Raw genomic sequence first — 72,089 nt, 5'->3', positions numbered from 1 at the left:
TTTGGCATGACTGAAAACAATCCTATTACTACTACAATGGAACAAAACTTAAGGCTCACATTAATTGAAGGAAAAGAATTTGAGGATGCAACAAAGTATAGACATATTGTAGGAAGTCTCAACTACCTAACTACTACTAGACAAGACATTTTGTTTGTTGTTGGAATCCTCTCCAGGTTTATGAAAAGCCTTGTGAGGGACATTGGTCTGCTACAAAAAGAGTTCTAAAGTCTTGAAGGGAACTCAAGAATTTGGAATCAAATATACACAGGTGGGTGACTTCAGCTTGATTGGATACTCTGATTCAAACTTCGATGGAGACAAAGAAACTAGGGTATCTACTTTAGGTTATGCTATGAGTATTAGATCAGGAGGTGTCTCTTGGAGATCATACAAACAATCAGTTCCAGCAGAATTCCACAATAGAGGCAGAATATGTGGCAGCAGTTGAGGCAACAAAAGAAATTGTGTGGCTCAGGAAAATTCTTGAAGAATTGCAAGTAAAATAAGTACAATCAACTCCACTCATGATGGAAAATACCTCGACAATAAAGTTGGCCAAGAACCGAAAGTTCCATGATCAAACGAAGAACATCAATACTAAATATCATTTGATTCAACATCATGTTGAGACCAAAACAATCCATCTCCGCCATTGTTCCACTACTGAGCAAATTGCAAACATCTTCACCAAAGTGCTTGGAAGAGAAAAACTTGAAAGATTCATAACAATAGTTGGACTTACCAACATCCCTTCAAATTAAGAGGGGGAAGGTTGACCCCTAATCATAGGGATTGGGTGGATAACTATAATTAATATAAATAAATAATAGAAAAGATGGAGAGTCACCGGGAGATGAACTGAACAATCACTCCCTCTTCTATGTGTATGTGTATGTGTATGTGTATGTGTATGTGTATGTGTATGTGTATGTGTATGTGTATGTGTATGTGTATGTGTATATGTATGTGTATATGTATATGTATATATGTGTATTTGTATGTATATGTATATGTATATGTAAATTTATGTAAATTAAATTAGTTATTTTTTATAAAAATGTAAAATAATAATTATAATAAAATAATCAACATAAAACAAACAAAAACCAAATTTAGTATTAAAATTTAGAAAAGCACACACACACACACACATATATATATCCTAAAAATAATAAATCATAACAATAATAATATATTTATCATTCTTCTCTCTTATCTTAACATTTATATTTGGTCAAAATACATCAAAATAAAAATAAAAATAAAAATAAAATAAAATAGTAGATTTGCAATAGGCAGTTTCTTACCTCTTCATTTTAACCACTTATAACTTTTGAATGAATATATATATATATATATGTGTGTGTGTGTGTGTGTGTGTGTGTGGATAATCTATCAATTTAAATGCATCTTAATTCCTTATATAGCTCACAATAATAATAAAATAAATTCATATTAAAAAGAATTCAAACAATTATAAACTAAAATTTAAACAATTTTATTTTCACTGATGTGGTATTCCTATTAGAGTTTTGTTTTAGAAAAATTATTAGAGTTTTGTCTTAGAAAAATTTAAATTTATGTATTTTTACTTATTTTATGACTATTGCATGTAGATTAAAAGTGTTTAGAATGTTTGATAATTAGCTAGAAATTTAAATGACCATATCTGGCTTTCATTTTTTTAATGTTCGTAAATATTTTACTAAGATTATTGGTGGGGTAGGCTAACTATACAACAATCCCTATTATAGATTGAAGGATTCACATAATTAGATATAATTGTAAAATAAGAAGAAGATTTATAATCCTTCTCTAATAATTTTTTACTAGACAAAATAAGACCAATTAAAGATTTTAAAAGCTTTAGCATAATGAGTTTTACCCGTCTAATATACTTTCTTTTTGTATTTTTCTATATTTTCTTATCCTATATTAAGTCCCTTATTCTGGAACATTATTTATGACACTACATACATAAATATATTTGGCATGGGTTTGGTGATAATTTTATAGCTTGCATGGGATCAAGAAATAAAAGTAAAATTAAGTGTCCTAAAGAAAACAAATGAGAATTGATAGGAAATCAAATTAGTTCATAGAAACAAGAGTTGCTTGGCCAACAATGGGAAAGAAATTTGGCCTACACATTCATAGGAAATAGAAAAGCAAATCACATGAAATGTTTTATTGATATATGGATACTTAGTTCATACAAGGAAATATGGAAATATACAAGTTGAATAGTGATCCATTGATGATAAATCATTCATAGGAAATAGAAAAGCAAATCACATGAAATGTTTTATTGATATATGGATACTTAGTACATACAAGGAAATATGGAAATATACAAGTTGAATAGTGATTCATTGATGATAAATCATTCATCTCAAACACCACATAAAATTTTGAATGCTACATGATACTTCAGATCGACATGGAACTCAACAAAAAAATAAAGTAAATAATAAAGTTCAGAACTACATAAAAGTGGATGTTATCATACATGAAATTTGATGATGTTGTTCATCATTAAAAATATGAAATCAATTTTCTCATGCTTTATGGATTGTTTTCATTTTTCGTGTTATACTTATTTTTAGTGAAGTTAGTGGCACTAGGGTTTAGTTGTTCAATATTTCTATCAGGAAATGATCAAAATCTAGTTTTTGAAGGACAATTCTTACTAAACCTTAGTAAAAGAGGTTTAAATATAGTTGGGAGGCTTTATGAAAACGACAAAAAATCATTCAGCAATTTTTGGGCCCTTTTGAATTTTATGCTTTAAGTGCTTTTCAAAATTGATAACTTGTTTGTGATTCATATATTTAGGGATTTATATTCTTAAGATGACCAAAGTTTGTTAAGTTTAATCCTTTTACAACTAGATAAATAAAGTTGGAAATAATATACCCTTAAACATTAATATTCATTAGATTTTAGAAGTTTTCATTAGGTTTATCATACTAAGCCTCAATATATCTCACTTTGACTAAAAAAATGAAGACAAAAGGAAATCTAGAAAATTATCTTCTATAATACATAGCCTTCCATTCAACAATATACCTTATAAAATCAATATTTTGGGTATTTTTTATTATAGTTGAAATCTTTTCAAGCATATTTTTAAGCAATTCATCTATTCATAAATTTAGGTTATTGTTATTTATTGACTATCTATATATCCTTACTTCCTTGAGGTACAAGTTACTAGATTCCAATAATATATTTTTAACAACTTAATATTTGATGATTTTTCTTTTTTATCCTAATCCTAAATATGCACATACACTTAGCTTGTGATATTTTTATTTTCACTTACGCTATTTAGCATGTATTTTAATAAGTTGAAGATCTTACATCTATAATATGTGCAACACATGCACACATGCACATGCATATGCCTATGTGCATGTGTTTCACTTTCCGCACATGTCCCATGCTTACACACAGAAAGGGAGAATGCATGTGTGTTTGTTCTCAACAACCATGGAAATGTACGTTCACACATCCTAGTTGCATGTGTGTGTATTCACATGTCCATAGAGACATACACATATTATTACCTATTATATTTATTTTTGTACACTATGCCAAACCTCCTTGAGGGAACCCATGCATAACTTCTTTGACATTGAATGACAACATTCATTTTTATCATTATCATAGATGAAAAAAATGAAATAATTAAAGTATACTTGATTCTATCTATGTTCAACCCCATTGTAGTGCTAACCCAGCCGCAAACATGAATTGGTGTCAATAAATCAAACTCTTTGTGACCTAAGAAGATTCAATTGTACTCTTCTTATACACTAATTTGCAAGTTACTTGTGGGTTCTTTTTAGTAGTGAGTCTAAATCATTTGTAGATCTAAAAAGCTCTTGGGATCAAATTTAGATGCCAAGAATGGAAGAAAGTCCCCCACTTTGGATGATTTAGGTAGCCATGTTTTTATCAAGATTTTATGGAGCTAGTAAATTTATTACACTCTTACTTCATTGAGTAGTTTGTTGAGTTGATTTTTTCAACATTCTTACGTTTTAATAAAAAAGAGATAGTTATATTAATAATGCATTGTAAATTACAAAATGGGAGAGTCTAATCAATCTATTTTTTTATACAAACATCATGTGTGCCCTTAAATGACCACATAAATGATATAAATAAGAATTCCCAAACATAAATATTATTATTTGTTATATTTATTTTTGTACGCCTTGCCAAATCTCTCCTAGGGAGCCATGCATAACTTCGATGAGATTGAATGAGGTTGTTCTGTTTTGTAATTACCATAGCTGAAAAAAATGTAGTCATTAAAGAATACTTGAGTCAATCTCTATTGAGCCACATTTTTGTGCTAACTAAGTCTCAATATTGAATTGGTATCAAAATTTCGTTGATTTCATTTATGACTTAAATTTTGAATTCATCTAGTGGTATAGTGAGTTGAGTTTTTCAACATTAGTAATTTATAATAAAAAATGTAGTTATATTAAAGATCCATTGTAAATTTCAAAATGAGAGATTCTAATCAATCCTAATGGTTAATACACCTTGAGTGGGCCTAATGGTTAATATAACATGTCTCCTACTAAGAGGTCACAAGTTAAGGAGAAGAGGGGTCTCATACAACAATTTTGCGTCCCCCCTGGCAGTGACCTTAAAATTGTATAAGAAAAATAGTAATCCCTTGTTGTAGATACAAACGCCATATATAGCCTTGATATGATCAAATAAATTATATAAATAAGTCTTTTTTCATATATTCATACTTCATTCATGTAATGAAATTTATAAGTTGTATATTGATGCATTGATGATAGATTGTTCATTTCCAATATTCAATTTGAATTTGGAATGCTACATGATAATTTATATTAACATAGGACCAATAATAATAATAATAATAATAAATTTTGGAACAATATCAAAATGTTATCTTGTAAGGATAGAAAATGCCTAAAGGCTATATCATACATGACAAAATTTGTTGATGTTGTTCTTCATTTAAACCTTCAAATCACCTTTCCTAGATCCGTGGTGGATTGTTTTTGTTTTTTGTGCTCTAGGTGTTTTTAATGATGTTAGTTGCACTACATTGTAGTTTTAATGATTAAAAAAACTATTTTTTCATGATAATTCATAGAACCTTAGCTAAATAGCTTGAAATAGTTGGGAATATTTTGAAAATCAGTGAGAAAAATTTGTGCCTTTTGGGAATGTTCTCAATTCTTTTCAAAATTTATAACTTATCTAAGGTGAGCTACACATAGTTTTAGGGATTTATAGGCCTAGAATGATAATATTTTATTACATTTTATCCTTTCAAGATTTGAAAAATGAATTTAGAATTAATATAATATTAAATATAGATATTAATTAAGTTTTAAACTATTTCATGACATTTATCATACTATGCCCCAACATATTTCACATTCACTGAAAAATTATGTAGGGAAGGTAATTGAGTAAAATTTATTTTATACTACCTAACCTTCCACATAGTAATATTCTTTATAAAATCAATATTTTGGAATTTTTTTTTTTTATTATAGATGAAATCTTTTCAATAATATATGTCTAACAATGTGACATTTTTTGAATGTCCTTTTTTCTTTTGATCCTAAAGATCCGCATGTAGAGCTTGTGACATATTTAGTTTCATTTCAACAATCGTAACATTTATTTCATTAAGTTAAAGATATTACATCTATAGTCCATATAACAGATGCAAGTATACACATTCAAATGCATACCCATAGTTCTTCTTTGTATCAGTTTTAGTATTCACTTATGCATACATACCCATACCCCCTTAGTGTAGGAAGATACAAGAAATAGAAAAGCAAGTCCTATCGCCAACTGGAGTTTTGATTTTTGGAATTGATTTGCAAAGAGTCCCACTAGTGTATACAAATCTTAATATTCATTATATTTCTATTTGTACACATGGCGAAACATCCCCTAGGGATCCCATGCATAATTTCTATGACATTGAATTAGAGAATTATTTTTTATAATTATCGTGGTTAAAAATAATGTAGTCATTAAATTATAGTTCAGTCAACCTCTATTTAATCCCATTGTCATGTTACCTGAGTGGCAAGCTTGCATTGGTGTTGATAAATTAAACTCACTATCAACTAGTGAAATTGATTTTTACCTATCTTAGACGCTAAGTCACAAGTGTCTTTTAGGTTATTTTTGCGAGGGAGTGTAAATCATGAGTGGACGGAAAAAACTCTCTTGCAATCAAATTTAAATGGTAAGAATGAAATACAGTCATCCATTTTGAATTATTTATGTAGCTAGGTTTTTTGTGATTATTTTGTCAAGTTCACAGATCTCTTAAAATATTACTTTATTAACATGTTTGTTGTGTTTAGTTTTTCATCATTAGTTATTCTAAATCAAAAAATGATAGTTAAATTAATGATACATTGTAAGTTACAAAACTGGAGAATCTAATCAATCCCTCTTTATTGATAGAAATTTCATGTGTTGCCTTGAAATTTGAGTTTTTTAATGTTGTTAGACCCCCTAAAAAAACATCAATTCAATGTGAGTGAAGTACGAGTTATTAAAAAAACCCTCAAGTATTATTCTTGTATTTGAAGGAGAGAACATAGTTTTCAATTGATCTCATAAGAATAGTTTGTTTTCAAACACCCTCATTTCCCTTGACATGGAAGAGAAGAGAATCATATAGAACCTTTAAACCAGGAGTAATTTTCTCTAAGGACCTAGCAATAGAAGCTTATTCTCCTTCCTTAATTTCAATTTTGGGTTTCTCTTAGCTTTGATCATATTTCACCTCCCACCAACAAGGCATACTTCAAAGGCATCCATCATTAGGCCATCACTAGAAGGGGGAATCATAACATTTTATTCATGACTATAAAGCATAACCTCATTTCATCTATTCATCAAAAGGAAGAGAAATGGAAGGCAAAGGGGAAAATAATAGGGTACAAAAGAGAGATTCAAGGATAGATGCTTCCATAAGTGCCAAGGATAGTCCATTGATGAGTGGGGAGGGTGAGGTGAGGGAGGAAGAGGGAACAACATTATGGTTGATACAGGCGTTAAGAGAAATAATATGAGGGAGAAAAATAAGCGGGGGAGCGCGTATTTTTGACATATTGGGTTAAAGAATATTAAGTTTAACCTTTAATGGAGAGCAACATGCACATGATCTCAGGATATCCCCTTCAAGTGAGGAGTACTAGAAGAATTTTCAAGAGGAGATAATTTGTGGAGAGGAGAAGGAAAGATCTCAATCACTAGAGTAGGGCCTCAACTCTGGAATTTTTTCTAAATTTATCTAACTTTGTGACATTGATGACACTATAATAGAATATTCTATTGATCTTCCATTTTTAGTGGGACTAACCCATTTAAGGCAATATCCACATTAGCAGTAAGAATACCTTAGAGGTATACATCCCCTTAGATCTAATTGTTTTTGAGATCCTCCCTCTTCTTTCAGATAAACATAGGCATTGCAAGATAAAACAAATATTGCACACCCTAGATTTGGTTTTAACACAAACATGAGAATTGTAAGGTAGAAAAAATGTAGTTTCATAGAAAATAGAAACAAAATTATCAAAATGTAAAATAAATCTAACCCATGCTAGATTTCTTTGCACTAGACACAAAACCATTACAAGATAAAACAAATCAATGGTGCCCTAGATTTTTTCTTATCACAAACATAAGCGTTGTGGGGTAGAACAATGCTATACTTGTTTCTACCACAAACAAGAACATTGTAGGTTAAAACAAATCCATTGCCATCTATATTTGTTTCTAGCACAAACATATGAAAAAGTAAAATCATTATAGGGTATCACAATTCTAACGTTCGTAAGATTTGTTTTTATCACAAAGAAAAGCATTACAATGTTAAACAAGCATAGTGCATGAAAGTTTTTTATTTTATTTTTTTAATAGCAAAATAACAAATATTGTAGACTAAAACAAATCTAATAGACATTATATTTTTTTCTAGCACACACACATGCATTGTATGGTAAACAAAAACCTGGTGTAAGGAAAAGAATAAAAAAATGCTTGCACAGTAAAAAAAAATTTGGTGCATGATATATTTCTTTTTAGTACAAATACTAACATCGAAAAGTAGAAAAAATATAACACACACTAGATTTCCTTCTAGCATAATCATAGGAATTATGATGTAAAATAAATATACTCTACATTAGATTTGTTTCTAACACATATACAAACATTGTAAGGTAAAACAAATCTACTGTTAAAAGCATTGCATGATAAAATAAAATATAATTTGTGCTAGATTTGTTTTTCATAAACAAAAGCATTGTACACCAAAACAAATATTTTATGTCCTAGATTGGTTTCTAGTACAAATGAGAGCATTGCATTTAAAAAAAATCTAGCCCACACTAGATTTATTTCCAACATAAACTAGAGCATTGTAAGGTGAATTAAATTTAGTGTAAGGAGCATTGTAGGATTAATTTTTTTTACAAACACAAGCATTGCAAGGTAAAAGAAATCTATCTTGCTCAAATTATTTCTATAATAAACAAAAGAATTTCAAGGTAAAGTAAATCTAGAATGCCCTAGATTTGTTTTTAGAAAAAACAAAATCATTGTAGGGTAAAAAAAATATAGCATGAATTATATATGTTTCGAACACAAACACACGTATTGCATGCTAAAACAAATCTAACACACAATCAAATTATTTCTAGTGAAAACACAAGCATTACAGAGAAAAAAAGTATAGAACATGGAATATTTTTCTGCAACAATCACAAGCATTACAACTTAAGTGAAATGTTACGTGGACTATATTTATTTCTAGCACAAAAAAACACTGTAGGATGAAGAAAAATAACATGCACTAGATTTGTTTCTAACATAAACACAAGAATCTCAAAGTAAAAAAAATACAACCCGTGCTAGGTTTGATTCTAGAAGAAACAAAAGCATTAAAGGGAAAAACAAATCTAGAGCCTACTAGATTTTTTTTATTACAAACAAAAAAATTATCACGAAAGACAAATATAACATGTTCTACATTTTCTTCCAGCACAAAGAAAAACATTGGAAGCTAAAAAAAATCTAACGTGTTATAATATTCCTTTCTAGAAAAACTATCAGTATTACAAAGTAAAAGAAATCTAAGATATCTAGCATCCACTATATTTTTTTCGAGAACAAACAAATCCATTAAACAATAAAATAAATCTAGCATGGGCTAAATTTTCCTTGAGAATAAACACAAGCATTGCATGGTAAAAAAACTATAATGTGTGCTAGATTTCATTCTTGAACAAACAATAACATTGAAAGGTAAAACAAACCTGGGGCATGCTAGATTTGTTTCTAACATAGACAAACATTGTAAGATAAATCTAATCTAGCATAGGGAAAAACACAAAAAATGTTATAGGGTAAATAATAATCCTAATAAAAAACACTGAAGGGAAAACCAAATATAGTGGGCTCTTGATTCATTTTTAGCACAAACTAAAGCATTTCAAAGTTAAAAAAGCTCTAGTGTACACAAAATTTATTTTCAATACAAACTCCAACTTTATAAGGTACAAAAAATCTTGCACCCACTAGATTTGCTTCTATCACAAATATAAGAATTGTAGGGCATAACAGGCATAGCAAGCACTACATTTGTTTTTAATACAAATGCAAGGAGCGATGGTAAAACGTATCTAACATTTTCTAGATCTATTTTCACACAAACACAAACATGTAAGGAGAAATGGTAAAAAATAGCTAACGTTTGCTAGATCTATTTTCATGTAAGGAAAAACATATCTAGCACGCATTAGATTTCCTTCTATCACAAACAAAATCATTGAAAGGAAAAAAAAATTCTATAATATGCTATATTTCCTTCTCACACAGAAATAAGGATTGCAAGGTAAGAAAAGCTAGCCCATGTTAGATTTATTTCTAACACAAAAAAAAACATTTTAAAAAAATTCAAGGTAAAATAAATCTAACAACCATAATCATTACATGGTAAAAAAAATATAACAACCACTATATTTTTTTTAACACATACACAATCACTTTAAGGAAAAATAAATCTAACCCACTCCAGATTTCCTTCTAGCACAAACACAAGAATTGCAATGGTCCAGGTGGATGTTGGTGGCCACCCACCTATCCCATTTGGACCCCCACAATTGTCTCTTTCAGTCTTTTCAGTTTCCTAAATTGTAGCACAGTTTACTATTTTTAGCAGTTTTTCGGGTCCTGAACTTCCGGAGCCGTTTTGAGTCCCTAAATAATGTTTTTTTGGGAATCTAGGGCAACATGGGTCCAAGGACCGATGTTGCCTCCCAAAGTGGTAGTGCTCGGATAGATCTTTCTAATGAGCTATTGTACGCGTCAAACAGAGATCGTATGCCAAAGTTACGACCCCGGGAAATTGATGTACCAATTTACCCAAACGGGGCCCACAATTTGGCGTTTCATCTTCTAGGGTTAGGTTTCAGGATGTGAAAGGTTTTCCATTGTTTCTCAAAAATAAATAGGCCTTCAAGCCTCATTGTAACACAGTTCAGAACAGTTCAGAGGCATGCAGCCGCCACATCTCTTCTCAGAGATAAGCTACCATCGCCCTAGCTGGTTTCTTTCCATTTCTGTTTGTAAGCATATTTCAATATTTTACAGTAATGAAATGAAGTATTATTTTCACTGCATCTTTGTGTATATGGTTATCTCTGTAATTTGTTGCGCTCCTGTTTAAATCCGGATCAGTGGTATTAGAGCGAACTGCTTTTTCTCTGTTTTTCTTTGCATGTCCCCAACGAGGTCGGGATATAAGGAGTTAGGGCTTGAACTGGTCGAACCTTTGCAAGACCAACCTCAGAAATCCCGACGGCCTCCCATGGCGGATGAGAAGAAAGACGAGGGGGCAGGAGATCCTATCAAAATCTTGCTCGAAGAAGCACTCGAGCGGCAAAGGAACGCGATGATGGATAGCTTTGCGCAGATCCTTCAGCGGTTACCCAGAGGTGACGCATCGGCTTCCAACAACGACTCTGGAAACGCCACACCGTTTAAGGTACAAGTTAATTTTGAAATCCCCATTTTCGAGGGTCAAATAAACGCAGATGCCGTAGATAAATGGTTAAATCTACTAGATGGGTATTTTTCTATTCATGAATTTTCAAGTCGGGAAAAGATTGTTTTCGCTCTTCTCAAAGCAGCCCCCCATGTCAAGGACTGGTGGGAAACCTACTGCGAGCAGAAGGATGAAAGTACAGGCTCGCTATTTTCAGCCGCACCCACTTGGAATGACTTCCTGGATGCCATCAAGGAGCAGTACTACCCTGTCGGAACCTATGAGGACAAATACATCAAATGGACCACACTACGGCAGGGACGAGACCAAGATGTGTCGGAGTTCAAAAACATTTTTGATACCCTTCGCACACAGTTGGGTATCAAAGATTCTGAGTTGCATTTGGTACTCAAATACCGTGGCTGCCTGCACAAATACATCCAGGAAGAGATGGTGTTTTTGAACATCTCCTCACTTGGCACAGCATACCGATACGTTATGAAAATCGAGCAAAAGTTCAAACAGAAAAAGTGAGACTTTGGATCTGCAAATCCGAAGCCCAAAGGACAAATCCAAGGCGGGGTGACCCAAGACAACCCGTCGAGGCCGCAAGAAAAGAGCAATACCACAAAGCCGAAGAAGGACACAGGAAAGTGGTGTGAGTTCCACAAGAGTCCCACTCATAACACAAGTGAGTGTTGGACCAAGCAGTCACTAGTGGCCGAGTTGAAGGCTTCTGAATCAGATGCATGTTCCGACCCTGAGCCAGAACCAAACAAGGGGAATGGCAAAGGGAAGCAAATCACTGATGCGGATCCCAATGCCACTGTTGCCACTGCCAAGATCCAGAAGAATGACCCTGCAAATCCAGAAGAGGGGAAGCGTCTTTTCCACTCATAGATGTGGGTGAAGGGTTCGCCGCTGCAATTCATTGTCGACAGTGGCAGCCAAAAGAACCTCATTTTAGTAGAGGTCGTGAAGCGGTTGGGCCTACCGACTACACCGCACCCGGAGTTGTACAGTATCGGGTGGCTTCACGAAGGACGAGATTTGAAAGTTCGCCAGCAGTGCCGCCTTCCCTACAGCATCAAACCCTTCACAAATGAGGTATTGTGTGATCTTACACCTCTAGATGTTTGTGATGTATTATTAGGCCAGCCATACTTGTGGAGGCGACATGTTGTGTATGATTCTAGGCCTCGTGCTGTCATTATTTCTTTGAATAATTCATTATACAGGATACTGGAGGTAGCCCCACCTACCACCACATCTTTGATCACTACTAAGAAAGGCAGCAAGCTCATCTCCCAGACTAGGAAATTCATCTATCTGGTTCACTCCCAAAGTAAGGGGAAGATCGTTGCTACATCCATGACCCCTGCAAAGGGTTCCTCCACGCAGCAGCAGCAGCAAAGGGATATGGTCATGACAGAACACAGGAACAACTTCTCCTCACCCACAGGGGTACCACATAAGTTTTAGGTGGGCAGCAAATTTTGGTTACATCTGCAGAAAGAACGCCTTACAAGAGCCCATCAGAAGCTCTGACCACTTCGACATGGTTCTTACACTAGTACCAAGGCTACGGGAAACAATGCTTTGAAGCACAGCATTCCTCCATTCCTTTGCTTGCACCAAGTGTTCAATGTGGACCATCACCGACCATGCTTCCCACCATTTCTGGTCACATCAGAGATTGCAGAACAGCTCACCAGAGACCCAGCTCAGCAGAAGCTTCCTCATCTCATGGAGGAACTCAGCGCAATGGGGACCATTGCTTCCTAAGGGGGGAGGAATGATCCAGGTGGATGTTGGTGGCCACCCACCTATCCCATTTGGACCCCACAATTGTCTCTTTCAGTCTTTTCAGTTTCCTAAATTGTAGCACAGTTTACTATTTTTAGCAGTTTTTCGGGTCCTGAACTTCCGGAGCCGTTTTGAGGCCCTAAACGACGTTTTTTTGGGAATCTGGGGCAACATGGGTCCATGGATCGATGTTGCCTCCCAAAGTGGTAGTGCTCGGATAGATCTTTCTAACGAGCTACTGTATGTGTCAAACGGAGTTCGTATGCCAAAGTTACGACCCCGGGAAATTGATGTACCAATTTACCCAAACGGGGCTCACAATTTGGCGTTTCATCTTCTAGGGTTAGGTTTCGGGATGTGAAAGGTTTTCCATTGTTTCTCAACAATAAATAGGCCTTCGAGCCTCATTGTAACACAGTTCAGAACAGTTCAGAGGCATTTAGTCGCCACATCTCTTCTCAGAGATAAGCTACCATCGCCCTAGCTGGTTTCTTTCCATTTCTATTTGTAAGCATATTTCAATATTTTACAGTAATGAAATGAAGTATTATTTTCGCTGCATCTTTGTGTATATGGTTATCTCTGTAATTTGTTGCGTTCCTGTTTAAGCGTTCCTGTTTTTATCTCTGTAATTTGTTTTTAATACAAATGCAAGGAGCGATGGTAAAAAATATATAACATTTGCTAGATCTATTTTCACACAAACACAAACATGTAAGGAGCGATGGTAAAAAATAGCTAATGTTTGCTAGATCTATTTTCATGTAAGGAAAAACATATCTAGCACACATTAGATTTCCTTCTACCACAAACAAAATCATTGAAAGGAAAAAAAAATTCTAGAATATGCTATATTTCCTTCTCACACAGAAATAAGGATTGCAAGGTAAGAAAAGCTAGCCCGTGTTAGATTTATTTCTAACACAAAAAAAAACATTTAAAAAAAATTCAAGGTAAAATAAATCTAACAACCATAATCATTACATGGTAAAACAAATATAACAACCATTATAATTTTTTTAACACATACACAATCACTTTAAGGAAAAATAAATCTAACCCACTCCAGATTTCCTTCTAGCACAAACACAAGAATTGCAAGCTAAAATAAATCTATCATGTTCTATCTTCCTTTCTATCACAAAAAAAAAAGAATTGTAATGGAAACAAATTTAGAGAATCTTAGAGGTTTAAAACAAAAAAAATAATGCAAGGTAAAATCATTGTAGCACACTCTAAATTTATTTCTCGAACAATTAGAAGTATTGCAATGTAGAAAGAATCTAGTGCACACTCAATTTGTTTCTATCATGAACAAAAGTATTGCATGGTAAAACAAATAGAGCACATGCTAGAATTATTTTTAGCAAAAAAAGAAACATTAAAAAGTAAAAAAAATCTAATGTTCTCTACATTTCCCTCTAGCATAAACAAAAACATTTCAAGGTAAAACAAATATAGCACGTTAGATTTGTCTCTAACACAAACACAGGGATTGTAGGGTAAAACAAATATAATGAAAGGGACAATACAAAATAATTTCAGGGTTTTTTTATAGTATAGTCAAAATCATTACAAGATTTTCATGTAGCCGAAACAAAAGCATTGCACACTAGAATAATCTAACATGGAATAGATTTGTTTCTAGTACAAACAAAAGTACTGTACGTTAAAACAAAGATAGGGTGCACTAGATTTGTTTCTAGCACAAACAAAAGAATTGCAAGGTAAGATATATTTAGCACTCGCTATATTTGTTTCTAGAAAAAACAAGTGTTGTATGGTAAAAAGAGTCTAGTGTAAGGAAAAAGACAAAAGAATTTGTTGTAGTGGCTATAACCACCCTGCAAAATTTTGCCTTAAATTTGTTTTGGAGCTTCCGTACCAAACATCACAGCACCATGTCTTGCTTCGTCAAGTACACAAGCTCCAGTGATTTTCGTAGAGAAAGACAACCTGTCAATCAAACCTTGATGCATTCTCCTCATAGGTTGTTCATCTAGACTTGGTCGAGTATCGGGCTGAGCAGCTCCTTCAAGAATTTGCTCTGTAGGGTAACCAACCTTCCCTGCAGAAATTTCACAATCCTAACTAGCATCCTACGTGGCCCCATAATTACACAATTTTGTTGAGCAATATTCACCCAAAAAATTGTGCAATCCTTTGGAGCTGGGTTGCTCAACCCAAAATTTGCACAAATTTGGGCAGCAATTAGCTGCTTTGCCTATAATTTACGTAATTTTTCTGAGCAACCACGTGAGCTCCAAGCTAGAAATGCACATTTTCTCCAAGCAGTTGAGGAGCCCCTTGCATATGTAGTTGAGTTCACTGGTTCCCTCCGGGATAGAGCAAAATAGACTTGCATGCATGAACTACTTCTCCCGAGGTGGCATGCAAAGGCATTCCTTGTTTTAGGGACATATTTTTGGCTGTTGGAGGTTACATGCAAGGATCATTTCAGAAATATCCCACTAAGTGTCACTTTTCCTAAATTTGTGGCATGCGCGTGACAACCTTGATTTGATCAAAACTCATCAATCAAACACTATAGAGCTCATTCCTCACATCAACCTTGCAGCTCTCACATTCCACATCGTATCTAGGAGTTGTAGGCACATTCGACTTAGTTGTTTCGGGGTAAGCCTTCTTTCGATGTCTTATGTTGCATTTCTGGCACTTTTTGTGTTTCACTTCGTATGAATGTTGTATTCTTGATTTCAGTGAGCTCTTGCTGTTGTTTTGATACATAATATCTTGTAATAGCACCATTTTAGTTTTCATTGCTATCTCACTATTGTCGCATGCATGAAACTATTTTTTACGAATGGTCACTGCTTTGGCGACTCACTTCACCCACATGCATGTTGATATGTTTACTGAATCTTTCATTCAATGTTTGCATGCATGATCAATCACTTATTCTCTCACTTAGTTTCGCCATGCATTCACTAACACATTTTATTTTAGTTGCCTATTGGTGAGTCTAACAAACCTTGGCCCGGGCTCTGCCTTCACTGAGACAACATTATGCAATCTAGGAAAGGAAGGCCTTGTCTTCCTCTCCATAAATGCACATTTTTCCTAGGAACTTCCCTCGAGGACTGTTTTGAACATTTCTGAGGGACAGTGACTGCCGGCCCAAAAAATTGTGCAATACAATCACTGAGCCTGCAACCATTGCAAGATGAGATTATGCATTGTGCGATTTTGACAGTCAGCAGTGACACTGGACTCTGCATTGCAAAACTCCTACAGTTAGTCATCATTCCAGCAGCCCAAACTCTGCCTTGCATAGTCTTGGCTGTCGATCTCTCGACCTCTAGACAGAAATTGCACGACCTTCATGATTAGTCACCCACGTATGTTGTAAGTTAGTTCTCAAGTTAATTTTGGTTTTCAACTCAAAGATTGCTTGCCATGAGTGTTTCCATGTTTCCACGTATTGCAAGTGTTCATATGCCTATAAGCAGTATATGTATAATGGTTTCCGGGAGAGTAGAGACGAAGACACATTTTAGAGCACACTTGGGGATGTAGTCGAACAAGTGCCTATGAAATTGCCTACCCACGAAGACATCAAGTTGTTCATAGACAAGGACATCAAGATATGATGGCAGCATCATCATAGTGAGCATCATCTTGAACAATAGCTGAAGGCAACATACCAGATGCAATGAATGCAAGGGGAATGTTGTTGACAACACAAAGGCGGAATAATGTTGCAAGCTCAAGCAAATCCACTGGTGATAAAAGAAACTTTGGAGACTCAAGCCATGAGGTGATGACGTGACATGAACATCGCGTGAATCATTGTAATGTAATGTCTTGTCAAGTGTAAGTCAAGTGTCGATAGTTGGATGTAACAATCATAGAGTAGATGAAGAGTCATGAGGGTAGTTGAACTATCACAAAGGGGAATGTCAAGAGTTACCCCACCATTTTCTATAAATATTGCCTCTTAACTCATTATAAGGGCTTTTGGTTAACCAAGCTTCTGATAAGACTATTTTGGAGAGAGCTTGGACAATATTGTAATGAGCCTTGGCTTCTCTGCCGCGTAGAGCTAATACATCTCTTTGGAGGAGTAGGTGTTTGTGGCTATAACATTCCCCTATTGGAACTAATGTGTTGGACATGGATGTATTGTATCACTAGAACTTACACTTCCTAATATAACAAGAGCCAACAAGTTTCATGCATATGTTGTATTGTATTCTATACTATCTAGTTTACTCTAAATGATATATGTATTGGTTTTCTTATACATGCATGTATAGAATGTTCTATATAAGTATGTATGAATCTCTCGGAAATGTGCTATTCGTTTAACCATCAGTTTGGATTTCTTACTAACTTTCCTTCCATGTTGTGATGTATCTTTGCTCGTGTGTTCCCTTCCAAGCCGAGTGCTATGACAAGTTTCCAAGGGGCACACTCATCTCAACACCCATGTGTTAGAACCTCTCATGCACCTTCCTTGACTCACTACATCTATCACGCCCTTGCTACCAAGAAAGTTATCTTCCTTGCCTTTGTGTGAAATTGCAGTCAAGGCACTACCATACAACCCACTGCTTGGACTCCTACACCAAACGGTCTGAGGTCTAATTAGGAATTATTATCGAGGTGATCACCTTACGTGTTGGAAGATCTAGCATAGTTAATATAATTATAGTGTAAAACAAAATGGAGTCTACAGAGGCAGGGGAAATTGCTCATATGACCAAAAGTGGCCAGAATCCAAGAAAAATAATTTCAAAAAATATTGTAGATGGAGTTCTTGAATCATGTTTTTTATGCCGGAAATGGATTCACCACCATTAAAATATTCCAGGGCACCTAAAATTATGAAGTTTGACAACTTTTACTGGATTTACAAAAATTTATGCCAGATTTTTTCAAAATTTCCATAACTTTCAAGGAAAAAATGCATAATTGTTAGACTACGAAAAACAAAAGAATGAAAACAAGACCTGCAAAATAAAACACATTGAGCATGTTATAGATTTGTTTCTCGTAAAAACAAAATAATTGTAGTGTAACCCCAAATATAAAATGCTCTAGATTTGTTTCTACTACAAACAAAACCATCGTAGAGTAAAATAAATGTAGCACAAACAAAATGATTGAGGGGAATAACAAATCGAGCATGTACTATATATATTTCTATTACAAAAAGACACACTACAATGTGGAACATATCCAAGGCACCATATATTTGTTTCTCACAAAAAAAAAACATTGCAAGGTAAAATAAATCTAATATACCCTAGTTTCTTTCTTGAAAAACCACCAACATTACAAAGTAAAATAATTCTAACACATGCTATATTTTTTTCTAGCAAAAAGATAGACATTGCAAGGTAAAACAAAACATTCACAAGAATAGAAACAAATAAAAGAATAGAAAGGTAAAATAAATCTAATCTATGCTAGATTTACTTTCTAGACTAAACACATTCATTGCAAGGTTAGAAAGAGAAATCTAGTGTGCAATAGATTTTTTCTAACATGGAGAAGGATTGTAAGGTAAGGCAAATATATTTGAAGGAAAAACAAACACAAAAGGATTGAAATGTAAAACAAAGTAAAAAAATAGCATTATAGGGTAAACAAATCTAGCATGTAGTAGATTTGTTTATAGTACCAAAAAAAATATTACAGGGTAAACGAAATCTTGCTTGCACTGAATTTGATTTTGGTACCAAAACAAGAATTTCAAGGTAAAATGAATCTAGCATATACTAGATTTGTTTACAGTACAAAAAATGTATTACATGGTAAACGAAATCTTGCATGCATTGAATTTGATTTTGGCATCAAAACAAGAATTGCAATGTAAAATGAATACAACATCTACTACATTTCTTTCGAGTACAAACAAAAGAATTAGAGGGTAAAAGAAATCTAACACGTAATATATATTTTTATAGTACAAACATAGACATTCCAAAGTGAAAGAAATATATTACAAACTAAATTCCATTCTTGAATAAATACATGTGTTCGAAGTCAAAGAAAATATATTACATTTCCTTCTTGCACAAACATAACCACATTGCATACATTTATTTTTTTTGGCCTGCCATTTTTCTTTTATTTCTACTAGAAGGCAATCTAGCATGCACTAGATTTGTCTTGCATTACAATGTTGTTATGGGCAACATGGTTATGTTTATGCTAGAAGATAATATTGTAGGTGCTATATTTTGTTCACCCTAAAATGTTGTTACTTGGTTGTTTGCACTAGAAATAGTCTTGTGGGTGTTAGGTTTCTTATAACATTGTAGTGTTGTTATTGGAAACATGCTTGTGTTTGAGTCGGAAGAAATCTACGATTGCTAGACTTATTTTGTTGTAAAATGTTGTTGTTGGAGATATGTTTTTTTTTGTGATAGAATTTAAAACACATGTGATGGGGACTATGCCATGAAAAAAATATAATCTCTAATTTTGGAGTTTATGAATAACTGTATTATTGACGTATTCTATACTTTTCTTCTAATTCACAAGTATGCAACTATAAAGTCACAAGAACAATTTGTTTAGAAACATGGATTAGTTTTCTCCTGTATATCTATAAGCTTCCAAAATCAATTTCACTAATTTAAAGATGCATAATTTCACAATATTCTTCATCAACATAACTATCTAACAAAAATCAAGTCTACACTTTTCAAAGACCTAAATTTTAACATCCCTATTAATCCATCCTAAATAGTATGTCCTCATATATGTAAAGGTAGGGAGTGCTAACATTGGAACTAAAGTTTTGGAATGTAACTGCAAAACATTTAGAATAAAAATGAAATTATGTATTATATATAGCACTAAAACTTTTATTTGGAGAAAAACCTCTATAAAACTTTTAAATCTTGTGCAACATCAATTTTTGACATTCTTTCATTTTACAAAGGACCATCCTTTGGTTCTCCAACTTCTAAAAATTTCTTATGAAAATTATTTTTGATGATGATGATGATGATGGTTAATGTCCATTAAGACCAAACATTGGTATATCGAACCTAAAGAAACAAATTATTTATTTTGATTTAAGAATTTATTCCTATGCTCAAAAAGCTTGGAGAGAAGCTTCCCGAGCTCACTATAATTTTGACATTGTAAAAGGCTAGGAAGGTCAACATTGTAACAAGGATTGTGAAACTAAGATATAAGGTGGTTGTACATGGGGGAATCTAAGAGGAAGTGGTTTTCATCCTCAGTGTTCCTATTCTCACATATATGGCAGATCCTTTCCATCCATGGTTTTTTAGGAACTACCCAACAACCTGTTTCACTATGGAGCTCATGAGAATTCATTCTAATCTTTGCTATATTAATTTTCTTCTTTGAGCTAATTAAATAGAGAGATACTTTTGATCTTCTAAGGTGGGGTTGATGACCTTCTTATAATAACTTAATTTTCTTTTAGTTGCTAAATCTTTCTCACATCAAATTTTTTCTTTAAACTTAGAAGTAACAATATCTTTAATGTTATTAATGTTTTTCAATGCATCATTCTCGTTGATCTCTCAACAGTTTAACCAGGCCCTTGTGTCTTTATGCTACCCCAGATTGAGCCTTAGGTGGTTTTGGCTGGAATTTAAAGCTAGCTTAGGAAGTCTATGATTGTTTATGTTATTGAGTTTGTGCTTGTACAAAAGAAACCTAATCATATCTAGGCTCTAAATAGGGGAAAGACCTGCTTCTATAAGGAGAATAGGATAGGGTATATTACTTTTAATTTTCAGGTTATAAGTTATAAAACGATTTTGGATTTTCTCAATCTTTCTCCATGATTCTCTCAAGATGCTGCAACCCCAAACCTCACAACCATATAAGATCATAGGAGTGATTAAATTTTGAAAGAGGAACTTCTTTTATCCCACATTACGAGGTTTGCTGTTTTACATTTATTTTCAAGACCAAAATAAGCTTTCCACCCCCCATTAATCCTTTTCTCAATGCTATGGTTCCAGCTGAGCTTGTGATGAATATCAATTCCTAGGTACTTGTAAGAATACACTTCCTCCAAGTTATTATTGTCATACATAAAATTAGCGTTAGTGTCCTTCTTGGATTTGATAATCATAGCTTTTGTTTTTTCAGTGTTAACAATCATACCCATGGCAGAGCAGAAATCCTTAAAAAACCTGAGCTTCTTATCAAGATCAGATGGGAACCTTGCGAAAAGAAAAATATCGTCAGTGTAGAGAAGAAGGATGACGACTATCCTAGCTAAGATCGTGCCATTACATCCTGCTTCCTCTAAATAGCCTTCGAGCTTATCGATGTAAATGCCAGATAGGGTAGTGGAGGGCGGGAAACCTTATTTAACTCTGATGTTACACTTAATATATTTCAACCACCCCTCATTGCTCTTTAGCTTGGCAATTACATTCTCGTATAACCTTATAGCGGCATCTCTCAACTCAAGAGGAACCTTTAGCTCTTCCAATCTATTCCAAAGGTTGTATCTAGGAACTGTATCGAAAGCCTTTCTAAAGTCCATGAAGCAACAAAATAAATTGGATTTATCATTACAACATTCCTCTGCAATGATCCTAAGCATAACAAGGTGGTATGTTGTTGATTGATGCCTTCTAAAACATGCTTGGCCTTTAGCCCGCTTACCTTCACTTTTAACCCATACGCTTAACTTATTTTCCAAAATACTACCATATAACTTGGCTAAGAGAGGGTTGATCATAATTTTCTGATAATTAGAGGGGTTATTTGTATCCCCACTTTTAAAAATAGGGATAATGAGGTTCTCAGTCTAAGGTTTATGGAACCCTTGCTTGATTGCTTGATTAAAAAGCTTGTGGATGTGGGAGATGAGGATAGGACCTCCAATTTTTAATATTTCTACCTGGTAACCTTCAATGTCCTTAGATTTCCCACTAGTGAGGTGATTAACCCCAAACATAATGTCTTCTAAAGAGAAAACTTCTTTCATTGTGAGCAGGGTTTCCAATTATCCATGGCATTTGGAGATTCATAAAGCTTTTTAAAATAGGAATTCCAATTGTGAAGAGCAATTTTATTATTATCTTTACAAGTACATCAATATTTTAAGCTCCATTGTTCAAAGTTAAATACGATAGTTTGATATGGTTTAATATCTATATCTAATAGTTATGCCTATCTATATATATATATATATATATATCTAGATTGTAATTCATATGTAATATACATCTAATATGAAGCAGTGGATACCCCGGATGTGGGTGTCTCACCAGATTGTTAATGTGATGGGACAGGGGTGGGGCGAGGTGGGTCGACACCTGCCTACTGTGTACCGCAAAGATAAACGCCCGATGAAGGATGATCCTCGGCATTTTGCGATCGCAGGGTTCACTCGCTTCACTTCAAGCAGCTCTAATCTGTCCAGCCTGTCCTCATATATGTTTATCGCCTCCGCACGCTTTGGAATACACTGGACCTCAGCTCTCTTGAATGCTGTAGTAATGGCGAGTGCAATTTGAGGCAGGACTGAGGGCGATAAATATAGGCTCAGCCATGGGATTGTTTTGGAGCCTTTGCTGCTTTGTTGGCCTGGTCATGGTCTGTTGCTTTGTTGGTCTAGTTATGTTCTGGTAATCCTAAGAAGCTGCTTTCATCAATTCCTAGGTTTCTTTCTAAGGCCTCAGGCCCTCGTTCGAGTGATCTTTTGAATAGCCAGTGTTCTGTCGTAGTGGTTGATCGGTCTTCTTCTCATAGTGCTGCTGTTGTTTTTGTTATGCCCCATCTTCGCCATAGAATGAGGATCCATATGGGAACTCCTCGGCGTGTGCCCACCAGCCCGTCCTCCAGTTCTCCCTCCCTCTCCAGTGAATTCATAGTCGACCATTACCCTCGCACTCGTAGTGGGAGAGGGCATCTTCATTTAGCCAGCCATTACCCTGAGCCCCGTCCTCCTGACTCCACGTCTTCTCCCTCATTTGGCTCTATGATTTTCACCTTCAATTGCTCTTTGAATCATCCAAGGATTACTGCTCACATCTCGGTGTTCTTTCATGAGGAATCACAGGAGGTAGGAGAGTCTAGCTCTCATCAGGAGGGCCCTGCCTCTGTCTCTGTGCTGAATCTGTTTTCTTTGTAGGCTCCGAAGGTCCCAGCTCGCAATGCCTCAGACGTGGTGATGGCGTCGGCGGCTCCTCATCCTTCTGAAACTTATGCTACTCTTGCAAGGGATCTGCCTGATTTCGGATGGTGTAGAATTATGGAAGAAACTCCAGATGTGTAGATCATTCTCTGTTGCCTTTATTTCATGTCATGCGGCTCATAGTAGCAGGCAAATTTTTGTTCATGCTGATAACTGGGTCCACATCTGCAAGTTATGGTTCAAAACGCAATTTTTTGTGAATTTCTGTAAGCTCTATAAGAAGGTCAACACTTGTTCCCCTGCGTGGGATTTGATCACTAGCTCTCGGCTAAGATCTTTGTCGTGGGTAGTGTTTTTGATATACTCTGCCACTCCTTCAAGGAAGTTGTTTTTGACTCCGGTCTAGATGTAATTTTACCACTTTAATGTTAATATAGTAATTTTATTTAGAAAAAAAAATATGAAGCAGTGGATAGTGGCGAATAATCCTTCAGTAAATATAAAATGACTACCATAATATTCTAAATTATTTCATCGATATTGCTTTTTTGAAAGTTGTGTTTTGCCTAAAATATACAATCACACTGTTATGAAACTAGCTCAAGAAAAGATAAAAAGAAAGATCAACGCCTTAGAATTCAGCCTCTTTGAGGGGGAAACCTCCTTTACATTACGTAAATGAACAATTCTTGGATGTTACAAATGACAAAACCTCCTTTATATATATAGGAGTCTAAGGAGTCACAATATAATCCAGCCGACCTAACAATAATAATATAAAGCCACAAAAATAACAATAGAGGGATTCTAAGGGGCACAAAATTAACAATATGGGGGTAATAGGGGCACAACAATATAAATAAGGGGTATAACTACAATAGTAATGGGGTAATCACTAGTATTATAGGGACCCAACATGCCCCTCTCCTTCAAAAAAGTGTTGTCCTCAATGCTTGAGCAGTTCTGGATACTTCTGCATAAAATTCTCATCCTCCCATGTGGAATCTTCAGCGGATAAGTTCTTCCACTTGATAAGATACTCTGAAATTGATCGATTTCGTAGCTGTCGAGTTCTTGTTTCTGTGACTTCTTCCAATTCCAATATAATTTTTCCTCATCAAGTTCTGGAAATATTGTTTGAACTGGGAGCTTGTCGCCTATAACCTTCTTTAAACATGAAACATGGAAAACTGGGTGCAATCGAGAAGCTGCAGGAAGCTCCAATTTGTATGCCATAGTACCAATCTTTTCCAACACCTTGTATGGACCATAATACTTTGGTGATAATTTATTATCCTTCTTAGCTTGCTTTAGGGACATTTGCTTATATGGTTGTAGCCGTAGGAATACCCAATCACCTACATCAAAACTTCTTTCGCTGAGATGATCTGCCTGTTGTTTCATTCTATTTTGTGCCAACACGAGGTTATCCTTTAAGAGTTGGAGGACTTGTTGTTGATGTTCGATGTGATGTTCCACTGCCTGAACCTTAGAATTTTCTCTTAAATATGATGTGATTGATGGTGGTTGGTACCCATAAAGTGCCATAAATGGGGTCATTTTTGTTGCTGTATGGAAGGAAGTGTTATACCACCATTCAGCCAGAGGCAACCATTTGACCCATTGTGTTTGTTTATCAGATACAAAGCAACGAAGATATCCTTCCAAACATTTGTTTACTATCTCAGTTTGCCCATCAGATTGAGGATGATAAGATGAGCTATGAGCTAACTAAGTACCAAGACAAGAAAATAATTCTGTCCAAAAATTTCCAGTGAAAATGGGATCTCTGTCACTTACAATAATCTTTGGGTTTCCATGTAGCTTTTGAACTGTTTCCATAAATGCAGTAGAAACTGTACTGGCTTTAAATGGATGTGATAATGCACAAAAGTGTGCATACTTGGTAAGTCTGTCAACTACCACCATGATGACACTCTTTCCCTCAGACTTGGGTAAACCTGTGATAAAATCCATTGAAACCTCCTCCCAACGTTGGCTTGGAATGGATAAAGGTTGTAATAGACCCGGTGTCTTAATTGTTTCAACTTTATTTTGTTGGCAAACCAAACATTCTTCCACAAACTTTTGAATATCTGATTTAAGGCCATCCCAAAAAAATTCCTTCTTAACCCTGTGGTAAGTTTTTAAAAATCCTGAGTGCCCTCCTAAGGGAGAAGTGTGCAATTCCATAAGAATCTTTTGTTTTAGCTGGGAATTCTTACAGAGGTATAAGCGATCTTTGTACCATAACGAATCATTTTGCCAGCTAAATGTATCAGAAGTACTGGAATCTTGTTGTAGCTTTCGAATAAGTGCCCACACTTCTTCATCATTCTTCCATTCCTCCTTTGCTTCGTTTATCCAATCTGGTTGGATAATAGAAATGGCACACAACAATGCTTCCATATCCTCATCCTTTCTTGAGAGTGCATCTGCCACCACATTTTGCTTCCCTTTTTTGTAGATGATTTCAAAGTCATAACCCAACATCTTTGTGACCCACTTTTGTTGCTCTTCAGAGGATAATCTTTGTTCTAAAAAGTATTTAAGGCTATCATGATCCGTTTTTACCTTGAAGTGTCTTCCCATTAGGTAGGGTCGCCATTTCTTAAGTGCATGGAGTATTGCCAACATTTCCTTCTCATAAATAGCTTTGCTTAAAAACTTTCCCTTGATTGGACGACTTTCAAAAGCAATGGGTCTTTCATCTTGCATTAGAACAGCACCAATTCCATTTCCTGAAGCATCACATTCCACAATAAAGGTTTTTGTGAAGTCCGGTGTAGCTAAGACCGGTGCTTGGCACATTGCCTCTTTAAGATGTTCAAAGGCCTTTGTTTCTTCCGGAGTCCATGAAAATGAATCTTTCTTCAATAATGTTGTTAGAGGTGCTGCTATTCTCCCATAATTCTTAACAAACTTGCGATAATACCCTGTCAACCAAAGAAATCCTCGCAGATGCTTTATGGATGTGGGGATTTTCCATTCCTTAATGGCTTTAATTTTGCTAGGGTCTACCTTAACTCCTTCATGAGATACAATATGACCCAAATATTCCACCTCCTGGACTCCAAAGAAACATTTGGATCTTTTTGCATATAATTGTTTCTCCTCCAATAGTTGTAGCACCTTGTCAACATGTTCAACATGATCCTTCCAAGACTTGCTGTAGATTAGTATATCATCAAAAAATACTAACACAAATTTTCTAAGGAATGGTTTGAAAATTGAATTCATCAAACCTTGAAATGTTGAAGGTGCATTGGTAAGGCCAAAAGGCATGACCAAAAATTCATAATGACCCTCATGAGTTCTAAATGCCGTTTTCGGAATGTCTTCAATCTTCATTCTGATTTGATGATATCCCGAACGAAGATCCAACTTGGTGAAGTAAATTGATCCATGCAATTCATCCAGTAATTCATCAATGACAGGAATGGGGAACTTATCTTTAATAGTGAGCTTGTTGAGCTCCCTATAATCTGGACACATGCACCATGATCCATCCTTCTTGTGCACCAATACTACTGGAGCTGAGAAAGAACTTTGACTCGGTTGAATTATACCAGCCTCTAGCATTTCTGCAACCATACGTTCAATTTCACTTTTTTGGACATATGGATATCTGTACGGCCTGATGTTTGGAGGAACACTTCCTGGAATCAGATGAATAGCATGATCATGATCACACATAGGTGGGAGACCTTTGGGAGTCTCAAATACCTTGGAATGATTGTCCAGGACTTTTTGGAGATCTGGAGAAATAGATGATTCCAATGTGGAAACATCTAGCGAACATAATTGTGCAATTACACCTCTTTGCTCCTTTTTTAGAAGCTTTGTCATGCCATTAGAGCTGATTATCTTTCCTGGTTTCCCTGCAATACCCCTTAATTCAACTTCCTTTCCTTCCACAGAAAATTTCATGAAAAGTTCTTGAAAATTAAAAGCTATTGTACCCAAGGATTGTAGCCATTGGACTCCTAGTACAACATCAGCACCTCCCATTGGAATGGAAAGCATTGGGCTAGTCAATACATATTCTCCCATGGATAGCTTGATATTATGGCACTTTCCAGAACAATTTATTGTTCCTCCATTTGCAATCATCACTTGACACTCTGGTGCTGGATATAGGAAGCAATTCAATTCTTTTGCTACCCTACAATGAATAAAATTGTGGGTGCTTCCTGAATCAATCAACACTATTACCTTTTCTTCTTGATTTGTCCTTCTATCTTGATGGTTTGAGGAGTGGTAATTCCCGCCAATGCATTACAAGATATGGTCGGATTTATTTGTTCTTCATCTAGGCTTTGTTCCTGGAATATATCCTCTTCTTTTGACCTTTCTTGCTCCTTTTCTTCTTCCTCTTCACAATCTATGTAGAATAATTTCTTCTCAGCACACTTATGACCTTTTGTGTATTTGCTATCACAGTTGTAACAAAGCCCTTTTGCTCTTTTTTCTTCCAATTGTTGTGGTGTCAACCTTGTAGGTTGTGGAAGACTATGGGCAACAACATTTCCGTCTTTATAGTTGTGAATGGTATGCTTCCTAGTTGCCATAATTTTGCTTTCCATTTTTCTTGCTAACCTGAATGCCTTCTCTAATGAATCAGGTTCCCAAAGGTGCACATCATGTTGGATATTATCCTTTAAAGGCCGTATGAACACATCAATCCTATGCTCTTCTGGAATATCTTTTACCCTTATGTTCAATTTTTGGAACTCCTCAATGTGCTCCATTATTGAACCCTTTTGTTTGAGACTTATCAATTGGCTAAAAAATGTGTTGCTTTTTGTATCCTCATAATGTGCTATCAATTCTTCCGTAAAAATTGCCCAAGTGATAAATTGTTTACGAGAGCAAAGCCATTGATACCATACAAACTGATTTGGTTCCAAATATAAAGTTTCCATACGTACCTTTTGTGTGTTTTGCACATTATTGAGATCGAAGAACTGCTCCATCTGTAATATCCATGTGGCAGGATCCTTGCCATCAAACTTCCTCATATCGATTTTTGGAATATGGTGGGTCTTCGATCCAACATTAGAGTCTATGGAATCATGATTAACATTTCTTTTGTTCACATCATGAGTTTCCTTTACAACCTTTTCACCATTAGTAAGTATTTCTTGTAGAAAATTTGTCAAATCTGTCTTCAAATCTGCCATGTCTGTCTTCAAATCTGTCCTCAAATCTGTCTTCAGATCATCTATCTTAGCTTCCATACCCTTTATCTTAGATTCCAGGCCATTTATCTTAGATTCCACACCATTTATCTTAGCATCTATTAGCTTTTGTGAGCGTGACATTTGTTGCACTTGTTCTTGTAATTTTGATATATCATGTAGCATTTCTTCGTCTTCTTCATGAGTCATGCTAGAGATTTCAAGTTCCTTAATAGGTGTTTGCATTTTCTTTTCTCGGGGCATCAGTTACCGATAATAATGCTTTACTATGCCCTTTGAATTCCTTCAAACCAAGCTTATGCAAAAATTTAAAAAAAAACTACACACCTTTTTTTTCTTTGTAGAAGCCTGATATTGAATCTAATGTATCTCTGTAATTTCGAATCATCCAGTTCTGAAAATGTGACCTGTAGTAGCCTTCTATGTCCTCTTTCCAATGCCACTAGTCTGATCCAAATTGGATTCCCCAAGAAAGAGTTATGTACAATCTCCCGCAGTGACCTGATTATAGACTAGTTCAGTAGAGCGAACTTGTATGAAGTGCCACGTGTCACTGTTCCAACCTTTGACTCTGAAAAATATATAAAAGAAAACTAAATTTTGTCCTTTTTCTGTACCTTCTTATGAAATTTCAATCCGATGCTCAGAAAGAAAGTTATGACGATTTTCCCCATGTTACCTGTTTTGAATGTAATTCAAGAGTCTGCAAAAAGACAACTTCCTCAGATCATATCTCCGCAAATATCACGCTAAATGCTCTGAAATTCGGACCCAAGGTTCAGCACACTATCTTCTCAAATGGGGTTTTTTTTCTATATCTGAAACGTCACAGAAACAAAGTTATAGTGAAAATTCCACGATGACCTGTTTGGAGCAGCGAAACCGTAGAATCCAAAGCTCTGATACCAAATGTTATGAAACCAGCTCAAGAAAAGATAGAAAAGAAAGATCAACACCTTAGAATTCAGCCTCTTCGAGGGGGCAACCTCCTTTACATTACATAAATGAACAATTCTTGGATGTTACAAATGACAAAACCTCATTTCTATATATAGGAGTCTAAGGAGTCACAATATAATCCAGTCGACCTAACAATAATAATATGAAGCCACAAAAATAACAATAGAGGGATTCTAAGGGGCACAGAATTAACAATATGGGGGTAATAGGGGCACAACAATATAAATAAGGGGTATAACTACAATAGTAATGGGGTAATCACTAGTATTATGGGGACCCAACACACACTTTACATGGTTTAACCTTAATTTAAAAATACAATTAGGTTGTTACTAAATAGGTATGAGTGACAATGGAAAAAATTACTTGGAAAAAAGGGGATTAAATTTACATCTTGATTAATGGTCAATTTATGTGACTTGGAAGGGTTGAATTTACGAATATTGGAACTTACTATGCTGAATAAAGGGTTTACAATATGTTATAATTTTGTTAATTGATGCAACTCAACCACATTTGACTGTAGAGGATGTTGATGAAGGGGACACACATCAATGGAAGATCATGTATTTGAGGTTGAACATTAGTAAAAAAAATTCTTGAAGCATGTATTAAGTGTTATTAGGAGTATATTAATTTTTTTCAAGAAAATACAAATCTCATTTACCTTGTTTTATAGGTGAAAATGGTTCCTTTGCATTTTCTCTTGGAGACAATGTATATATTCTGTGACATGGAGTTAAATTTGGTGAGGGATCCATATAGAATACAAATATTGGGCACAAGGTGCATGGATATATGGTATATAAAACATGCATAACAGTTATGTTTGAGAAGGTATTAAAACATGATACTCCTCTACCACATCCAATAGGATTTGAGCATACACTAGGGGATGCCTTTGAATCTTATTAAGATTTTTCCAGAATCATATTTGGCACCTTACTATCATTATCATGCCATAAATATTCCCAACATAGGGTTACCTTGATATGTAAAAAGGATTTTTTTTACACATGAATGAAATGGAAAACACATGTGCATTCATAAAGGTGATAGTTAATGCCTGTGAGGATGACATGGCTGAGGGTCAAAAAATAGGTGGAATACAATTTGTTGTTTTGTAGAATAGATATGGAAACAATACCAAATATGTAGGATTGGGGATAATTGTGAACATTTATATTTTAGGTGTCTAATAAATATGTTGTTGGACAACAAAGGCGGGATTTTAAAGGTCAAGGAAAAGCTCAAGGAACCACCCAAGGAAATGTCAATATGGGGTGTTATAGACAAAACATGAACTCCAAATAGCATAGATGGGTATAATTATAATGAAAAATATATAAAATCAATTGAGATGCATTTAACAAGCTCATAAAAGGATTGAACTAGTTAGGCTACAAAAAAACTTGCAAAATGCCAATACGAAATAGATGAAGAAAATGGAATTCAACTTTTCATAACGGCTAAATGTTGCATACAATATAGTATTTAGTATGTGGATTGGATGGTCATTGTAGTAGCAAGAAGGGGTTTGAAAGACATAAATATAAATTATATTAGGGAATTTGTCTTGAACTCACTCTTCTTCTAAAGTAAATTAAATGAGATTTAAAGGAAATAATATTTGTAGAAGAGCATGGTACACGATACAAAATATTCCTCCAAGAACCGTCTATAACTACCAACATTATTTCCAACATTGACATATTAAATCTATTCATGGTAACACCAAGACATGCAAATAATATGCACACATTGTGGCACCAAGATAAATATTGTACAATATTGGAATGGATAATTCCAATTTTTCACCGAACGAAACATTTCAAGTTGAATAAGATGGAATTTTTATCCGTCAATATTGTTCTCTTCAACTTAAGAGAAAAATTATTTGTTTAAATAGACCAATAAGGCTCTTAAAAATATTAGTTACCAATCATTATCACAACCAACAATGATGAAGAGTTGGAATTCTCATTTTCGCGATGTGGCACTTTCAAAGAGCGCCAACTTTAGTAAATGCATTAAATGTATTGTGTCGGAAGAAAAAATGAAGTTAGTGAGTACAGAAGAGTTGGAAGAAAATGCATGAGGTATATTGAACAAGCATACCAAGAATGTTATGTGTGGAAGACATTTCTTCTATGCACACATATATTTTGATAGTTTGCATCCTTGCATATCCACCCAATTGGATAAGGCTTTGGATGTGGAATTATATCAAGTTTCAGTTGTTTGACCAAGTCTTCTGAGATGAGATTAGCTTGAGACCCACTATGAAAAAGTGTGTCTACCTTTCTGTGGTTTGAGTTTATCTTCACATGAAATAGCTCTATTCTCCTCTTTTCATTTTGAGTTTCTTTGTGATAGTTTAATGTGATAGAACTGGGATTTGTTTCTTGTACAACCTCTTTCCCCTTTATGTTCGTTATTACCATGGCAATACTTTTTGTCTCATCACCTAATTTAGACTCTAAGTCTTGTTCAACAGTTGCTACTGTTTTCCCCTTTTCTTTAGTTTTATATTTCTCTTGTTTCAGCTCTAGATGAAGCTTCCAACAATGGCCTTCATCGTGTCTTGTTTTTGAATAGTTCTTGCAAAAGAATTTCCCTCTTTCCTTTCTAGAGTTTGCAATACTTTTTCTTCCTTTGCCTTTATAATCACTATCCTCATTTCCATCAAAAGTGTTTTTCCCTCTAGCCTCTAAATGCGTAGCTTGTACACAAACTTCGTCTATACTTGTAGGATTATAAAATTTAGAAAAAAACACAGATATATATATATATATATATATATATATATATATATATATACATACATACACACATCTTAATTCCTTATATACCTCAAAATAATAATAAAATAAATTCATATTAAAAAGAATTCAAACAATTATAAACTCAACTTTAAACAATTTTATTTTCACTGATGTGGTATTCCTATTAGAGTTTTGTTTTAGAAAATTTGTTAGAGTTTTGTTTTCGAAAATTTAAATTTATGTATTTTTACTTATTTTATGACCATTGCATGTGGATTAAAAGTGTTTATAATGTTTGATAATTAGTTAGAAATTTAAATGAGCATATATAGTTTTTATTTTTTTAATGTTCAAAAATCTTTTACTAAGATTATTGGTGGGGTAGGCTAACTATACAACAATCCCTATTGTAAATTGAAGGATTCACATAATCAGATATAATTGTAAATTAACAAGAAGATTTATAATCCTTGATCTAATAAATTTCTACTAGACAAAATAGGACCTTAGCATAATGAGTTTTATTGGTCTAATATATTTTCTTTTAGTATTTTTCTATATTTTCTTATCCTATATTAAGTCCCTTCTTCCTGGAACATTATTGGTGACATTACATACATAAATATATTTGGCATGGGTTTGGTGATAATTTTATAGCTTGCATGGGATCAATAAATAAAAGTAAAATTAAGTGTCCTAAATAAAACAAATGAGGATTGATAGGAAATCAAATTCGTTCATAGAAACAAGAGCTTCTAAGCCAACAATGGGAAAGAAATCTTGCCTACACATTCATAGGAAATAGAAAAGCAAATCACATGAAATGTTTTATTGATATATTGATACTTAGTTCATACAAGGAAGTATGGAAATATAGAAGTTGAATAGTGATTCATTAATGATAAATCATTCATCCCCAAACACCACATAAAATTTTGAATGTTTCATGATGCTTCAAATTAACATGGAACTAAAAAAAATAAAGTAAATAATAAAGTTCAGAACTACATAAAAGTGTATGATATCATACATGAAATTTGATGATGTTGTTCATCATTAAAAATATGAAATAAATTTTCTCACGCTTTATGGATTGTTTTCATTTTTTGTGTTATACTTATTTTTAGTGAGGTTAGTTGCAGTAGGGTTTAGTTGTTAAATATTCTATGAAGAAATGATCAAAAACTAGTTTTGAATGATAATTATTACTAAACCTTAGTCAAAGAGGTTTCAAAATAGTTGGGAGGCTTTATGAAAATGACAAAAAATCATTCAACAATTTTTGGGCCCTTTTGAATTTTAGGCTTTACGTGCTTTTCATAATTGATAACTTGTGTGTGATTCATAGATTTATGGATTTGTAGGCCTAAGATGACCAAAGTTCATTAAGTTTCATCCTTTTACAATTAGATAAATAAGGTTGGAACTAATATACCCTTAAACATTAAGATTCATTAGATTTTACAAGTTTTCTTGAGGTTTATCATACTAAGCCTCAATATATCTCACTTTGACTAAAAAATGAAGACAAAAGGCAATCTAGAAAATTATCTTCTATAATACATAGCCTTCCATGCAACAATATACATTATAAAATTAATATTTTGGGCATTTGTTATTATAGTTGAAATATTTTCAAGCATATTGTTAAGCAATTCATCTATTCATAAATTTAGGTTCTTCGTATTTATTGACTGTGTATATATCCTTACTTCCTTGAGGTACAAGTTACTAGATTCCAATAATATATTTTTAACAAATAAATATTTGATGAATTTTATTTTTTATCCTAATCCTAAATATGCACATACACTTAGCTTGTCACATTTTTATTTTCACTTACACTATTTAGCATGTATTTTGTTAAGTTGATGATATCACATCTATAATCTGTGTAGCATATGCACACATGCACATGCATATGGCTATGTGCATGTGTTTCACTTTCACCACATGTCCCATGCTTACAAATAGAAAGAGAGAATGTATGTGTGTTTGTGCTCAACAACCATGGAAATGTATGCTCACACATCCTAGTTGCATGTGTGTGTATTCACATGTGCATAGAGACATACACATATTACTACCTATTATATTTATTTTTTTACACTGTGCCAAACCTCCTCCATGGAGCCCATGCATAACTTCCTTAACATTGAATGGCAACATTCATTTTTATCATTATCATAGATGAAAAAAATGAAGTAATTAAAGTATACTTGAGTCTATCTATGTTCAACCCCATTGTAGTGCTAACTCAGTCCCAAACATGAATTGGTGTCACTAAATCAAACTCTTTGTGACCTAAGAAGATTCAATTGTACTCATCTTAGACACTAATTTGCAAGTTACTTGTGGGTTCCTTTTACAAGTGAGTCTAAATCATTTGTAGATCTAAAAAACTCTTGGGATCAAATTAAATGCCAAGAATGGAAGAAAGTCCCCCACTTTGGATGATTTAGGTAGGCATGTTTTTATCAAGATTTTATGGAGCTAGTCAATTTCTTACACTCTTACTTCACTGAGTAGTTTGTTGAGTTGAATTTTTCAATATTCTTACGTTTTAATAAAAAAGAGATAGTTATATTAAAAATGCATTGTAAATTACGAAATGGGAGGGTCTAATCAATCATTTTTTTTATACAAACATCATGTGTGGCCTTGAAATGACCACATAAATGCTATAAATAAGAGTGCCCACATATAAATATTATTATTTACTATATTTATTTTTGTACACCTCGCCAAAGCTCTCCTAGGGAGCCATGCATAACTTCCATGAGATTGAATGGGTTTGTTGTTTTTTGTAATTACCATAGCTGAAAAAAATGTAGTCATTAAAGAATACCTGAGTCAATCTCTATTGATCCACATTTTCGTGCTAACTAAGTCTCAATATTGAATTGGTATCAAAATTTCATTGATTTCAGTTGTCTTAAATTTTGAATTCATCTAGTGGTATAGTGAGTTGAGTTTTTCAACATTTGTAATTTATAATAAAAAATATATAGTTATATTAATGATATATTGTAAATTTCAAAATGAGAGATTCTAATCAATCCTAATGGTTAATACAACTTGAGTGGGACTAATGGTTAATAAAATATGTTTCCTCATAAGAGGTCACAAGTTTAGAATGAGAGGGGTTTCATACACCAATTTAGCATCTCCCTTGGCAGCGACCTTAAAATTATATGACAAAAATAAAATTGTATAAAAAAATAATCATCCCTTACTGTAGATACAAATTCCATATGTAGCCTTGATATGATCAAATAAATTACATAAATAAGACTTTTTTGATATATTCATACTTCATTCATATAATGAAATATACAAGTTTTATATTGATGCATTGATGATAGATTGTTCATTTCCAATATTTAGTTTGAATTTGGAGTGCTACAGATAATTTATATTAACATAAGACCAATAATAATAATAATAATAATAATAAATTTTGGAACTATATCAAAATGTTATCTTGTAAGGGTAGAAAATGCCTAAAGGCTATATCATACGTGACAAAATTTGTTGACATTTTTCTTCAATTAAACCTTCAAATCACCTTTCCTAGATCTGTGGTGGATTGTTTTTGCTTTTTGTGCTCTAGCTATTTTTAATGATGTTAGTTGAACTACATTTTAGTGTTAGTGATTAAAAAAACTATTTTTGCATGACAATTCACAGAACCTTAGCTAAAGAGCTTGAAATAGTTGGGAATATTTTGAAAATCAGTGAAAAAAATTTGTGCCTTTTGGAAATGTTCTCAGTTCTTTTCAAAATTTATAACTTATCTAAGGTGAGATACACATAGTTTTAGGGATTTATAGGCCTAAAATGATCATAGTTTATTAGATTTTATCCTTTCAAGATTTGAAAAATGAATTTAGAATTAATATACTCTTAAGTATAGATATTAATTAAGTTTTAAACTATTTCATGACATTTATCATACTATGCCCCAACATATTTCACATTCACTGAAAAATTAAGTAGGGAAGGTAATTGAGTAAAATTTATTTTATACTACCTAAGCTTCCACATAGTAATATTCTTTATAAAATCAATATTTTGGAATTTTTTTATTATAGATGAAATCTTTTCAAACACATTGTTAAGAAATCCATCTATTCAATTATTCTCATGTATTAGACAAACCAAAAAAACCCTTTTCTCTCTACTTCCTTGAGGTATACATGATTAGATTACAATAATATATGTCTAACAATAATATATGTCTAACAATGTGATATTTTTTCAATGTCCCTTTTCTTCTGATCCTAAAGAGCCGCTTGTAGAGCTTGTGACATATTTAGTTTCATTTCAACAATTGTAACATATATTTCATTACGTTAAAGATCTTACATCTATAGTCCATATAACAGATGCAAGTATACACATGCAAATGCATACCCATAGGTCTTGGTTGTATGAGTTTTAGTATTCACTTATGCATACATACCCATACCCCCTTAGTGTAGGAAGATACAAGGAATAAAAAAGAAACTCCTATCAGCAACTCCTATGAGCTTTTCATTATTAGTTATTCTGAATTAAAAAATGATAGTTAAATTAATGATACATTGTAAGTTACAAAACTGGAGAATCTAATCAATCCCTTTTTATCGATAGAAATTTCATGTGTCGCCTTGAAATTTGAGTTTTCTAGTGCTATTAGACCCCCTAAAAAAATACTGAGACAATACGAGTGAAGTACCAGTTCTTCAAAAACCTTCAAGTATTATTCTTGTATTTGAAGGAGAGAACGTAGTTTTCTTTATCATTAACTTATTATGTTTGATGGAAGCAATCGATCTCTTAAGAACAATTTGTTTTCGAACACCCTCATTTCCCTTGATATGGAAGAGAAGAGAACCATATAGAACCTTTGAACCAGGACTAATTTTCTCTAAGTACCTAGCGATAGAAGCTTATTCTCCTTCCTTAATTTCAATTTTTGGTTTCTCTTAGCTTTGATCATATTTCACCTCCCACCAACAAGGCATACTATAAAGGGGTCCATCACTAGGCCGTCACTAGAAGGGGGAATCATAACATTTTATTCCTGACTATAAAGCATAACTTCATTTCATCTCTTCATAACAAGGAAGAGAAATGGAAGGGGTAGGGGAAAAAAATATGGTACAAAAGAGGTATTCAACGATAGATTCTTCCATAAGGGCCAAGGGCAGTCCATTGGTGAGTAGGGATGGTGAGGTGAGGGAGGAAGAGGGGCCAACATTATGGTTGATACAGGCATTAAGAGAAATAATATGAGGGAGAGCAATAAGTGGGGGAGACGGTATTTTTGAAATATTGGGTTGAAGGATATTAAGTTTAACCTTCAATGGAGAGCAACATGCACATGATCCCATGATATCCCCTTCAAGTGAGGAGTACTAGAAGAATTTTCAATTGGAGATAATTTGTGGAGAGGAAAAGGAATGATCTCAGAAACTAGAGTAGGGCCTCAACTCTAGGATTTTTTCTAAATTTATCTAACTTTGTGACATTGATAACACTATAATAGAATATTCTAGTGATCCTCCATTTTTAGTGGGACTAACCCATCTAAGGAAATATCCACATTAGCGGTAAGATTACCTTAGATGCATACATCCCCTTAGATCTAATTTATTTTGAGATCCTCCCTCCCCTCTTAGATAAAAATAGGCACTTCAAAGTAAAACAAATCTTACACACCCTAGATTTTGTTTTAACACAAACATGAGAATTGTAATGTAGAACAAATGTAGTTTCATAGAAAATAGAAACAAAATTACCGCAAAGTAAAATAAATCCTGCTCATGCTAGATTTCTTTCCACTAGACACAAAACCATTACAAGATAAAAAAAATAAATGGTTCCCTAGAGGTTTTCTTAGCACAAACATAAGCGTTGTGGGGTAGAACAATTCTAGCACTCGCTATACTTGTTTCTACCACAAACAAGAACATTGTATGTTAAAACAAATCCATTGCCCACTATATTTGTTTCTGGCACAAACATATGAAAAAATAAAATCATTATAGGGTATCACAATTCTAATGTTCGCAAGATTTATTTTTATCACAAAGAAAAGCATTGCAATGTTAAACAAATATAGTGTTTTTTATAGCAAAACAACAAATCTTGTAAAGTAAAACAAATCTAATGGACATTATATTTTTTTCTACAACATACACATGCATTGTATGGTAAACAAAAACCCGGTGTAAGGAAAAACATAAAAAAATGGTTTGCACAGTAAAACAAATTTGGTGCATGATATATTTATTTCAGTACAAATACTAACATCGAAAAGTAGAAAAAATATAACACACACTAGATTTCCTTCTAGCATAATCATAGGAACTATGATGTAAAATAAATATACTCTCCATTAGATTTGTTTCTAACACATATACAAACATTGTAAGGTAAGACAAATCTACTATAAGGAAGAACCTAAAAGCATTGCATGTAAAAAAAATCTACCCCACACTAGATTTATTTCCGACATAAACTAGAGCATTGTAAGATAAATTAAATTTAGTGTAAGGAGCATGGTAGGATTAATTTTTTTTACAAACAAAAGCATTGCAGGGTAAAAGAAATCTAGCTTGCTCAGATTATTTCTATAATAAACAAAAGCATTGCAAGGTAAAGTAAATCCAGAATGCCCTTTGTTTTTAGAAAAAACAAAATTATTGTAGGGTAGAAAAAATATAGCATGCATTATATTTGTTTCTAACACAAACACACGTATTGCATGCTAAAACAAATCTAACACACAATCAATTTATTTCTAGCGAAAAAACAATCATTACATAGAAAAAACATAGAACATGGTATATTTTTTCTGCAACAATCGCAAGCATTACAACTTAAGTGAAATGTTACATGGACCATATTTATTTTTAGCACAAAAAACCACTCTAAGGTGAATAAAAATGACATGCACTAGATTCGTTTCTAACATAAACACAAGAATTGCAAAGTAGAAAAAATCTAGCACGTGCTAGGTTTGTTTCTAGAAGAAATAAAAGCATTGAAGGGAAAAACAAATCTAGAGCCTGCTAGATTTGTTTTTAGTACAAACATAAAAATGATCATGAAAGAAAAATATAACATGTTCTACATTTCCTTCCAGCTCAAAGAGAACCATTGGAAGCTAAAAAAGATCTAGGGTGTTAAAATATTCCTTTCTAGCAAAACTATAAGCGTTACAAAGTAAAAGAAATCTAAGATATCTAGCATGCACTATATTTTTTTCAAGAACGAAAAAAACCATTACACAATAAAATAAATCTAGCATGGGCTAAATTTTCCTTTAGAATAAACAAAAGCATTGCATGGTAAAACAACTATAATGTGTGCTAGATTTCATTCTTGAATAAAAATAACATTGAAAGTTAAACAAATCTGGGGCATGCTAGATTTGTTTCTAACATAGACAAACATTGTAAGATAAAACTAATATAGCATAGGGAAAAACAAAAAAACATTATAGGGTAAATAATAATCCTAATAAAAAACACTGAAGGGTAAACCAAATATAGCGGGCTCTTGATTCGTTTTTAGCACAAACTAAAGCACTTCAATGTAAGAAAAACTCTAGCGTACACAACATTTATTTTTAGTACAAACTCCAACATTATAAGATACAACAAATCTTGTGCCCACTAGATTTGCTTCTATCACAAACATAAGTATTGTAGGGCATAAAAAATATAACAAGCACTACATTTGTTTTTAACACAAATGCAAGGTGCGAGGGTAAAAAATATCTAAAATTTGCCAGATTTATTTTCACATAAACACAACCATTGTAAGGAAAAACATATCTAGCATGCATTAGATTTCCTTCCACCACAAACAAAATCATTGAAGGGAAAAAAATATAGAATATGTGATATTTCCTTCTCACATAAAAATATGGATTGCAAGGTAAGAAAATCTAGCCCATGTTACAATTATTTGTAACACAAAAAAACATTTAAAAAAAATTCAAGGTAAAATAAATCTAGCACACACTAGATTTGCTTCTAGAATAACCACAAGCATTGAAGGGTAATGCAAACATAATCATTATAATGTAAGAACATAATCATTACATGGTAAAACAAATATAACAACCATTATATTTTTTTTAACACATACACAATCACTTTAAGGAAAAATAAATCTAACCGACTCCAGATTTCCTTCTAGCACAAACAAAAGCATTGCAAGCTAAAATAAATCTAGCATGTCCTATCTTCCTTTCTATCACAAAAAACAAGCATTGTAACAGATACAAATATAGAAAATATTAGACGTTTAAAACCAAAAAAAATAATGCAAGGTAAAATCATTCTAGTGCACTTTAGATTTATTTCTCGAACAATGAGAAGCATTGTGATGTAAAAAAAATATAGTGCACACTCAATTTGTTTCTACCATGAACAAAAGTATTGCATGGTAAAACAAATAGAGCACATGCTAGAATTATTTTCAGCAAAAGAGAAACATTACAAAGTAAAATGAATCTAATTTTCTCTACATTTCGATCAAGCATAAACAAAATCTTTTCAAGGTAAAACAAATATAGCATGTTATATTTGTCTCTAACACAAACAGAAGGACTGTAAGGTAAAACAAATATAATGAAAGGGAAAATACGAAAGAATTGTATGGTTTTATTATAGTATAGTCAAAAGAATTACAAGCTTTGCATGTAGCCCAAACAAAAGCATTGAACACTAGAATAATCTATCATTGACTAGATTTGTCTCTAGTACAAACAAAAGTATTGTACGTTAAAACAAAGATGGGGTGTACTAGATTTGTTTCTAGCACAAGCATAAGAATTGCAAAAAATATATATATCTAGCACTCGCTATATTTGTTTTTAGAACAAACAAGTGTTGTACAGTAAAAAGAGTCTAGTGTAAGAAAAAAGATAAAAGAATTTGTTGTAGCGGCTATAACCACCCTCCAAAAGTTTGCCTTATATTTGTTTTGGAGCCTTCATACCAAACTTCACAACACCATGTCTTGCTTTGTTAAGTACACAAGCTCCAGTGATTTTCTTACAGAAAGACAACCTATCAATCAAACCTTGATGCATTCCCCTCATAGGTTGTTCACATGGACTTGGTCGAGCAATGGGCTCAGTGGCTCCTACAAGAATTTGTGCAAATCTGGAGGGAAACCAGCCTTCCCTCCAGAAATTGCACAATCCTGATTGGCAGCCTGTTGGGCCGAAAAATTATGCAATTACGTTGAACAAGCTTCACCTAGAAAATTGTGCAATCCTTCGGAGCTGGGCTACTCAACCCAGAATTTGCACAAATTTGGGCAATAGTCAGTTGCTTTGCCTAGAATTTACGTAATTTTTATGAGCAGCCACGCGAGCTACTAGCTAGAAATGCATATTTTCTCCGAGCAGTTGAGGAGCCTCTTGCATATGCAGCCGAGTTGATGGGTTCCATCTAGGACCGAGAAAAATAGACTTGCATACATGGAATGCTTCTCCCAAGGTGGCATGCAAATGCATCCATGGTTTTAGGGACCTATTTTTAGCAGTTGGAGGTTACATGCAAGGATCATTTCAGAAACCTCCCATCAAGTGTGGCTTTCCATAGATTTGTGGCATGCACATGACAACCTCGATTTGATCAAAACTCATCAACCAAACATTGCAGAGTTCATTCCTCACATCAACCTTGTAGCTCTCACATCCCACGTCATATCTAGGAGTTGTAGGCACATTCGACTTAGTTGTTTTGGGGTAAGCCTGCTTTCGATGTCTTCTTTTTCATTTCTGGCACTTTTTGTGTTTCACTTTGTATGAATGTTGTCTTCATGATTTCAGTGACCACTTGCTGTAATTTTGATACATACTAGCTTGTACTAGCATTGTTTCAATTTTCATTGCTATCTCACTGCTGTCGCAGTGCATGAAACTATTTTTCACGAATGGTCATTGCGTCGGTGACTCACTTCACCCACATGCATGTTGATATGTTTACTGAATCTTTCATTCAATGTTTGCATGCATGATCAATCACTTATTCTCTCACTTACTTTCACCATGCATTCAATAACACATTTTCTTTCAGTTGTCTGTCAATTAGTCTAGCAAACCTTGGCCTAGAATCTGCCTTCATTGAGACAACATTACGCAATCCGAGGAAGGAAGGCCTTTTCACCCTCCATAAATGCACATTTTTCCTAGGAACTTCCTTCTAGGATTGTTTTTCACATTTTTGTGGGAAAATGACTACTGGCCCAAAAAATTACACAATGCAGTCATTGAGCCTGCAACCATTGTGAGATGAGATTGTGCATTGTCCAATTCCATTAGTCAATAGTGAGATTAGAATCTCATTACACAATTCCAACAATCAATCATCATTCTAGCAACCTAGACTCTACCTTGCGTAGTCTTGGCAGTCAGTCTCCCAACCTCCCGACGAAAATTACGCGACCTTCATGATCAGTCACCCAGGTATGTTGTAAGTTAGTTCTCAAGTAAATTTTGGTTTTCGACTCAAAGATTGCTTTCCATGAGTGTTTCCATGTCTCCACGTATCGCAAGTGTTCATCTGCCTCTAAGCAGTATATGTACAATGGTTTTCGGGAGAGTAGAGATGAAGACACCATTTAGAGCACACTTAGGGATGCAGTCAATCAAGTGCTTATGAAATTGCCTACCCACGAAGACATCAAGTTGTTCGTAGACAAGGACATCAAGATATGATGGTAGCATCATCGTAGTGAGCATCATATTGAATAACAGGTAAAGGCATGACCTGTTAATGTGATCTAAGACAATAATAAGGTATTACATACTTATGTGCATGGATTTGTCAATGTCATTTTATGCAGTGGATCTATGAGATTGCGAAATGCACAGATAATGAAGCAATAAAGAAAACATAATAGAAAACACATAACACAACAAATTTAATATAGAGTTCACCCAATACTCCTGGGTTACATCTCCTAATCTAGCCTTCAGTGGTGGCCTCTCTATTATGTCTTCAAGGAGAGTTCTTTTACAATAGTGAGCTCAATTTGAGCCTCACTGCAATAGAATACAATAACAAGAGCTTTACTTGAACCTCCCAAGTTTTGTCTGAGTACACAGAATCACTCAATGCTCTGTGTCTCTGTCCTAACTCTATCCCGACATTTTTCTACAATACTACTTCCCTTGTTGTGCTCTCCCTTTATGGCTTTAAATTCAATGCTGCCTGTTCAGTTCAGGTTCTCGTCTCTTGGTCTCCCCAGTCTCTGCATGCTTTGAATCCATCTGCCGGTGTTATAAAATCATTACTTAACATATGGAGAGGAGGTGGCCACCCATTCTATAATGCTAGAGTGTCTCGGGCCACTGAACACCTGAAACAACCGTGCTCTGCTTTCATAGTGAAAATGTTTTTTCACTGAGAAAATCTGCCAATACTGAAGATCTCAGACTTCAAAAGTCCTTAAATCCTTCCTATCCTCCCATCAGGTCCGCCTATTGGTCATTGTCACAAATCGAAATGGCTCTGTCCCTTGTGTCTCATAAATGTATCAAGAATGGTGATAATGCATTAGGGATGGCTTTCCCCTGACTTGAAATTATATGTAATGGCCTTAAGGTACCCTTTTGGGTCCGGTGTATCGCATCGGTGCTTTCCCCTTCGCATTTATTTTAACAAATGAAAGTGAAAAATACATTAAAAATGATGCCTGACGGATCTCAAGATCCATGTAACATGGCTTATAATATTCATATGGTCCGGTCCATCGAATCGCATGTATGCATGTACCATAACCTCACTCTGTTAGGTTGCTCCGATTGTGATATCGCAATCGCTCATCGCAATAATCCCTAGGTTGTTGTAAGTGCCTCTGTAATCCCTAATAGTGATCTAGAAATGTAATATGGGCCATTGATCTACACGCTTGATCGATGGTCCAGATTAACTCCACCAATCTCCATCACAACTTTCATGAGATCTGCGCCGATAACTGTCAATCGCTGTTGCATCTCCTATGTGGATCCTGCCGATCCCTGCCGAAGGTCACTACCGATTGTGATCCATCACTCAGATCTGGACCGTTGATTAGCCAAATCTGACGGTTACTATGCATCACTAATTCGGCCTCCTATACTCTATTTTTCCATTGATTTCATGGGTTTTTGCCTTCGGATGGCTATTTGAAATGCTTCCTTATGTGATTTTTCCTTGGTTTTGGCATGGTTTTCTTTAAGTTTTGAAGATAGAGAGTGTTTCTTGGATCCATTTGGATCACGCCTTCCCAGTGAAAAGGCTTTTGGACCACCAAAAGTTGGTTTTCAAGCATTGTTTAAGTGAGGATACAACTGCCTCACTTTCCCAATCTCTATCCATTTTTCACTGCTAGGTTTTGAACGTTTGAGTCCAATTCTAAGGTACTCCATGTCCCGTCTATGAGTAGTCCTCCCCTTCCTGTCCAGAACTGTATCTTCCTACAGCTCATTGAGGTACTCAAGCAATAGATCATGAATGGAAGGCAATTGACTTTGCTCTTTAGGATCTTCAATTAATGAAGGTTCAAATAGTCTTAAAGTTTCTGCATTTACCACTGAATAGATGTGCTTGTATGCTGGCAGATCAAGGCAGATGAAATGTTGTGCTTTTCTTCAGTCTAGTGTCCATTAATTCCCACAAAATTAACCAAAACTTTCCAATAAATTGGGAGTCTCGATCATGTATTATGGAAGTGGGTAGCCCAAAATGCACCTAGACATGTTGAAAGAATAATTTCACTATTTGTTCAGCTATAATCTGCTTATTACAAGGTATTAAAATACACATTTTGTTGAACTTGTCCACAATAACATATAAATAGTCATGTCCCTTCCCTTTCTAGATTTTGGCAATCCCCTAACAAAGTCCATGGAAACACTTTCCCAAGGACAGGAAGGAACTGGCAGTGGAGTGTACAGGCCTATTTTTCTATTGTTGGGCTTGCTTTTAGCACACATGGTACACACTTTTACATATATAGAAATTGTTTCATTCATTTTTGGCCAATAGAAGTATCTTTGCAGCTGTGCAACTGTTTTACTTACCCCAAAATGACCTGATATCAGGGAAGTATGTGCCTCCCAAATTATGCTATTATTTGTGGAATGCATAGCTTTCTTAAATGATACAAGAGTCGGTCATTAACATAGTAATCGAATTCTTCTATCTTTTTGCCATTACTTAAAGCTGCATATACATCTTTAAAGTCAATATCTTGAGCATATTGTTCAATGTAGCTTGCATGCATTACTGGGTTATGCTTAAGTATAGTAGATGCATTTATGATTGGTCTGGACAATGTATCTGCAACTTTATTATGTATGCCCTTTTTATATTTGATGACTAAATGAAACTGCTTTAGGAAACCCATCCACCTATAGTGTCTTGACTGCTGCAGTTTAGTTTGAGAGTGCAAGTACTGAAGTGGTTCACGATTAGTATGTATTATTGTTTCTTTGCCCATTAAGTAATGTTTCCACTTCTTCACACTCTAAACTAATGCATACAGTTCTTTATCATATGTAGGATAATTAACTACTACGGAATTAAAAGTCTCAGAATGGTAGCTTATGGGTTTACCATGTTGAATCAACGCTGCTCCCATGGCATAATCACTTGCATCTGTTTTGATCTCAAATGGTTATTGAAGATTTGGTAATGCTAGTACTAGTGTTGTACTATTTTTTTTTTAAGGTGTCGAAGGCTTTTCGCTGTTTTCCTCCCCACTGAAACACCTTGTTCAATCCTATCAAAGCATGTAAGGGAGCTGCAATTAAGGAAAAGTTAGCAGTAACCTTTCTCTAATATTGTGTTGCTCCTAGGAAGCTTTTAACTTCTACAATAGACTTGGGTTTAGGCTTGTTTACAATGACTGCAACCTTATAGGGATCTATCTTCAGTTCACCACCCCCTACAATATGACCCAAAATAATTCAAAGATGTTTTACCAAATTCACATTTTGATAATTTAACATAGATATTTTATTGCTTCAAAACATATAGACTCTACTTCACATGCTTCAAATGTTCTTCCCATGTTTTACTGAATAAAAGAATTTCATCTAGATATACAATTACAAAATCATCAATAAAATGACTGAGTACATCATTCATTACTCTCATGAAAGTGGCAGGAGCATTAGTTAAACCAAAAAGCATAACTAGCCATTCATACAACCCTTGCTTTGTTTTGAAAATAGTCTTCCATGCATCTTGCTCTACTACTCTGACCTGATGGTAACCACTACGTAGGTCCAACTTGGAAAAGTAAACAACCTCTTTCAGATGATCCAATAGATCATCAATGTGAGGAAGGGGATAATGATTCTTCATCATTATTTTATTTAGTGCTCGGTAATCAATGGACATCCTCCACGAACCATCCTTCTTTCTCACCAACACTATTGGGGATCCACATGGCGATGTGCTTGATCTTATGAACCCTTTCTCGAGTAGCTCCTGTACGTGCTTCTTGATTTCTACATTCTCTAAAATGGATAACATGTACATTTTGATGTTAGGTAATGGAGCATCTTGCTGCAAATTAATATCATGTACAATTTCCGTTTTGGGTGGCAAACCTTTAGGTTCTTGAAATAAGGTATCATATTATGAAATAAATTTTTCTAAATCAACTTGCCGTTTAGGATCACAGCCTTCAAATACATTGGTTTTATCAGGTTTCTTTCCTTTTACAACAATCAGTAAAAATTTATTACATGAATTTACAATTCTTTTCATTTGCCATGCATTTATGAGAGTATAATTATTCTTGAGTTTATGAGCTCTTACAATATATTCGATTCCATTTTTAACGAGTTGGTGCTTATTTTCAGCTCTATAGAATATGTCTTTTCTATCATACAAGTAAGTGTTAGGGCCTAAATCTACCTCAGGCTGAGAAAGGCAGGTCTAGGGTAATATCAAACCATGCTTAACCTGGTAGCTATCCCTACCAGGTCAGGAGAGAGCTCTCTCATTGTCAATCTCAGCAAAATATAGCAAATGAGGCTTGAGATGACTGATGTAAAGACTAATTTTAGGCTAGGTATATGTTCAGAGGAGTTTGATTGAATTTTATAGTGGTTTGCTGGATCAAATGTGAAAGGCAGTTTTGGCTCCGGGGAATGAGCTCAGTTTTGCAAAGGTTTCTGTGGGGAGAGGTAGGAAAGTGCTTTAGTACCTTGAATTAAGTGAAATGGAAAGTCTTAAGACTGGTGAGGAGTTTGAGAGGGGATGGAAGTGTCATGAGTCCTCTTCAAATAGTATAAAGCATGTAAAGCTAAACAACCCCTAAGGTAGAGCACTGCAAGATCAATGATTTCCACCTTTATACTTGATTCATTTAGTTAAGCTGAAAGGAGAGAGATAATGGCACACATAAACATATGATAACCTGATTCATAGAAGGAAAAACAATACTAAGTCACGTTGCCTCAAGAATCCCACAAAATGCTGCAAACCCTAGTCTATTTCCTTGTCAAACTGCAGAGATGATGTACAATAGTGCTCAAAGCATTCACAAGAGTCCAGCCTTTACAAATGACTAAAAAAATACATGATATAGACCTAAAAACCACCTATTATATCCATAAGTGGTTGAATCCATGAGAAGAGGGGTGGTTTCAACCATATCTAAACTAGGAACACAAAAATAGGCAGTGGAATAGCTTGCCTCTAAAACCTAGGAAATTGATTCATTCAGCGCTAAACCACCTACAACTGATGTATGTACCTTATCAAGTCAATTTCTATCATTTTTACATCATAGTACATCAATTTACATCATGTCACGTCATGAATTGTACCATAAGAGATAAAATGTCAAACTAGAAGAAAACTAGGTGAAAAACTGAGTTTTTGAGCAAAATTGGCACTTTTTCATCCTGTGCGTAGCGCCATTTTTCTGTGCATATTAATTTTTACAAGCTACTTTTGAAGTGCTTCCTGAGGTCCAAATTAGGTTCAGGATAGCTTACTAGAAATACTGGTGAGTCTAATTTCTAGAGCAACTTGAATTTTTTGATTTGGAGTCCATTTGCCCCTCCAAAATTGCAATCTCCCAAGACTTCTTCCCGTGTGACCAAAAAGTGGCAGAGAGGGCATTTTTTGGGTGTTTTTGGCCCTTTTGGAGGTCCAAAACTTGTCAAAATTTCCTATTAAATTCTGAGCATGCATAAATTTTCATAAGGAATCTAAAAATGCCAATTTTTCTTCAAATGGAGGTCCCCATCTCATGCGTAGCACCGGTGGCGCTATGCACCTACCGGAAAAACCTGTTTTTTCCATGAAAAGTTCAAAAATGTAAAAACGTTTACCAAATTTCTTGAAATTTGGCATGAGTGATCTATGTTAGGTGCTATGCTGTACTAGTGAAGCATCAGCCAAGATCTTGAGCTTATCATGCTCTTTTCGTTTTCTTAAGGCCCTTTTTCAACTTAGGCTTAAGCCTCTTCATTATACTGTCAACATACTGTCCTTTATTCCACTGTTCACCAACATTTGGAATGCCTGTTGTTTCTGAGATAGTGGTAGGTGACAAGGTGAAGGAGACACTAGCAAGGTTCACTTGGCCATTATGTAGATGAGTGACAAACAATCGGGCAAGCTCATAGCAAGAATGATGTCTAAAACAAGATATAGCAAGAGGACAAGCAAGCAACTCTTGAAACTGATAGTGTCCTCCTGGATGATCTTTCCCCCTTTGTGTGGCTTTTTTGGTACATGATATTCTTTGTAAGAATCACTAAGAGTTTCCTATTCCCTCTCATAGTTTGAATCTGTCTCCATGCTTATGAATTTGAAGTGAAAGCAGATGAGTATGAAGAGATTTTGAAATATGAGGTGAGTGGTGTGTATAAGGAAGTGAATGCTAGGAGGAAGGGTTTCTTTTGGGAATGAGGGTAGTGGATGGTATTATGAATGTGGAATGAGGGATTTGATAATGAAGTGGATGTAGTGAAGGAATAGGAAGTGGGAGTTAGGGTTTGGGAATAAAGTATAGGGCTAGGGTTTGGTAAATGGGAGTGGGGTTTAGGGAGTGAATGTTGATGATGTTAGGGAAAGGGCATGGGATTTTCCAAGCTGAAAATGGATGAAGTGAAAAAGAAGAGCAATGCCCTTTAAAAACTTGCAAAAGAGGATTTAAGAATTAGCTAGGGTTTATGTTAGCAATTTAGCTAGGGTTTTTCTTAAAGGAAACCACAAACATCCAAGGCACCAAACACAACTTCCCTGATCAAGGAGGAATGTTTTTCTTACTCAGAAAAAGCCTTAATTTGATTTTCAGGAAGTTTGGAAGAGTTTTAAAGTGTTTCTGGCGTTTGGAGCAAGTGCGTAGCACTAAGGAATAGGTGTGTAGCGCCAAGAAATAGGTGCGTAGCTCCTTTTTGCAGACCAGTCTTGGAGGCCTTCCTAGTGTCCAAATTGGGTGCAAGATAGCTTGCTGGAAAGATAATCTAGTCTACTTTCGAAATAATCTAAAATGTTTCAATTTGGAGTTCATTTTCTATATCAAAAGTCAAATATCCCAAGACTGGTCCAAATGTGCAAAATGAGGCTCCCTAAATGCAGAGTGTTGTTGCAGTCAAATTTTGAAGGTCTTACTCAACTCCAAATTTAGCTCATGATAACTCATTAGAAATATCTCTCTGTTTAGATATCATTTAAATCATCAAAAAAGTCATTTGGTCAACCAAGCTAGAAGAAATCTTGATTTTCCCAAGGTCACTTCAGAGGTGCAACAACCCTCCTGAGGCAACTCTACTTTTGACATTTCTCTAAAACCATCACACCACTGTAAAAAATGAAGGACGTTTTTCTTCCCTAGCTGATTTTGGACAAAAACCTATCTCACATGTTCCAAATTCATTTTTTCTTGCTCAGAAACATCATTTTAGTAAAATCTATCCTGATGTGTGGAATAGGGGATTTGTCGAAATGCAGTGAAATGAAAGGGATAAGGGGCTTCTAAATTTTTGAGAAAATTTTGGTAAGTGGGGAGGGATGTTAGGAAGTAGGAGAAAGTTGAATTTCAAATATTGAGTGAGGGGAAGGGGTCCAAAAGGGAAAAACACAGGCCTAGCCTAGAAAATTGTGAAATTGTAGCAAGAAACTAGGGTTTTTGCGAAAATGAGGAATTTGAGGGATATCAGTGGAAGTGTTTAATAAGGTACATTAAGGATAGGGGAAGGTGTATGAACATCAAGATACAAGTTTTGTTGATGATTTTACCATCCAAGAGAAATTACCTTCAAAACCCTAAGAGAGGGAAATGAACCTTACCTAGGCACAACTGAAGCATGAACAAGGTGTAAAATGACCCATTGAAACCTGACATGATGATGAAAACCCTCTAAATGATGGTACACTCAGCTAAATGGTGACATGGATTGACATTTGGACAACTTTGAAAGAAGTGAAATCAAACCCTAGACCTAATACCTAGAGACAAAATTTTACTTGAAGATTCATTAAAATGACAAAATTTGACCTTTACACAAAATCACTTTGTAAGAGCATGTTTGATCACTAGAGGAATGCTTCAAAGACTGACACTAATACTAAGGACTTCCTAAAACAATTCCACATATATCTAAGGGAACAATATCTAACTCAACCTCATCCACAAATGCTGGCCCAAAAGAAAACCTAAGTTTACATTGTCTAGTCACTTGTAGTTTTTCTTTATCACATACCCAACCTAATGGATATGGCTTGTTGTGAGGTGTGGTTAGCCGTTCCAATTTCTTTACAACTGTTTCAGAAATTAAGTTTACTTGTGAGCCACTATCAAACAAAGTATCAATCTTTTGATTCTTGGAAATAACTCTAATATGAAAAAGCTCATGGCTTTCCCTCTCATTTTCTTCACTATCAATAGTTTGTTTAGAATTACTAGTAGATGCTTCAGAATTTTTATCTTTTATACCTGTGGCTGCGATTGTTGTTTCATTACCTGAGTTTGAACCCAAATCTTTTTGTATAGCAGCACCAGTCTTCTTCTTATTGCCATCAAACTTCTTGGGTTTCAGTGTCGGATGCAAAGACCAACAATGTTCATCATCATGTCCATCCTTCTTGTAGTGAGTTCATGAAGGTTTTCCCTTTTGCACAAAATTTTCCTTCGTCTCTTTCAATTTTTGCTTCCTCTTTTCCTTGTTCTTGCTTGCAGTGGGTTTTGATGATGCCCTAATCTCTGGGTTCACATTCTTGCCTATAGCCTCTAGATGTGTAGCATGAACAGATACCTCATCTATGTTAGTAGGGTTAAACATGATAATGGTATGTCTCAAATAACTGTGTAGACCCCCTATATACTTCAAAAAAGTTTCACGTGAGTCTAAAGAAATGCCTAGAATCAAAGCTCTTTTCCTAAATTCTTAGTTGTAAATTTGTACATATTGCCCTTTTAATTGGTGAAGAGTTTGCCAACTCATCATAGCTTGCTACATATAAGATAGTGGATAGAATTTTTTTTTAATTGCAGAAACAAATTCACTCCAGATAGAAAGAGTTTTACCATGCTTCTTCAAGTCAGCTTGTGTCCTACCTTCCCACCATACCAAGGTAGTTCCTCCAAGGCGTAGGTTGGCCAGCTGAATTTTACTTCTGTCTGAATCAATGCTCTGCGCCCTGCAATACACATCAATCTGTCTAATCCAGTTATCTAGTTTCTCTGCATTTAACTCTCCATCATATATTGGCAAATGAAATTTAACATCTAATTTAATCAAAGATGTTTTCTTCTTTGTATTTTTAGGGCTATCAGGAGGTGTGGTTAGAGGAGCCTCTTTTCCTTTCCTTTTGCCTTTAGAATGGTCATCTCAAGGAGATTCTTCTATTCCTTTGTCTTGTTTGGAAGTTTAAGAATCTTCACATCGACCTTTCTTAAATTCTCTCTACATTTCTTCTACCACGGCTCTCATGGTCATGAAACTTTCCATGAACTGAGAGTCTGTTTCAAAGGGAATTTCTTCTGCCATTTTCCTCCTAGGATAGACTCGACCAATTTTTTGGGTTAGGTTCAACTAGTTGTCCTTCTCCTAATTTAAGATTTGACCTAGTTATCATTCACTAATAGTCCAACACAAGCTTGTCTAACCTTAGAAACCTAAAGCTCTGATACCACTTGACTTTTTAATGAGATCTAAGATGATAATAAGGTATTATAGACTTATGTGCATGGCTTTGTCTGTCATTTTATGCAATGGATCGATAATATTGTGAAATGCATAGATAATTAAGCAATAAAGAAAACATAATAGACAACTCATAACACAACAAATTTAATAAGGAGTTCACCCAATACTCCTGGGCTACATCTCTTGGTCTAGCCTTTAGTGGTGGCCTCTCTGTTATGTCTTCAAGCATATTTACTTTACAATAGTGAGCTCAATTTTAGCCTCACCAGAACAGAATACAATTACAAGATATTTACTTGAACCTATCAAGTTTTCTATGACTACATAGACTCACTCAATGCTCTAAATTTTTGTCCGAACTCTGTCTCGGCATTTGCCTGCAATACTGCTTCCCTTGTTGCACTCTCTGTTTGTGGCTTTAAAGCCAACGCTACTTGTTCTCTTCAGGTTCCTGTCTTTTGGTCTCCCTAGCCTCTAAACACTTTGAATCCCTCTACCAGTGCTATACAATCATTGCTTAACACATGGAGAGGAGGTGGCCAACCATTCTGTAATGCCAGAGTGTCTCAATCCTTTGAGACACCTGAAACAACCACACTCTAATTTCATAGTGAAAATGTGTTTTCATAGAGAAAATCTACCAAAACTCAATATCTTGGACTTCAAAAGCTCTTAAATCCTCCCTATCTTCACATTAGGTCCGCCCAGTGGTTGTTGTCACAAATTGCAATGGATCTATCCCTTTTGTTTCATAAATATATTAAGAAATGCGATAATGCATTAGGGATGGCTTTCCCTAGACATGAAATTATATGTAACGGCCTTAAGGTACCCTTTCGGGTCCAGCGTATCGCATCGGCACTTTCCCCTTCGCATTTCGTTTAATAAACAAAACTGCGAAATACATTAAAAATGATGCTTGGCAGATCTCAAGATCCATGTAATATGGCTTATAATATTGATCGGGTCTGGTCCATCGGATCGCATGTATGCATGTACCATAACCCTGCTCCGTTAGGCTACTCTAATGCAATATCGCAATCGCTCATCACAATAATCCTTGGGTTGTTGTAAGCACCTCTACAATACATGATAGCGATCCAGGGATGTAATATGGGCTATCAATCTGTGTGCTTGATCGACGGTCTAGATTAACTACACTAATCACCATCGCAACTTTCATGAGCTCTGTGCTGATAACCACGGATCACTGTCGCATCTCCTATGTGGATCCTGCTAATCCCTGCCGAAGGTCACTGCTGATTGCGATCTGCGGCTCAGAGTTGGACCATTGATCAGATAGATTTGACGGCCACTGTGCATCACTACTTTCGCCTTTGATACTCTATTTTTCCAATGATTTCATGGTTTTGTTCCTCCCGATAGTGGTTTGAAAGGCTTCCGTATGCGATTTTTACTTGGTTTTGGCAAGGTTTTATTTATGTTTTGAAGGCAGAGAGTGTTTCTTTAATCCATTTGTATTAGGGAAGCATATCAAATGCAATGAATGCAAGAGGAAGGTTGTTGACAACACAAAGACAGAACAAAGTTGTAAGCTCAAGCAAATCCATTGGTGATAAAAGCAACTTTGGAGACTCAAGCCATGAGGTGATGATGTGACATGAATATTGCATGAAGCATTGTAATGTAATGTCTTGTCAAGTGTAAGTCAAGTGTCGACAGTTGCATGTAACAGTCATAGAGTAGATGAAGAGTCATGAGGGTAGTTAAACTATCAGAAAGGGGAATGTGAAGAGTTACCCCACCCTTTTCTATAAATATTCCCTCATAACTCATTATAAGGGCTTTTGGTCAACCAAGCTTCTAATAAGACTATTTTGGAGAGAGCTTGGACAATATTGTAATGAGCCTTAGCTTCTCCACTGTGTAAAGCTAGTACATCTCTTCGGAGGAGCAGGTGGTTGTGGCTCTAAAATTCCCCTATTGGAACTAGTGGTTGCACATGGATGTATTGAATCACGTGAAATTACACTTCCTAATATAATAAGGGCCAACACATTTCATGCATATGTTGTATTATATCCTATACTATCTAGTTTACTCTAAATGATATATGTATTGGTTTTCTTAAACATGCATGTATAGACTATTCTGTATAAGTATGTATGAATCTTTCAAAAATGTGTTATTTGTTTAACCATCACTTTGGATTTATCACTAACTTCAATGTTGTGATGTATATTTTCTCATGTGTTCCCTTCCAAGCCGAGTGCTATGACAAGTTTCCAAGGGGCACACTCATCTCAACCCCCATGTGTTAGAACCTCTCATGCACCTTCCTTGACTCACTACGACTATCACACACTTGCTACCAACAAAGTTATCTTACTTGCCTTTGTGTGAAACCGCAGTCAAGGCATTACCGTATCACCCACTGCTCGGACTCCTACACCAAATGGTATGAGGTCTAATTGGGTCTTATTACTGGAGTGATCTCCTTACATGTTGGAAGATGTAGCACAGTTGATAGAATTATAGTGTAAAACAAAAGGGAGTCGTCTACAGAGGTGGAGGAATTCTTCAAATGACCAAAAGTGGCTGGAATCCAGGCAAAATAATTTCAAAAAATCCTATAGAGGGAGTGTTTGAATCATGTTTTTGATGGTGGAAATGGATCCATCACTATCAATATATTCTAGTGCACCTAAAATTATGAAGTTTGACAACTTTTACTTGGATTTACAAAAATTTATGCCAGATTTTTTCAAAATTTCCATAACTTTCAAGGCAAAAAAGAATAATTTTTAGACTATGGAAAACAAAATAATGAAAATAAGAATTTCAAAATAAAACACATCGAGCATGTTATAGATTTGTTTCTCGTAAAAAAAACAATTGTAGGGTAAACCAAATATAAAATGCATTAGATTTGTTTCTACTGCAAACAAAACCATTGTAGGGTAAAATAAATCTAGCACAAACAAAATGATTGAGGGGAATAACAAATCGAGCATTTACTATATATATTTCTAATACACCCTAGTTTCTTTCTTGAAAAATCCCCAACATTGCAAAGTAAAATAAATATAACACATGTTATATTTTTTTCTAGTAAAAAGATAGACATTGCAAGGTAAAACAAAACATGCACAAGCTAGATTTGTTTTTGGTACAAATAAAAGAGTAGAAAGGTAAAATAAATCTAATCTATGTTAGATTTATTTTCTAGCATAAACACATTCATTGCAAGGTTAGAAAGAGAAATCTAGTGTGCAATAGATTTGTTTCTAACATGGAGAAGGATTGTAAGGTAAGGAAATATATTTTAAGGAAAAACAAATGCAAAAGCATTGAAATGTAAAACAAAAGTAAAAAATATAGCATTACAGGGTAAAACAAATCTAACATGTAGTAGAATTGTTTATAGTACAAAAACAAGTATTGTAGGGTAAACAAAATCTTGCATGCACTGAATTTGATTTTGGTACCAAAACAAGAATTTCAAGGTAAAATGAATCTACCATGTACTAGATTTGTTTACAGTGCAAAAAAAAGTATTGCATGGTAAATGAAATCTTGCATGCACTAAATTTGGTTTTGGCACCAAAACGATAATTTCAACGTAAAATGAATACAACATCTACTACATTTCTTTCTAGCACAAATATAAGCATTATAAGGTAAATGGAAAAACCTAGTTGGAGGAAAAGCACAAAAGTATTTTGAGGTAAAACATAAGAATTTTAGATGAAATCAAACATAACACATGATATATTTGTTTCTATCACAAACAAAACCATTGTAGATTAAAACAAATCTAGCACATGATGGACTTATTTCTAACACAAATAAAAGAATTATAGGATAAAAGAAATCTAACACGCAATATATTTTTTTCTTTTATTTCTACTAGAAGGAAATCTAGCATGCACTAGATTTGTCTTGCATTTCAATGTTGTTATTGGAAACATGGTTATGTTTATGCTAGAAGATATTATTATATGTGCTAGATTTTTTTCACCCTAAAATGTTGTTACTTGGTTGTTTTCACTAGAAATAATCTTGCGGGTGTTAGGTTTCTTATAACATTGGAAGAAATCTATGATTGCTAGACTTGTTTTGTTGTAAAATGTTGTTGTTGGAGATATGTTTCTTTTTGTGATAGAATTTAAAACACATATGATGGGGACTATGCCACGGAAAAAATATAATCTCTAATTTGGAGTTTATGAATAAATGTTTTATTGACGTATTGTATACTTTTCTTCTAATGCACAGGTATGCTACTATAAAGCGACAAGAACAATTTGTTTAGAAACATGGATTAGTTTTCTCTTGTATATCTATAAGCTTCCAAAATCAATTTCACTAATTTATAGATGCATAATTTCAGAATATTCTTCGTCAACGTAACTATCTAACAAAAATCAAGTCTACACTTTTCAAAGAACTAAATTTTAACATCCCTATTAATCCATCCTAAATAGTATGTCCTCATATATGGAATGGTAGGGAGTGATAACATTGGAACATTTAGAATAAAAATGAAATTATGTATTATATATAGCACTAAAACTTTTATTTGGAGAAAAACCTCTAGAAAACTTTTAAATCTTGTGCAACATCAATTTTTGATATTCTTGCATTTTATAGAGGACCATCCTTTTGTTCTCCAACTTCTAAATATTTCTTGTGAACATTATTTGTACAAGTACATCAATATTTTTTTTTCTCGGTAAATCTATTCTATTCTATTATATACATGAAAACATTACAGTCATGGAGTCAGGTTGCCCAAGGCTGACTGTGGCGCTTTGGGTTAGCATTTCTCAACACAATACTAGCCCTCGCAGGGGCAGCACGTCCAAACAGAATTGTTTCCACATCGCAACATAACATAACAGTGTATCCAGACCATACAAAATCATCCTGCACAAGGGCGCCGGAGCAAAAAAATTCATCCCTCGCAGGGGCATCAAAAAACTTATAACAACATCCCTTACGGATCCTACAAATGTAACCAAAGCAGACATAGACATATACATAAACCAGAGAGACATAGACAAAGACGTATGACCTATACCGGACCTGAACAATTATGGAGGACGAGAGAGTGTGCCAATGGAGGCTATTCCTCCGGCTTCTCCTCGAGAATTCTGCACCACCCGTAGTGTTCTGGGAGGGCGTCCCAATCCTCAGCCATGTTCTTCTTGGAAGTCGACACCTCCTGCTCCTGAGGGCGGTTAGGAGTTTGCTCCGGTGCCCCCGCTGGTTGATCCTCGTCGTTTTCCAAGCTTTCAATTGGGAGCTCCTCCTTACTGCTCGAACCACCTTCACTTTCCTGAGTTTCCTCAATCAATAAAACCGAAATGTGTGCATTAATGCAGGATTTATCCCTCGAGCTACCGAGAGTGAAGATGGCGGAGCCGAACGCTAGAAGAGGGTTCGATCCAGAGTTGGGATTGCTCGCGTCCATGAATTGGCTCGCCTGGATAGGACTGGCCCCTGCCCTTCTGTGGGAGTAGCAGCAACAACAGTGGTGATGGGGCTCTGTGGCTGGATGGCGAGAAGAACCTCCTCGAGCAGAACCTCATCGACTGAGCAGCCTTTGCCGGGGTCTAACCATCTTTGCAGGAATGTCGGTGGCTTGAAGCAGAGCAGCAATTGAAGGCCTTCCCGGCTTGAGACGTCCCCCAAAAGAATTGAATCAGCTCCCAGCAGTCCTGGGACGATACTCAACAGAACAGAGACAGCGACCAACAGAATTTCCGAGCTTGAGACTTCCCTCCGCTCCTTGAATGCCGGCCTTAACAGCAAGAGCTGAAGCCTGGATGATAAAATTGCCAACATAAACCTGAACTGCGCGATCCCAGCTCTGACCATAAACCTGCTCCATTCCCCCATCCTTCTTAAACTTCTCAACATTCCCTCGAGACCTGTTCTCCATAACTGCACTCTGCAGTCTCCCCATTTCACCTGACGCTGCATTGAATTCCCTGCGATCTCACCTTAGCCCTTAACTCCTCGGCGGCGAGAGGCATTGAATTCTCCATTCATACTCGAGTCAGAACATGTCTGGCATGTGGCTCCTCACTGCCACTCGTCCTATCACCCGCATCTGGGTTAGCAGCGTCACATTGGACCAGACCATTGCATTCCTGAGCTTGGACAATATTTGGAATTATGGTGGTATTTCTAGTGCATAGGGTGTTCTCGCTTTCCACTCCTATATTTGCTAGAAGGTCAGCAACCTTGTTGCCCTCCCTTTTTGTGTGATTAAAAGAGATGGCTCTGTTGCTGCGAAGCATTTGTTCAATAGCCTCCAGCCTTGCTTCGAGCCTCCAGCTAGTGGCTATTTTCCTTGCTCGGGATCCATTCTGGATGCGCTTGGCCATGTTTATGAGAATCTGGGAGTCTCCTTCCACGACCAGGGGTTGGAGGTTGAGATTCCAGGTGAGAGTGAGCCCTTGCCAAAGTCCCTCTAGCTCCGCTGAGTTATTAGTATCCCATCCTATGTTTCCAAAGTATATCTGTATGAGAGTGCCTTCATGATTTCTTAAAATCGCTCCATATCCAGCCATTCCAGGGTTGCCTTTGGAGGCACCATCGAAGTTGAGCTTATAGGATTGCTTAGGGGGGGGGCCCATTTGCCTTTGTTGCTGCTGCTGCTATTGGTAGGGATTTTTTTTATGAGGTTCCTGAGGCAGCTGCAGCTGCCAATTGTCTAAGATACTCTTCTCATTGTTTTGAGAGGGGAGATCCTCCTGTATCCAGGAACGGAGCAGAAGCGTTTCTTTGAGAGTCCCCTGAAACCTCTTCCATATGTCCTCAATCAGAGAGTATTGGTTTCTGAATATTCGTTTGTTTCTTTCCTTCCATATGCTCCAGAGGATTAGACCTGGGAATATGTTCCATAAACAGTTAAGAAGCTCACTTTTATAAGGTTTTTGAGGCCATTGTCTTAAAGAGTTGGTGATGTCGTTCTCCATTCTGCATCTTCGTTGACATCTGAAGCTTGCCTTTTCCCATAGCTGATTGGCTAAGGGGCAGGAGTCCAAGAGGTGTTGGAGGGTTTCCTCATTATGATGGCAATTATAACAAATGGAGGGGCCATGAAAGTTTCTTCTTCTTAATTTATCCCAGGTGAGAATTCTTTTATGACCTACCAACCATAGAAAGTAATAAACTTTGGGCCAAGAATCGAGCTCCCAAATTTTGCACCAGATAGGGTCAGACGGAGTGGTAGTATTGCTTACTATTTTGTACGCCTCTGAAGGAGTGTAGGTGCCTTTTGGTAGATATCCCCAATGAAGGATATCATTTCCTTCGTCATATCTGATATTTCTTTTCCAAAGCTCCTTCTCCAGCTGCTCAGCGTCTCGAAGGCTTGTGTTGTAGATTAGCTGATTTCCTTGTTTCCATTTTCTGAAGTCATTCTCCATTTCCTGTAACCAAAACTGTTGAATTTTTTCTTGTTGCTGCTCCTGCCTGTTGAATTCTAGAGCTGGGTGTAGAATATTGTTGAGCTTAGGCATCTGGTTCCATGCATCTGTCCAGAATCTTGCCATTCTGCCATTCCTTACTTCCCAGAAGCTGTGCGCTTGAATTAAATGGAAGTGTTGTTTTGCTGCATTCCATATGAGCGAGCCTTTGACATTGGGCGTGAATCTGATGAGTTCCTCCTGAGGTCTGTTGTTGGCATATTTGGCTATCCATAGTTTGACCCAGGGCTTTTCTGGATTAGTGACCCATTGCCACCAAATTTTGGCACTCATGACGGAGTTTCTATGCTCTGGATCTCTCAGTCCAATGCCACCTTTGTCTTTGGGAGTGCAGACGGTGGCCCATTTTACTAGAGCCCATTTACGATTAGTTGCCGAGCCACCCCAAAGGAATCCACGCTGAAGATTTCTTATTCTTTTTATCACCCACTTAGGCGCTGCAAGGATTGAGAATAGATAGAGAGGCATAGCCTGGAGGACCGACTTGATGAGCACGACCTGACTCGCTAAATTTAGAGATGTATAAGTCCAGAGGTTAAGGCGAGATTCGAGTTTGTCAAGGAGAGAACGCCAAGAAGGATGCTTTATGGCTGATACTGTGAGAGGGGCTCCAAGGTAATTGGAGGGGAGGGTGGCAGATGGAAAACCCAAGATGCGGGTAACCGCTGTCTTGACAGAGGGAGGAGTGTGAAAGAAAAAAATCTGCGACTTGGAGCAATTGACATTAGTACCAGAGGCTTCAGAAAAATCAGACAGCAGGGACTTGAAGCAGGAGGCTTCCTGGATAGAAGGGTAGCCAAATAGCATAGTGTCGTCAACAAACTGCTGATGGGAATTAGCAGGGGTGTTGTGAATAGACAAGCCTTTCAGCTTATGAGAATGGAGGGCATTTTTTATGTGACGCCCTAGACCTTCAGCCATAAGAACAAAGAGGAAGGGCGATAGGGGGTCCCCTTGCCTTATTCCTCGGGAAGGTTTAAAGGGGCGGGAGGGAATGCCATTCACAAGGATAGAGAAGTGCGTAGAAGTAATTAGACTCATGATCCATCGGACCCACATAGAACAAAATCTGAAGGCTGTGAGCATTTGTTGTATGTAAGTCCAGCTGAGTTTATCAAAAGCATTAGAGAGATCTAGTTTGAGAATCATACCTGCCTGTTTGGTTTGCTTGAGGGAGTGTATTATCTCATGCGTGAGGAGAATTCCATCCATGATCTATCGCCCTTCCACGTACCCTAACTGTTGCGGAGAGATAAGCAGGGGCAAGAGGGGCTTTAATCGATTCGCAATCACTTTAGATATAACTTTGTAAATGACATTACAAAGAGCAATCGGCCTATACTTGTCCGGTGTAATAGACTCTTCCTCTTTAGAGATAAGAGTGATGAAGGTTGAATTTAATGAGGGAAGCAGCTAGTGGAGGGCTCTTGATTCTTCTACAATTTGCCATACCTCTTGCTTTATCAGCTCCCAGAAGGTGTGAAAGAAAGTAGTGGTAAAACCATCCGGGCCAGGGGCTTTTCCTTCCTTGAGCTGGGCCATTGCTTCATCCACCTCCTGAGGCAGAATGGGGCGAAGGAGAGTTCATTATGCTCTTCCGTGATGATCCTTGGCACATTTTTAGTTATTTTCTCAATGGCCTGACTTCTGTCTCCTTCAGGCTCTCGATGGACCTGATTGAAGTGATTGAGGAATTCCTCATCAATTTCCTCGTGCTTCTCTACTCTTATCCCCCCTTGTTTTTGGATGTAGGGGATGCTGTTGTGCATTCTTCTCTGAACAGTGGTTCTGTGGAAGAATTTGGTATTTCGCTCACCTTCCTTCAGCCATCTGATTCTGGACTTTTGCTTCCAATATGTTTCCTCCTTTCCTCCAGTTGATTGTGGATGCGTTGTTCTTGTTCCAGAGTTTCTTCAATGTGCCCCTTTGTGATTATCCTTTGCTGAAGTTCCATTAGTTCCTTGTTTAGTTCTTTTTGTGCTGTAAATATGTTGCCAAAGGTTTCTTTGTTCCACCGCTTTAGTTGATTTTTTAAAAATCTGAGCTTCTGTTGGAACTGATACATCTTTGATCCTTCAGGCGGGTTGAAGGATGTCCATGTAGTTTTGACAAAGTATTTAAACGAGGGATGCGAGAGTCAGAACTCTTCGAAGCGGAAGGGTCTTCTAGTCTGGTTGCCTAGTCTTTGCCAGTGGAGGGCAATCGGCCAGTGATCCGATACCGTGTGAGGAAGAATAGCTGCTGAGAGATCTCCGCCCAGGTGAACCGCATTGTCTGATACGAGGAAGCGATCCAATTTGGATGCAATTTGGTGCTTGCCTGCCCTGAGATTGCTCCATGTGAAAGTTCCATTGCAGAAAGGCATATCTATGAGGGAGGTGTTCTGAATGAAATCCTTAAAGTGGGAATTTTCTTGTTCCATTCTATTTCTGCCCCCAGTCTTCTCCTCTAGCTTGGTGATCATGTTAAAGTCCCCTCCTATTATCCAGAGCGGGTGCCTTCTATTGTTATTCAAGACATCTATGGTATCAAGAAGAGCCATTTTACTTGCTGTATCCTGCGGGAAATATACATTTGAGAGGTTTCCATGGATGTTCGTACCTAGGATGTGAAACTCAGCCTGGATGAGGTGATGAGAGGCGTGAAAATCTGAAAGAGCTATAGCTTGAGTACTCCATGCTATAGCCAACCCTCCTGAAGCTCCAGAGGCATCCACCGTGACCCATCGACAACCTGGCCAAGCCTTGGAGAGAATGCTACCTAACATTGTGCTGTTACATTTGGTTTCTTGGAGAAAGCACATTTGCGGCTTTTCCATTTTAATCATGTTTTTTAATATTCTGAGTTTTCCTGGGCTATTGAGCCCTCTTACATTCCATGATACTAGCTTCATGGGTTAACTATTGGGGGAGGGTTTGTAGTACTTCGTCAACTTAGCATACCTGCCCGAGTCCACCAGGAGTTTCCCGATCTCGATCGTTCACTGAAGATCTGTCTTTCTTCCTCTCTTCTTGGTGTCTTTTGGGGGTAAGCTTCCGTCCCATAGGCTGCCTGGCTGTACGCCTAGTTGATGCTGATTGAAGGCCCTGGAGATGACCACTTCCAGTTTGTTGAGTTGATTCTCTGGTATACTATCATATGCTTTCTTTTTGCATGCTATTTCCAGCTCTATAATGTCTAAACCAGTCAGATCTATGCTCTCTGGTTCCTCTTCCATTTGTTGCACTTGATTGCTTTCCTTCGTATTGATCTCTGAGTTTTGTGGGGGGTCTAGCTTTCCATCAACTTCCATATCCTTGCATTTCCCTTCCGTTTCCTTCTGACCATTAATGAGGATTACAAGATTTATAATGGGAGATTGAGGTTTGGATGAGGAGGCTGTTGGAGGGGGGGGAGGGGACGAAGATGAAGGAGGGGCTGGGGTAGTCTCAAGAAACGTGGGATGCTCCTCAGAGGCATTCGCCAGTATTTCAAAGTTGTTCTTTGTGGCTGGGCCATGGGTAGAATTTTGCTGGGGTTTATTCCCATTAGAGGGTTTCTTGTGCGCACGCCGTCAACTGGGGGCTTTGGTGAAGCCGTCTCGGGTTGGGGCTTCTGATGGACTAGGAGTATTGGCTTTGGCATTCAGCAGACAGTCCCGGAAGAGATGCCCAAGAGCATGGCATTTCCTGCAACGGAAGGGGACATGCTCATAGTCCAGGGGTTGGACCCATTCTTCATCATAGTGAGAGAGACTTACCGATTCTGGCAAAGCTTCATTTAGTCGCATGAAGATGCATATGCGGGCATAAGAGGTGTACCTGCGCATTTTTGTTTCTTCTGCGACCTTGATGTATTCCCCTAATCCATTTCCTATGTCTTTGAGAATGTCCTCATCCCAATATTCATCCGGAAGTGAGTACATTCGAATCCAGACTGGCGCCCATGTGAGATCTTCCTTGTTCGGGTTAAATCTTGGTATCCAATCCCTCAGATACAGTCCCGCCGAGTTAAAAAAATAGGGCCCTGTTCCCAGAATTCTGTATTTGTCTTCTAAACAGACGAAGATAGCAGTAAAGAAGCCTTTCGGCCCTAGTTGCAGGGTGACGTCTCCTTTGGGTTTCCACTTCACCACAATCCATCCATATAGGGCTCTTTCCGTCGGCCAGAACCCTATGAACTTCCCAATGAGGGCATGATCCCGCATGTATTCTATTCTTTTGTCAATCTTGTGTACCGGCGGCTCTATTCTAGGTCTTTCTTTGGCTATAGGCTTGCATGTGGTCGAAGAAACTCTCAGAACTTCCTCAGGCTTCTCCCCATTGCCTTGTGCAGCACTGGCTTTATCCGTCCCTCCTTCATTTCCTTTGTTTCCCTGCTGATACCTATTCTCTTGATTCATTGTCTCCTTGTCGATGGATCCAAAAACAATATCTTGTTCAGGACCGTGCAGCGAGATATTTGCACTGGGGAGGGCTCTGAATCCCTCCCCTGCGGAGTTTCCATTTTCCCTTCCTAGTGCCCTGCAACGCTGCTGCGCAACAGGTTTCCTGGTTTGGCTCTTGAGTAGATCCAGAGGGTTGCAGTCTGCGCCGTCATAGAGTCTTTCAGAACCCTAATCGCTTCGCTCTCCGTTTGCCAGAACATTCCTGTAGATCATTACAAGTACATCAATATTAGAAGTGCCAATTTTCAAAGTTAAATATGATAATTTGATATGGTTTAATATCAATACCTAATAGTTATGCCTATATATATACGATAGTTTGATATGGTTTAATATCTATATCTAATAGTGATATATATATATATATATATATATATATATATATATATATATATATATATATATATATATATATATAGATTGTAATTCATATGTAATATACATTTGATACGAAGTAGTGGATGGTGGAGAACAATCATTTAGTAAATATAAAATGACTGCCATAATATTCTAAATTATTTCATCAATATTCCTGTTTTGAAAGTTGTGTTTTGTCTAAAATATATAGGCACACTTTACATGGTTTAACCTTAATTTAAAAATACGATTATGTTGTTACAAAATAGGTATGAGTTACAATGGAAAAAATAATTTGGAAAAAAGGGGATTAACTTTACATCTTGATTAATGGTCAATTTATGTGACTTAGAAGGGTTGAATTTACAAATATTGGAACTTACTATGCTCAATAAAGGGTTTATGTACAATATGTTATAATTTTGGTAATTGATTCCACTCAACCACATTTGATTGTAGAGGATGTTGATGAAGGGGACACACATCAATGGAAGATCATGTATTTGAGGTTGAACAGTGGTAAAAAGAATTCTTGAAGCATGTATTAAGTGTTATAAGGAGTATATTAATAATTTTTTTTTAAGAAAATACAAATATCATTTACCTTCTTTTATAGGTCAAAATGGTTCTTTTGCATTTTCCCTTGTAGACAATGTATATATTCTTCGACATGGAGTGAAAGTTGGTGAGGGATCCATATAGAATACAAAGATTGAGCATAAGGTGCATTGAAATAGGGTAAGTAAAGGATGCATAATAGTTATGTTTGAGAAGGTATTAAAACATGATTCCCTTCTACCACATCTAATAGGATCTGAGCATACACTAGGGTGTGCCTTAGAATCTTATTGAGATTTTTCCAGAATCATATTTGGCACCTTACTATCATTATCATGCCATAAATATTCCCAACATAGGGTTACCTTGATATTTAAAGGGGATTTTTTTACACATGAATGAAATGGAACACACATGTGCATTCATAAAGGTGATAGTTAATGCTTGTGAGGATGATATGGCTGAGGGTCAAACAATAGGTGGAATAATTTTTTTTTCTTTGTTTAATATATAGGGAAACAATACCAAATATAGTAGGATTGGGGATAATAATGAACATTTATTTTTTAGGTGTTTAATAAATATGTTGTTGGACAACAAAAGTGGTATTTTAAATGTCAAGGAAAAGTTCAAGGAACCACCCAAGGAAATGCCAATATGGGGTGTTATAGACCAAAGATGTACTCCAAATAGAATAGATGGGTATAATTATAATGAAAAATATATAAACTCAATTGAGATGCATTTAAAAAGCTCATAAAAGGATTGAACTAGTTATGGATACAAAAAATCTTGCAAAATATCAATACAAAATAGATGAAGAGAATGGAATTCAACTTTTCACAACGACTAAATGTTGCAGACAATATAGTCTTTAGTATGTGGATTGGAAGGTCATTGCAATATCTATAATGGTTTTGAAAGACATATATAAACTATATCAGGGAATTTGTCTTGAATTCAGTCTTCTTCGAAATTAAATCAAATGAGATTTAAAGGAAATAATATTTGTAGGAGAGCATGGTACAAGATACAAAATATTCCTCCAAGAACTATCTATAACTACCAACATTATTTCCAACATTGACATATTAAATCTATTCATTGTAACACCAAGACATGGAAATAATGTGCACACATTGTGGCACCAAGAGAAATATTGTACAATATTGGAATGGATAATTCCAATTTTTCACTGCACGAAACATTTCAAGTTGAAGAAGATGGAATTTTTACCCATCAATATTGTTCTCTTCAACTTAAGAACAAAATTATTTGTTAAAATAGACTAATAAGGCTCTTAAAAATCTTAATTACCAATCATTATCACAACCAACAATGATCAAGAGTTGGAACGCTCATTTTTGCGGTGTGGTATTTTTAAAGAGCGCCAAATTTAGTAAATGCATTGAATGTATTGTGTTGGAAGAAAAAAATGAAGTTAGTGAGTACAAAAGAGTTGGAAGAAAAGGCATGAGGTAGATTTAACAAGCATAACAACAATGCTATGTGTGGAAGACATTTCTTCTATGAACACATATATTTGAGCAATTTCCAAATGAGTATATTGGTATTATACATTATTAAATGGACAAAAAAAGAACCTTAATCCCAACGATACATCTCAAAAAATATTTATTTCAATAACAAATTTATGTTTGACATTGATAGGTATGCTAGCACATGGGCATGAGACAAGAGGTTTTGGTCATTTCTCCTTACCATTTGTATATATTTGGTAAAAATTGAATATTACATACCTTGTAAAATATTACACAAAATGTAAAGTATAAAAGGATGCTTTTATGTGTCGTGGATGATAAAAAAATCATAATGTCTATTTTAAACCTATTCCTCCACATTTTTTGTTACAATTGGATAATTCAACAAGTGATAAGAAGAATCACTCTCTTTTAATGCTTCCATTGGTTAATTTCTCTTGGTGTCTTCATCACTATTCAGATTGGATTCTCGCATGTGGGCCACACCCATGATGACACATATGGAACATAAGAAATAATTTCTTATAACTTTAAAAGCAATGGTGTATATTATTTACTTGAAATGATGGATACATTTTGCACAATTTAAGAAAATTGAATGTTTCCAACTACACTTATTGACAAAAAATACACTATTTGAAGATATTAATGTCTGATACTTGCAATTTCTCACATTCTCAATAATGTTACAATACTAAGATACATAGAATCCATAAGAGATATTGAGAGGTTACAATCAGGTGAGTTGTGTCATATAGATGATGAATGTTGACCTAAACTACCTATAGGGATGTCATGTTTCTTTTGTCCCAAAGAAAATTATGTCTACTTAAAGTAACTAAGGGAAGGAATAGCATCATAGATAAAAATGTGGAAAGGAATTATCAACAATGAGGATTCACCCATTCTTACAAAAGAATGGAAAACTATACTAGAGTATTGAGAAAGAGTTCTAAATACATTAGATGAAATATATAATGATCATAGAATAGTGAACACAAGTGATTCATCCTCCTAGAATTTCAAATCCAATATAAGGAAAATTGTGTATGATGACCTCAACCCAAAAATGCAAAGGTAGGCCTTTGTCATGCAACATCAACCTCGCTGCTCCCATAATGCTACGATTCTTTCTCTCAACCACCCAATTCTACTATGGGTTGTGGAGTGTTACAAGTGGCATGACAAAGATGGCATGTGTTGTAGAGCACCTACAATTAAATAATGCAAATATATGTAATTTAGAATTTCACACACATAGAGAAATAGTTATGAATAAAGGTAAGGGGATCTTAGAGCTACAATTTTTTTTTACAAAAAGACACGATAAAATGAATAATGATCAACATGGAATGCTAGACCTAATAGGGAATGTGTGATAGACTCTATATATTGCTCAAGTATATGGCTACTACCACAAAGATGTGATTTTGGTAGTATTGTTGGACTCAAAATAATGTAGGATTTATTTAAGATAAATGCGACATCTCTTAAAAGTTTCTAGTTCTAAGAAAATTCACTCATTGAATGTGATGGAAAATTTAACTTTAGTGGTAAGGAATATGAAGGATGAAGCTACCATTCTAAATATTAGCCATGTGGTTACTCTCTATCATGTTGAAAAACTTTTGTGTCTTTTCGATGAGACAAAATTCCTCCATATATACAGAGAGAATAACATGATGGTTGATACATTATCAAGGGAGGTTTTACTTATATAAACCAATTCATAGTAGTTTATTTATTATAAGGGCTGTACTCATTTCATACATTTGAAACTCTAATTTTCCTTTGATGTTTTGACATTGATGCTTGTTAAACAACAAATAATATTTTTTTCACTTGATATTTAAAATAAGCTTTTATTTGTTTCTTTATGTATAGAGATAAAAAAAAAATTAAGTTCTTATGACACTAACAATATATATTCAATGTCTTTTCTTTTAAGTTCCTCAAATAATTATATTAAGGAATATATTATCACATGGATGTCTAAATAGGCCTCTAGATTGTACTTTGTTCCAAGTCAAATATAAAATATAGTTTTTTTCATTGTTGTTAGGAAAAAAACATCGAAAAATTATTTTAAACCTTCTTTGATTAATGAAGAATATGATAAAAATTCTTTATGTATAATGTTTTTTTAATTTAATATAAAAAATTGATAGAAAAAAATAAAAATAAAAATTACATATAAACAAATATTTCATATATGTGCGTGTGCGTGTAGACAAATAGGTACTCTATATTAATATAACTAGAATATGGGCCAATACCATATTTTTCATACATTGATATTGTGCAACATTCCAAAATTACTCAAAAAACAACCTATTTCTTCCTTTTTTCTGGCTATATCTCTACTACATTTATTTTTTATAGCCTCCAAAAACTATGATATTGAGAAAACTCATGAAACATCTAAATTTTTTTCTAGGTAATCAGCTTCATCATATCAACTTTGGGGCTTCCATCTTGTGCATCATGTATTGCTTCCATCTAACGAGGGAGAGTCATATACATATCCTGTTCCATAGGCTCATTGCGTTGTATTATTATATGCGCCACTGGAGGGGAATGATCATTAATCATGTATACTTCCTTGAGGATACCCAAAGTTGGTGACTCTACTGTCAACTTAATACCACCCACCTTTAGAGTTAGGTTGTGCAAGTTTATTTCTAGATTATCCACCATGAGCTCGAGACCATCTACATCCACTAATAGCACCTCACACTTCCTTTTCACGAGAGAAAAATCAAATATGGCTTTTGAGGCCACTTGTTCTCCTATATTTCCAATGAGAGATGATATTTCTTCAATAATCGAAACTAGTTTTTCCCTAATATCCTCTCCATGACCCTCCTTACTAGATTTACCATTATGTAAGATGCTCAAACTCTATCATATACCAATGGAGATTCCATTACCATGAAACACCACTTATAACCCTTTATTGAGGCTCTTCCATCTCTAAGATCATACTCTTCAGATTAAATTTTGTTATCGTGTCCCTGAGTACTCTTGACATGAATTTCCATCATTAAATTCTTCCTCGTGTTACCAAAATCATGTGATATTAACTGCTTTAGGGCTTGTGGTACACAAACCTTCTCTTCCTTTATTATTAATATAAATTCCTATGAGATAATACTCCACCTATCCATAACCATGCTATTGATTGCCTTGTTCTCCTAGATTGTTGATCTATCAACATAATCCAACTAGCAATATCACCATTCTCCAAGTCTATTCATAAGAATTGGATTAGAGTTGTCATTAAGTGGCCTAATAGGACATGATTCAAATCTAATCGAAGGCTCGAAGGAATTTATTTTATTCATGTTTATCCTTTTCATATTTGATACACTCTTTATGCGATATGGAAAAATGTGCGTCTCCATAGTCATCAATTATTATCCCTTGTGTTAGAGTTAATCCCTTGTTGGCTTGTTCATTAACACATTGATTATTCTGTCTTTTGATATGGTAGAAAAAAATGATTTCAAACTTCTAAATTTGCAACCAGATTATAAAATACATCAGAGCCAAGTCCTTTTTTCCAGTTGATCTTTGATTTTATGGAGTTTTTTTTATAACTATCATCTAATCACCAAAGATGATTAGCTGAATTATCTCACTTGACATTGCAATTTTTAATCCTTTCCAAAAAGATAATACTTTTTCTTAAAATCTATTTCTTCATTAGAGTGATAAATGAGACCTCACACTCGTGCATCTCCCAATATTTCAAAATATTAATCAAAATTTAAAAATATATTTAAATTTATTCCAATAAAACTAAATACAATAAAAATGAAAATCCACAAATAATTATACACTCAATCACCCTCATATTTATACAACTATTAAAATAAAATACATATACTTTATGAATTTAACATGAATAAACTATATGTATATATATATGTATATATATATGTATATATATATATATATATATCTATATCTATATATATATATATATATATATATATATATATACATATACATATATATATATATATATATATATATATATATATATTTTATAAAATCAAAATTTATGATTATAATTCATGTAAATTAATATTGACACCTAATCATAGGGATTGGGTGAACAACTATAATTAATATAAATAAATAATAGAAAAGATGGAGAGTCACTCGGAGATGAACTGAACAATCACTCCCTCTTGTATATAATAATGAACAACCTGAATGAATAATATGATTTGATTTGAGGAGTTACCTCCTAGTCTAACATGGTATCAAAGCCAGCACCATTTTTGGCTTCTCGATGTTTGTAACTCCCTTCTGCCTATTCTGCCTGAGTTCTGCATCTTTTGCAGGATGGAATTTCTGTCAAATCCCTACGAAATCTCATTCATTATTTAATACATTCGTTGAAGTGTGTTACTGCATGTCGTAGTATTATGTTAGAAAACTATTATTTTCGGGCACCAAATAGTGTTGTATTGTGATTTTATTAAGTAGTGGTATATACCCTTTTGCTGTGAATTCCTTCCGCTCTCCAAACCATTAAATACAACTAAATCTACTCATTTTAGTCTCCTCTACAAAATTTCTCTTTGGATTGTTGAATCTTGATTCTTGACTACATTGATCCATGAAACTATTAAATCACAATTAAAAGGATCAGTTAGGTGGCCTTTTGCACTTGTACGAGTGGATTCTATTACCCAGGCCCTGGTGCATTGCTTTCTGGTAGAAATGAAAGGTAGCGAGTTGAATATGCTCCCATGAATATGAAGAAGCTATTGTGTTGATTTTTTTAGGCATAAAATATACAATGAAACCTCTCCATCTACTGGCTGTGGCGTAATATGCATACGCTGCTGCTTCGTTGATATGCATACGTCGCTACTCCATTGATATGCATATGTTGCATACGTTGCTGCTCCATTGCACCCATGTATAACATTGTCCCGGCTACTTTGGTAAGGTTGGTATGAGGCATTTCCACAAGCTAAGGAACCATTATCACTGTCCTATCATTACTATTGACAAGTTGTGGTCTTTGTTACCTGAGGATGTTAAGGCCAAGGCCACCCCCGAGAGTGCTCTCTTAATAGATGTCACTTAGTTTTTTGTTTTTTTTTAAAGGTATTGGGTAAGGGTGAGCTGCCTTTTCAACCCATCGTCGTGAAGGCCAAGACTATTTCTAAGCTAGATGAGAAGAATATCAGAGAGGTAGGCGGGGCAGTCATGCTGACCACCTGATTGAAGTTTTAGGGTTTTTGCCTTTGATTTCATAATTTTTACCTATTTTGGTATTATTTCAATTGCGTTTCTATAATACCTTTATCTTCATATATCAGAATCATTTTTTTTTAGGAGTAAAATTTTGCAACAAAATATTTTTTTTCCAGAGTACATAGATTTTATAATGCATTCAATCATATCTATTGTGGGAGTAGTTCTCACTAGCAAGGAGAACTATCCTGAGTTGTCTCGGAAGATAAAACACACCCTCATTTTCAATGAGATGTGGAAAGGAGTATGTGTTGGAGATGGAGACAAAGAGCTAGAACAACCTACCTCAGACAAGGAACTCGCCCCTTGGGAAAATAAGAACAGCAAGGCCTATGCATTGATTGCAGCATCAGTAAGTGAAGAGGTGAGTTGGCATATTTTTCCATTTTCAAATG

This window comes from Pinus tabuliformis, chromosome 4_2 (genome assembly GCF_031772625.1).
Source record: "Pinus tabuliformis cultivar Carrire ecotype Pingquan chromosome 4_2, CPIR1, whole genome shotgun sequence".
In the NCBI taxonomy this organism is placed as follows: domain Eukaryota; kingdom Viridiplantae; phylum Streptophyta; class Pinopsida; order Pinales; family Pinaceae; genus Pinus; species Pinus tabuliformis.
Note: the sequence above shows the minus strand (reverse complement) of the source record.